A 71,021-nucleotide genomic window follows, 5' to 3' on the forward strand; every position below is an offset into this window, starting at 1 on the left:
ATGGTCAGTTATGACGTGTTTCTGTTTAGCTTAAAAATTGAAACGTCGACCCGAGGAACAAACTCCATGCCATTCCACGTTTTCCGGTGGGATCATTTGCTGTTTGGGATCATTTCCGGTCCAATTTGGGGATCATTTCCGGTCTGAGGATCATTTGCGATCGGGGATCATTTGCGGTGCTGTACAGACGTTGTCCTCAGACCCATACTGAATGGCACAACCAGTCAATATATTGGCAGCCTGCTCAGTGTCAGGACAAGTCCGGACTATATCTGTTATTTCCTTGTCCGACCTGACGTGCGACACACTATCAGTGTTTAGAACAATAAAAGAATCCGTCTTGTGGTCCAGTTTGAGATGCTGAATTTCGGGAGTAGCAATGACTCCATAAGGCTTTAAGTGAAAGTCACCAATCGAGTGTGTCATTGCCAGTCTGCATTAACTTTGGGAGAATTTAATCCCCAATCGATCCAGCCATTAAATAAGTTTATTCTTTGCTGTTCTTCCTCTCTTGTTGGGTGATGCGGATTCGCTAGCGAAACAGCTTCTCCCAATCTGCAAATCAGAGCATCACTGTCACCAACACTTGCCACTGTCAGACCAGTACCATCCTACAAGAGAGATACAGTCGTTTTAGTAAATGGTTTGAACCCAGGATTATCTGTAGTTCGTATAGTGTGATCGTCCGGGTGAGGGTAGTTCTGAAAAGAACTGTTGTTGGTGACTGACAAGTTCGACAACCTGAGCGGAAGTCATAACTGGGTCAGGGATATTTCTTCCCGTCCCTTAGACGAAACCGAGACTCACGTACTGTCCTACGGACTAAAACACTCAGTGACGCTTAGACGGATACCGACCGGGTCTATCGTATCTAGTGTTGAGGCGGTTCTGTCTCGTCAGCGAGACTTATCAGAATCTGCCAAGGATAACATCAGAAGCAGAATTGCCTCCACGGTACAATCAGCCTCTATACCTGACAATAACTTGACAAAAGACGAACAACAAGCACTGAAACGACTGAAAAACGACAACAACATTGTTAAACTACCAGCCGACAAAGGACGTGCCACTGTTGTTATGGACAAGACTGATTACTCTGACAAAATAGACGCAATTGTTAACGACAAACAAACTTACGAAGAACTTAAACGCGACCTGACGCCAGCACTTCAACGTAAACGTAACAACTAAATAATTACGCTTAAAAAGACTGACGCCATTGACACTCAACGCTACTATCAACTGAGGTGCTCAGTACCACAACCACTGAAACTTTACGGACTACCGAAACTGCACAAACCTGGTATACCGATGCGACCTATAGTGTCATTCTGTGGGTCCCCTACGTATCAACTGTCTAAGTACTTGACGACCATACTGCAACCCCTTCCTGACAAATCAAGACGCAAACTACAATCTACGGAGAACTTTACTGACGCTATTGAGACAGTACGGATACCTGACGACTGCAAACTTGTGTCTTTTGATGTGAAATCACTGTTCACCAGTATTCCACTTCAATTGGCATTACAGTGTACCGAGACCGCTATACAACAATCTACTTTTAAACTACCGTTACCGACAGAAGTCATCATGGACTTACTGAACCTTTGCCTTACATCGACTTACTTTCAGGGTTTAGGGTTAACCCTAACCCTAAACACCACAAACAGTTGCATGGAACAGCCATGGGGTCGCCTGTTTCTGTTGTTGTCGCAGAAATTGTGATGCAACACGTGGAGGAACGCGCCCTTGCACCTTGCCGACAAACGATACCGCTTTGGTTACGCTACATTGACGACACCTCTACCGGCGTTCAAAAAGACGAAATTGACGAAATTGACATCCAGTTTACTATATAGATCGAAGAAAATGAAAAACTTCCTTTTGTAGACTGTCCGGTAAACCGCGACAACAACGAGCTGCGAACGACAGTGTACAGAAAACCGACGCATACCGACAGATTACAAAGAACCAGTTACTTGCTGTACTGCTGCCGGAGTCCACGGTTTGTTGCACAGTTTGGTCGATGTTGCTAGGAGAGGGGTTGATTTCAGCTAGGTCTGAACCTCCATTAACAGTTGCACTAGCCCCCACAGTGAGATCTGGAACAAACAGCATCGCTGGGATTGCTGCTGGTACTGATGGAGGAACCTGGGCAACTTCCTGCAAGGCACGTTTCAATTATAACTAGAAGTGGTGTAATTAGTAACCAATGGGAAGACTATTGTTCGCACGCCTATATTCACTCCATTTGCTCAAATGTTTCTCCACACTTCTCTGTGTTTTGAGGAACGTTCTGGATCAAGCAAGACGAAGTATGCTGTTTAATCTTCATTGCTGGTCTAATCGTGAGCCGAGCTAATTGTCCTTCTCTTTACTGTTTGCAGGTATCATTTACTTAACAGGCAAACGGGGACAAAATCCACGTAAGTTTCAAACGATTTTTATCATACAATATTTTTCCAGTTCCTTGAAAAGGGTCGCTAACTACAATCGCATTGTCTGCAGGACTTTCCTACACTAGCTGAATTTCGTAACTTCGCTTATGCTGTTATCAGGTTTAACGATCTTAGTATTTCAAATGTTTTGTTTCACTGAATCCATAACATGATTATTCAAGTCTTGATGAGGTTTCCAGGCAATTAATTTAATTTTTGTAGAATTCCGTATTCGGGCATTTCGAGAACGTCAAGCGAAGCCTAAATTTCTGGTCACACGTTTGTGAGCGCCTTCCCCGTCACATAGTTTTGAGATTCTGACTTCGGGAATGATAAAAGTGTCTTTTTTTGTAATCTAAGCTTATTACAGTTAGAAGTTTGAATGGTGTCTTAAACTGGTCGCAGTCAAAGAGAACTAATCAACAAAAATAATCTTCGCGCTTATTTTAACCGACCTCCCTTGTTTGTTTGTTTGTTTTTTTTGCCTGTTTTTTTTTATATATATATCTCTTTTTAGTGGAAATGCATAATACAGTTATGTTTTCAGTATACAGATTTATATTGCTGTATAGGTTTGCCAATCTTCTTTGTAAGAATCATTTCTTCAGACTGATGTATTTTCACCCACAAACGCCAAAAGAAACTACTCGAGGTGTTTTTGAGCGAGACTTAGCTGGCAGTTTACAGCCTTTGTCGGATAAATCAAAATCCCCGTTAATATCTAGAGAAGCTAGACGTTTTCAAGAACAATACTTCCAGTCTGTTATAGTTCTCAGAGATTTATTATAAATTTCACAAAGTTGACCTAAGGAATTATTTTTATGTCGCCAGAACCACATCATTAGTGTTGTTTTCAGTTCGTGAATTTGTTGCTTCCACAGTACGATTACATTATTACTAAACAGAAAACTTCCTAACGGTAAAAGACAGTTTAAAGTTAATATTTGTTGGTCACATGATATTTTTGGATTTTCATATCCCACAGCAAATTACCTTCCTAAAGAAAAAATGACTCAACTAACCCTTGTCCTTCTGGTTCTTGTCATCTTTGGGTAAGTGTGCATAGCATGAGGAAAAAACATTGAGGTGTTCATTCACATTTGTTCAGTTACTTTGATCAATTGATTACAACTTTGAAACAAAAGCTACATTTTGCTCTTTTACTGAAGAAAACTAGAAAATATTGAACGCTTTCCTAATTGATTTCACTTTACATAGTAGAACTCAATGGGATTATTTAATGATAACCGTTTTCAAAGTGTTTATTTTGACTCGGTATTGCTCATGACAAAAAAAGAATTTTTTTCATCGTCATATATGGCTGTCTAAGCATATAGAAAGAGATGAAGGCAAAGACAAAATGCAAATAAAGGAAAAGCGCGAAAGCTTCACAACCAGAAACAATGATGTAAACAATGACAGAGTAAAATAACAAATACATCGTTATATGACAAGACCCTGGCTCGGTAAGAGAAAGACAGAAACGATTTATATAACCTAGAAGAACAAAACGAAACAAACAGTCATTGGAACCACAGATAACAGTCCTTTTCTTTGTGCTTCTATCTTCAGAGGCTATATCCCCGGGGGGGGGGGGACTCCCATATGGAATGGACGGGGATGCTCGTCGTCTCGCGTAGGGGTGTAAATTTCAGATTTTGGTCTCCCGTAGGGTGTTCTGGGCAAAATGTCATTATTTTTAACCGTCAAGGTCTCGTTAAGGGTTGCACGCGAAGAAATAACAAAACAGAAATAATTTTGATTCTTCATATTTACTCAATTCATATAAACAAATTCGCCATCATTAAAAGTCACTGTACTTTTTATTTGTCTGTTTTATAAACTGGTCTCTTTTAGGGGTTAAATTCAAAATTTCCGACGAGCATCCCCGTCCACTCCATATGGGAGTCCCCCCCCCCCCGGGGCTATATCGCCGATGCTCGAGAGAATCACTATAAGATCACTGTATGTACAAAATCGCACTGTCTTAATGAATAACATTTGTCAGGACTGGACATTTTTAACAATACCATTCTTGAAAGAATGAAAGATGCGAATGCAGCCATGACACTACTGGAAAATGACCTGAAAAAATTTCAGGCTCTGAACGGGATTCAAACCCACGACCCTTGCGTTACAGGTGCAATGCTCTACCAACTGAGCTATCAAAGCCACATGAGAGCGGTCGTGTGTGGGTTCGGCCCTATATGTTCAGTGGACGTAATACTCGGCTCAAGTATATGAATTCCATAGTAGCAATTAAATAATGAAAGAATGAAAGATGCGAATGCAGCCATAACACTGCTGGAAAAATGACCTTTGTTATGGCTGCTTTCGCATCTTTCATTCTTTCATTACTTAATTGCTTCTGTTGGACATCAAATCTAAAATTCACGGTGTTTTTAACAGGTTGTATTGTTGCTATAGTAACATGTTATATTAAAAGGATGACCGCAACTTGTTTCCTAATGATTGGGTGCTTGAGTGGTACCATTATTGTAGCATTACTTGATAAACAATGATAGGATTCATCCTTCAAAGTATACTTGTTGAGAATTCGAAAGTACTGGAAACTGCTGCCAGCCTCCTTAAAGGCCTGAGAGATTATACAAGTCTAATTAGGCAGTTGCGAAAATAAGAGGCTGCTTCAACGGAATTCGAACCTCTGGTCTGCTATATCGTGTTCAAACATCTGACAAGTACAGCACAAGGGACTAGCCAGTTTCAAGCTAAGGGTTAGGTTATCGATCGAGGGTCAGTGCCCTAAGGTTCCCCGGCCAAATATAAATGGGCTAAAGATCGAACAGATATTTTAAGAAACAGCCGTTGCATCCCTCTTGTAATTCTTCTTGTTCAAGGTCGTCGTGACGACAGAAAGCAACAGAAGGAATAGTGCAATGTGGTGAACTCCTTTCAATACTTAAAAAATATTTTGATTTTCTCTTGTATTTTAGGAAAGACTCTAGTGGACGTCGGAAGCAATCTCTTTTGCTGTGCTGGAGATGCACATTGCTGGGGCACTAATTGTAGGTGGCTTTATGGTAGCTAAATCTATACTCGTACGTGGTTATAATATAAAGAAAGGAAGCTACCGGCGTGTTTTTGGCTCCACCTAGAGTGGAGAAGACGAACTAACTTCTGTGCTATTTGGTTACCCAAGCACGGCAATGCTGCCTCCTCGGGATGACCCGCTGTTTCCCCAATAACACAATGTTCTTTATGCAATAAAGTAAGGCGTAAAACTAAAACTGAGAAAATCATCAAGAGAGATCACGTGGGATCCTTCGGGATGGTTCCTGGTCCCGAATACTTGAAAAATAATGGACCGGCAAGAAAGCAATTTGATCGATTGACTTAAGTTATTTGCCCACTGAAATATTAAGTCGTTTGATAAAAGTTTGCACGCGGTGAAAAAACCAACAAACCAACAAACAAACAAACGAACAAACAATGGTTTTGAAAAACACAGATGGCTTTTTCCAGCCGCACATGCTAAAATCTGTATTTTGGCTTTCTTTTGCTTGACCGGTTCTTTTCCTATATTATTCTTACCAAGGGCGAGCAAGAAGACACTCGCTTGTTGGTTGTCCTTACAAAGTTGCATGCCAGATAATCTTACGTACATTTTGTTTACAACACAATGTAGGCGCTTGCAAAAGACTGCTAAGATCTACTAACGACGTTCATTTATATTTTAGACGACCTGTGTAAATGTGATGGTGGCAAATCAGATACAGTCAGTTCCATGAAAATGGATTTGCTCAAAAGTGTATCGTAGTGTGCTGACAATTACAAGCGGTGGCTTTCTCACGCTGTGCATTCAATTAATGTAACTGTGTGATTGAGAAGGAAAACTAATAAACAAAATTTCTTGAAAGAGAATTCAGAAAGAGTACATGTGATTTGCTCAGAAAGATACCCCCATGCTATTTATGCTTATTTCAGTCTGGTAGCACCCATTCAATAGTACAGTCGAACCTACACTAACGGCTACCTCAGCGCTATGGCCACCAGGGGGCACTTTTTTATGAAGATAACGAAACTTGATCGTACCGTGCGTCGTTGGTCTCTTGTTTCTTTTTTATTGATATATCATGAGGAGGCTGGCAACAGTTTCCAGCACTTTTCTTATAGCTATACTTTGAATGATGAATGCTATCATTGTTTATCACGTGATGCCACAATAATGGTATTAGACAAGTGCTTAATCATTGGGAAACAATATGCAAGTCGCGATCACCCTTTATATATCACAGGTTAAAATAGCAACAATACAACCTGTTGAAAACTCCTTCAACTTTAGCTTTTAAGTGCTTATAACTCAAAAACGAGCTCGGTGACCCCTATTTTTTATTACCGAATTGTGATGAGCATGACCTGATGGAACATTTTACAAAGATTAAAAACATTCTGTAAAGGAATTCAGAGCCACCTTAATTTTTTTTTTTTACCAGCCTCCTTAGTTGCGTTACTTATCTACATGCTAGAATAAGCATTTTTTAAAGATAAGAATGTTGCACCCCCGAGAAAGACAAAGGGGTCATATTTCACCCCAACCTACCCATAACGACCTCCTCTGGCCACTTTCCTCCGTTCCAAGGTTGCCGTCTTGGAGACGTTCGACTTGTAGCCTTTGTCACAACTGTTTCATTTATTTGTTTCAATTTATTTATTTTTAAATACAAACGTCACAATACTTACAATATTCACTACTTACAGTCTTACAGAGATAGAAAACAAAGTACGCACTTACCGAATGATAAGAGACCTTTGTGAACTATTCTGTTTTAAAAAATTTCTTGTCAGGCCGTACTCTTTTTTTTTCTCCGTTTAGCGTCGCCCGACACACCCAAATTTTAGCCATTTTCCAAAAAAAACAAAAACAAAAACAAAAACAAAAGTAATGACGTACAGTCAAACCTCCCGTAAGCGCTTACGGGAGGTGGTCGCTTACGAGAACTTACGCCATAATAGGTCAAAATTTTGCCTCATTAGCATATGGTTACTGCAGGAACTTATATTATCCCGTGTTTTAAATTCAATATTCATGTGAAAAGTCAATTTCGAGGAAAAATCCGCTACTTTCCGTTGTGAAATGCCCGTCTCTTGTACAACCCAGGAATGCGATAATGTTAATTTTAATACAATTTTTTAAAATACAATTTTTGCTCTATTATCTTTCAAGCGGTCGTTTACTGGAGGTTAAAAACAAAAGAAAATTTCAATCTTTCAGCTCTGAAAGTGGTCGCGGTTGCTTACGAGAGGTGGTCGCTTACAGGAGGTTTCAAATATAGTGATTTGACTCAGAAACTTTTCAATTGGTAATTTGGAAAACTGGTCGCTGATGGGAGGCCGCAGGTCGCTTACGCAGCTTACGAGAGGTGGTCGCAACCGGAGGTTCGACGGCTGTAGTTAAACCTTTTTTCACTTCAATTAATTCTTTTAATCTGAAAAATGAGCATACTAACAGCATAGAGAAAAACAGCTGTCTTAATAAGTCCCACGTTGCCTTAATTTTACAGTTACAGCAACCAACTTTTCCGCCATATTGATTTTGGGTTCATGTCTTGTTGTTCTAGGCGGCTAGGCTCCACACCAATGATGCTGAGGTACCAGGCCTCCTATTCAGAGACTTCTTGTGAATTTTTTTGTAGTTTTTAGTGCAGAGTCCACTATTGGGATGGTTTTCAGTGGCAGATCTAGGGGAGGGGCCCAGGGGGCCCAGGCCTTCCCTTATTTTGGGTGAAAAAGAAGAAATGACTGAAGGAAGAAAAGCCGGCAGGGCAAGTAAAACAAAACTGCCCCCCCCTGCCCCCCTATAAATCATTTTTAAAAATATATATTTTGTATTTTCAATAGCTTGGAAATAAGCGAATAAAATATTTTAAAATTTTAGTTTATGTGCGCCCGCGCAGTGGGTTTTTGAGTGGGGTGCTTAAATGCGAAAATTGATTTGATGTCCTCTGAAATGGCTGGAAATGAATCTGAAATTAACAAACGTAATAATAATTTTAATAATAATTTTAATTGCTCCTTGTTTCTGATATCTATGTATTCGTCATATGATTAAAAAGAAACCACCACGAACATCTAAGACTAAATCGCGAATGACATAATTTGAATCTCGTGAAAAGTGAGGGCAAAAGCCCTACCAGCCCCTCCCCCTGCGCGGTGCCTGCCTTGTACCTTGTACTGGACATACGTCAGTCTGTCAATCTGCGACGGATGCCATTGATACGTTTCAGTGTGGAAAAGTTCAAATTTTAGAACTCTGTTGCCTCGTCTTTTTAAACTGTGTACAGTTGTCTATAATTTGTGGTGTCGGTCAGTCTTATTTTACGTTGATCACCTGAATCAAGAATCTCTCCTTCAGTGAAAGAAATAGCAAAGCCGGAGACAGTCTCCACAACCACGTGGAGTTGGCGCTGTCTGGAAATATATTTTTCTTCAGAATCTTGCTGTATACTACACCAGTCTACTGGGTGTGAGTTGCTGTACACAGTTGTCCATATTTCGAGGCATCGTTCAGTCTTATTTTACATTGATCACCTGAGTCAAGAATCTCTGCTTCAGTGAAAGAAAGAGCAAGACCGGAGACAGTTTCCACAAACACGTGGAGTTGGCGCTGTCTGGAAATATATTTTTTTCTTGTGGTTGTGCAGATTTCGTGAAGAAACATATGATATGGACATTACTTAACATATGTGGACTGCCGGAGAACAGTAAACTGTTGCATCAGCTGTTTTTAACTGATAACGAGGCCTTGGCTGTTGTTGGAAATTCCTACTCAGTCATTCCACAAAACCCGATGTATAAAAAGGGCACCAACAAAACTAGAAAAGAAATAATATAGGACCTTCTTTCAAATAACCCTCGAAGTAAAAATCAACAAGTCTGGACTCTAGAATTAAAGAAAAAGAAAAGAGGACCAGAGGCCCGTTTCTCAAAAGCCCCGGAAACTTTTCGGGCCTGCAAAGCCATTTTTAGTTAATCGGTATTTAAAGTTAGAGAGGTGTATACGCCTGAAAATTCTTGTATGAAGAGAACCTCTGATTATATTATGAATTTAACAAATAAAGAAGCCCCGACTGTGCTCTGTTCTGTTGTAAAGCACGCAGGAAGTGGTAGAGCACGAAAGAAGTGTAGGGGAAAACACGAGACGTAGTCGAGTGTTTTTCCCTACTTCTTGAGTGCTCTACCGCTTCCTAAGTGCTTTACAACAGAACAGAGCACAGTCGAGGCTTCTTTATTTGTTTTATGATGAAGAATCAGATAATTTCCCCACGCATTCGGCTGAATTTTCAAACCAAACTTTATTTTCCAAACGAGCAAAAGTCGCGTCAGCCGTTCACTGTTCTCTGATAAAGCACGCTAAAATAAGCCAATCACAATCCTTGTTAGAATTGTTCAAATAATTTGATTGGCTAACGAAGCGACAGCTGTCAATCACAAACTGGACTTCAGCTAAGCTTTCAGTTTCGAGAAGTTCGAGCGGCTCTCGAGAGAAGAACGATGCCTTCAAAGTTCGCTTTTAAGTTAATTTTTAAATACGGATCTCAAGGCAGGTAAAGGTTTATAGTCCAGAGGAATCCGGCCGTATTGTGGCCCATGAAAACGAGCACTTTTCCAGTGGAAATTACGAAACGCGGAGCTCAAAGCTTGTGGATGTAAATGCGAAATGCCGGGTTGAATTTGAAAGGAGCTACAGTTATTTACGGCTTGTAGCCGCATGCAGCAAGATTGCCCGAACTAGCGTAAAAGTTAGAAAGACTTAACGGCTCCCACTGGTTCTACTTCGAACACAGAAGAGAATATCAGAGCAAGTTTTGCACTGACCACTCGTCGGTTTACTTCGCTGAGATGACCGGAGAACGAGCGTTACTACACTGCATGTAAGTGTTGTTTGAGCAAATGAGCATTTTTAATTGTAAATTTACAAAAATAAAGCTTCTCATCATAAACAGAGACAGTTCAATTGTTTTCTGTCGTTGTTTTACTTCTTAGTATAATTTCTGCCTTCGTAACAAAATTAATGTCTTTATTGAAGCACTGTTTAGGTTGAGAATTTGTGTATTTCGCTACAGCTGTACATGTTTTGTCGGCGGGAATCTAGCAAAACTTGTTATTTTAGTACAGTTTTAAGACTACTGTTGCTAACAATGGTCTCTGTGAGCCATATTTACTGCAGAAAAATAGCTCGCTTCCAGTGCGTTTGTCTGAGTCACAGGGGATGTTTAATTTGGGTCAAATTTGTCAAAATTCCGAAGCAAAAATTTGGAAGCCAACTTACCGTCATCAACCCGTGCTCTGTTCTCTGATAAAGCACGCTGTTTCAGCCAATCAGAGCGCGCGTTATATGGAAACTTTATTATAAATGTGTATAGCTTGAGATTTTGCTACGGCTTTTCGGGCGCGAAACTTTTCGGGACCTTCGAGAAACGGGCCCTGCAGCACCAAGATGCCGGGCTTGTAGAAGAATACAAAATGAAGAAGAATTAACCGTCAACGTTAAAGGACTTTATCTATTCTTTATTAATAAATCCAGATAAATAATACTAATAATCCATACACAACATAAATAACTTACTGGGTGGCAGATCCTGGGGGGGGGGCAGTTTTTTTGGCATTCCCTGCCGGCTTTTCTTCCTTCTGCAATTTTTTTTACCCAAAATAAGGGGGGGGGGGGGAAAGTGGGCTTCCCAGGCCCCTCCCCAAGATCTGCCACCACTTACATGTTTGTAACATACTTCAGCAACTTTTCAAGCACAGGTGGATGCCGAGTTCATTTACAGAAATTATGTGGACATAACTGTCTACACAAGGTAGTGCAATATTAACAGCCATAGCTAGTATGGGGCGAACCGAGGCACTTGCCTTAGTCATTTGTTTCATTTCTGTTGTTGGTTTTTTTTTTGCTGTTGAAGGGGGAAGGCAAAAGACTGCTAAATACCTAGGAAGAAAATTTAATCAAGGATTTTGCCTCAGTCATATTTTTTTCTGGCTAAGACCCTGATTAATGGTGTGTTCAGAGCACTCAACATTTACATATAAAAATAAAGCAAATTACTCTAAAATGAAATAAATATAATATACAATAAGGAAATAATGCGATTCAATGTATGTCCGTTGATGAAGAGTAGTTTTTGTGATTTCCTCAGTTGCTCAACTGAATTGCTCACAAAAGTAAAGGAGTATGGATTTTTTTTTCTAATATTATCATTATTTTAAATTTTGACCACTCACATCATCGTTTTTCTTTGCCCGGCAAATTGCTTAGATCTCACAATTTTTTTTATTTAAATGTGCCTGCACTGTTGTCAGTCACCACTGAACTCAATATTTACTGCATAGAGTTACTGCATAATCAAGAGTAAAATATGGGTTATTTTGCCTTCTGAGGCAAATTTTGTGACAGTATATTCAGAGTGACCAAACGAGGATGGTTATGAAGCCCAGCAAACTTCAAAGGTGCAGAACAATATAACTTAAGGTAAATATGTTAGAAGATTGATGACCGTGCAAAAAATCTTTGGTTAGCACTGATCATGATAAGCTGTGCATGAATTACATAACCAAAATGTTTCTTTGGTTAGTTGCTAAAGACAAAAGAAACCACCATGTCTTTGTGTAAAGTTCAGGCCCCCCCCCCCCCCCCCCCACAATCAAAAAAGGAACAAAAACTAGTGTGGGTCCCAGTCTATTAATTATGGTTCATACGCAGGGGCAGATCCAGGATTTTTCTTAGGAGGGGGTGCACCACTTAGAAATGGGGTAACTGACTGGTAAGGTAAACAAATTTTAAAAGCAAATACAAAGAAGGCTTTATCTTGGGGTATGCACTCCAGCTGCACCCTCCCCTAGATCTGCCCCTGATACATTATGCTTATTCTACACTGAATATTTCCCTTATTTCTACTTTAAGTGGGCCATCAAGTGAGCTGGTAAATAACCATACAGTACACAGACCATGGTCACAAGCCAGTGCACCACACTATTGAAACCTGAGATCTTTGGAATATTGGTGATGTAATACAAAATCCCTGAAACTAATTAAAAGAAATCAGTGGAGCCAGTAGGGAGAATTAGTATTTTGAACTAAGAACTAAAATATAAACCAAAATAGAAAAACCAAAAAATATATTACATCCCAGCAACAAAAATGATCTTTACACATAATTAATTCTCACATTCTTTATCAAACTGTGTTCCTTCTTTACCCACTGTTTGTTGTTTTTAGGCCATAATCTCAGGGGAACCACGACTGCTGTGACATTGTCCTCAGACCCATACTGAATGGCACAACTAGTCAATACATTGGCAGCATGCTCAGCATCAGGACAAGTCTGGACTACATCTGTTATTTCCTTGTCTGACATGACGTGCGACACACCATCAGTGTGTAGAACAATAAAAGAATCTGTCTTATGGTCCAGTTTGAGATGCTGAATTTCAGGAGTGGCAATGACTCCATAAGGCTTTAAATGAAAGTCACCGATCGAACGTGTCATTGCCAGTCTGCCATTAACTTTGGGAGAATTTAATCCCCAATCGATCCAGCCATTGAATAAGTTTATTCTTTGATGTTCTTCCTCTCTTGCCGGGTGATGTGCATTTGCTAGCGAAACAGCTTCTCCCAGTCTGCAAATCAGAGCACCACTGTCGCCAACACTTGCCACTGTCAGATCAGTACCATCCTGTAACAGAGCTACAGTCGCTGTAGTACCACAATGAAGAACATTCTCATTATGCCCTGTAAGAAAAAATATCAAACACAACATTAAGATTTTTTGACTAACTGATCCACGAGTAATAAAATGAAAACATTTCATGATAATTCATCGCTGTGCTTTAGGAGTGCCCGGGTGCCACAGGTAACTAGCTTTAATGCCTTTGGGTGACTGGAAAAACTTACTTTTTTCATATAAGCTAAAGTGCTGGGCACCCAGGATTTGATGGTTGGCAACCTTTGGACTCCTCGAAATTTTTCTTAGACCATGTGGCAGGAGTCCGATTTGTTAAATCACATCACTGTCAATTTTGTTTCCCGAGTCTTCATTCCCCTTGACCAGCGGTCAGAAAACGAGAGGTCCGGGAGCAACCATTCCAGGCATGCGCCATAGATGCAGACTGTGCAGTGAAATCAGATGGGCAGAATCACCAGAATTTGCTTATTTCAAAATGGTTGCTCCCAGAGCTCTCGTTTTCCAACTGCTGGTCAAGGGGAACGAAGACTCTGGGAATGGGATTGCGTGACTGTACAATCACAGGCAAAATTGGATAACATGCAGTCCTGTTACTATTATTTTAGTCACATCAGCCTACAATAAAATTTGTTAACCATAACATAATGTAACCATAAACACATATGAAAACGAAACAGTTGCCTTTGTTTTTGACTGGACAAATATTATATGCAAGGAAAGAAACCCATAAAAATACAGCTTCAAAAATATACACAGTGGGTGCGTTCCTTTGGGGTGATCCAGATCTGGATCAGTGATCCAAGATCACTTGGATCAAGGTGCATCAAAGGAACAGACAAATCCACTCTGTTCATGGATTCATTGGTTCCTATGATGCACCATGATCCGAGTGATCTTGGATCACTGATCCTGATCCAGATCATCCCAAAGGAACGCACCCAGTGTGTCAAATCCACTAACACTATCCAATTACCTGCATGACACATACACTGTCCAAAATTATTACTTGGGCGTATCCCAAAGGGAGCCCAAGTTTAAAATTGCCCTTCATTTTTGTTTGCGTTCAGTCACAAATCGCCGTCTGGTCTCTAAAGCGCATGCGTCACCTGTGCAAGCATACAGCACATGGAATTTACAGAAGTTGTTGTCGTGAAAAGTTAGCACGGATTCCATTTCTGGGACGATGAAATGATATACAAACGAACACACCGTTCGAGGTAGACCAACACTAAAGGACATTAAGCGTTTTCAGAACGGGTCGGTCTCAAGCCTTACGAGAGATCAATTTACGAGCGAACATTTTGAGTGAATTTGTCAAGAATGATGTTATACCAAAGGAGCCATCAACCGGGTCTATCAACTCTTCAACTTGATAAAAAGCATCTTCATAAGCGTCATCGTATGATCATGAACCAAGTAGAATCCCAGCACAAACTCAAGAACGTCTAAGCAACAAGAGCAGAAAGGTTAGAAAATTTGTTTACGAATGTATCTGTTCGAGTACACCTAAGTAAAACGCGCCGAGAAACTTCGTTAAGTATAATAAAGATAAAATCTCGAACTAAACGATATTTTCTTGTTATTTTCTTGTAACAGTGCTATGTGTCTTTACAAGAGTGAAACCCATGTAGTGAATTATTGTACATTTAAGCTGAAACAAACTAATGTGCATGTACGTTGACCCCAGCAAAACAATTCTTGGCTTGCACTGTCACGCAATCCTGACGCAATAAAAAATTTATTCGACAACCATTTAGTGGATTAAATCAAGAAATTGTGATGTTATAGGAGATTAATAAAGATGACACTTCGCTACTTTTTAATTCTGTGCGTTTTCCCAAGCTCAGATATTCATCGAAATATTTCGCACAAATTTACAGAGACGAGTACCTCCGCGGTACGCCAACATTGCGGCCAGAAAATAGTGTAAACATCTGGAGCTTACTTTGGCTATCTAGGCGACTGATTATCTGTACTGAACAAACAAGCATTTACATAAGCATTTACATTCACAAAAAACATAGATCAGAATTTATTGGTAATTATTTGCTCAATAAACATTGTTCTTCATTCAAAAAGCTTGAAGTACTCCTTAAACATACTGACAAACAGAAATTCCCATGAAACACCAATTTCAATCAAAAAACCCTTTTTTCCAAAAAACAATACCATTTGCAAGGGGGGATGAAGCTAACAAAAGATATCCTTGCAAACTTTGGAAATTCCTGAGGGTGGCAGTGGTGTCAAAGGCCAAAAACTTTAAGGAAATGTATGACGCTTAATTGAAATTTCTAGAGTGGGGGGATTAGAAAAAATCCCTTCCATGTGAGAGATATGGATAATTTAAGAAACTACACATTTTCCAAAATCTCCACAAAAGAAAAGTTACTTCTTGTCTAAAAAAACTCTCCCAAATCATACTATAACCAAAAGAATGCAATCATTCAAAACAATATCTGAAACAAGCTGGGTTGAAAAGTGTTAACCCATAGAACAAACATGACATTTTAGTATCTGAGTTCATTTCAATAAGCAATACTTTATCTATTTTTTAAAAATCCTGTTGGCCACAGAGATGGACAAATGCAATCATATAGGTTGAAAGTTAGCATTTTACTGCCAAAACCTTCATTGCTTTACTTAAAAAAAAAACGCAGACCACAGACCAGGCCTAAAAAAATGGACAGTGGGTTATATACAACACTATGGTAGAGCTATGAAACAATCGACAAAAGACAACTAAGACTTCACCATGTCGATTTCCTGGTGTTTACAGCTCGATATGCCAGGAAAGACGCCCAAGTTTACGCAGTTATGCGTCTTGTTACATGACTTATTAGTCTTGTTTGGGCTAATATAGGACCTCCTGATAGCTGATACCTCCTGATCTCTGAATTTTGTTGTTGTTTCAATTAACCTCTTAAACATGCAGGGTTTGAAAAGAAAATTATCTGAATCGAGTGACATATAAGTTAACTCATTTTCCACAAAATAACATTATTTGTATCATCAAATCTGCAAAGGATAACAAGTACGTTTTACTGAAAAGGAATTGAAAAGCCCACTTTCGATATTCAAAATAGTCCGCATTCTAGTACGCACGTGAACAAGAGCGGAACAGATAGAATACGCTGACCTACGTCATTGGGACCTTCACTCAGCAATGAACCGATAAACATAATAATTTAAGATTATCGGGACCCCAAACAACCTACCAATTCTCAGAAACTTTCATTTGAGGAGCGTATTAAAACAAAAAATTAACGTGAATTAACATAATCAACTCGACAAAATCTTTACGCGGACAATCAACGATGCGTAAACTGCCTCAAGGGCAAGTTTCAGCGACCTTTAGCGCCAGTGATAGTTGCATCATACTGTCTCGTAAACAAAAGCACGCAGGCCAAATTTATGAGTACCGTATAGCTTACCTTCTGCTATTAACCATTTACAATACTCTTCCAAATCACTGTTACATTTTTCGAAAGCATCGATTAACACACTTTCGATGCTTTTATCCCGGCTGTAAAAGTGAGTGATACATTCGTGAAGGTGATCGCTTACAAAGTCCACAGCTACCGACCCGCCGTGTCCATCGAATACAGCGTAGTAGTGTAAATCTGGCTGTAATTCTACAAGTTTAAAACTGTCTTCGTTCGCCTGTCGATGTCCTATGGTTGTACTTTTACCAACAGTGTCCACTGAAACATTGTTAAGGAAGGATTTCGCTTCAGCGTCGTGCCAAGCGCCTAAATCGTCAAAGGGATTCGACTCAACTTCTTCCCCGCCACCATCACTCCACAGACGAAGAGTCGATATTTCATTGTCTGGGACGGCTTCGCTGGCGAAATAACGCGCACATCTATTCAAAACTGCGGCAAACTGAAGGCCGCCTCTTCTTTGAACAACCTTAGGTAAAGAACGTGCTCCGATTTGAGCAAAACCAGTAATTCCGCGCCAAAACATTAGTCAACTCTCTCTCCACATCGGGGAGCGAACTATAGTATTGTTATGCGGATGACGAAATGCAATTCGATTTATGAAGAGCATGCCATTCAAACGCGGTTTGTGATTGGCTAGCTTTTGCTCTCATTGAAAAACAAATTGGGATTGGATCAAATTAGGGACAGCGCCCCCAACGTGCCTCCGTGGCTGAGCGCACGTTGCACGTGGCACGAGAAATTCCGATCGTGCAGTTTGTCTCACGTTAACTTTTTGTTGCCTTTACACCTGTTCCCTCGCTGCAAAGAGAACATATATAACTTTATAACCATCGTTTTTCTCAGAGGAAATACGAAACCTCAGCGAGACGTGTTCTAAGTTTATATTTCGACAACATGTCTTGGTGAAATGTACTTCCAGAATTTTGTTGTACAAAGTTGTGATCTGCCTAGACAAAATTGCTTAATACTCTTCCTGCAGGTCTCAAATAAGTCTCTTCTCGGAGAGGAAACCGCAGGAAATAATATTTCGTTCCGCTCAACCGAACCTTCAGATAAAAATGTATAGGTTGAAAAGGGGTTTCATTATCACTGAAGCAGCTTTAGTAATATGATAGGTTTCTATTCTCTTGATACTCTATTAATTACTAATTAGTTTACTAGGCAGACTTACATATTGTACTTTAAATATTGCGCTAGAGGAAGTTTTACTGAACAGTAGAGGTAAGTTTATCAGTCAATCAATCTATCGATCAATCAATCATTTAAACTAAGGATGTTGGCTAATTCCAAGCCATTGTCTCTACTCAAACAAGGCTCTCTTAACCGGATCTTAATTGCTTCCCTTAATTGTTTTCCGTGGCAAAAACTTTAATTTTGAGTAGTACATCCACCGAATGTTCGTGAGCTAGCCAGATGCCCAGGATGTCTGCATTTCCTAATTTTCTCAACTTCTTCCGCTTTATTTAAATTCGTTCTTATAGCGAGACAGACAAACTTTAAAGACAAGGAAATGAATCAAACTGCTCATTCCATTTCCTCTTCTGTTCAGGTGAATTCTATTTTTAACCCTGGGTGGCAGACGCTTCCTTTTCCAGGCGAGGGGATCGAACGCGCCTGAGGCGAACAAAAAATGGGAAGAAGTAGGGAGAGGTGAGTGATAAAGGGGAGGGGTGGGAGGGATTCATTTTCTACGCCACCCCCTCCCTCCGCAAGAAACGAGTTGGAACACACAACAATACAGAATACATGAAGCAGTGTATGCTCCACCATGCGTATGCACGTCCTCGCTGCAGCGGTTTCACGCAGTAACCGTGGTTACAAGTCAGCGAGTTTGGAAAATACGGATTGAAATCCTCGGTTGAATCGGGGGTAAATTTCTTGATTTCACTTTGGAAAATGGACTCCGAGTATCTCAAAAAGCACGTGGGAAATGCGCTTGCTTCTGGTCTGGCTGAAATAGCCGAGAAAAGGCCCGTTGATCCGATCGAATATCTCGCTCACTGGCTCAGGAAATATGTCGAGAATGAAGAGTTTGCAAAGAAGGTAAGCTCGAAAGACATTTGTTCTTACATCGTTTTCACTGTCTTCCTTTACTTTTGCACTGTAAGCTTAGTCTTAAACGAAGATGACGAACATTCATAACACAGATTTCACAGTCCTTTGCCTTCTCCTTTCAGTACTTCTCGTTATGAAAGCGTCTTTAAACTGTTGCCATAATATTTTATCAGTTAAGTTGAGAATTACATTAAAGCTTACAGGAAAAGCGTTCCAAGCATGGTGAAAAATTAATGAATATTCCTACAAGGGAAAGTGGCAGCAAAACTGAGCAGACTGTTTTATAAGAAGTTTCTTTTTCGCTTGTTGTGAACATTTTCTTTTTGTTTATCCACGTGAGATTTTCACTACTGAAGGCTTTGGTCAAGAGTTTGAACTCACAATTATTCTCACTAGTTTAATTTTTGTTTTTTCTTTTTGTTAGATGTATGCTATAATTAAATCTGGGACCAAAGGAAATGCAAATCAAACTAGTTTGAAATCATTACGACGTAAAGTTATAGTAATATACCAAATTACAACGTCTACAGTTTAAGTCTTCAAGTGGCTAATACAGGGGACTCACAATTTGTGGGCCAGGCAGCAGACAAATTGATGGGTTATGGGGATGATTTTGTCTGCCTGGTTTGACCATCTGGAGAGAAATTTTTCTTATAAAATTTAAGTTCGGTTAAAAATGTTCTGCCTGCCTGCAAAAACTAATAATTGTCTTCAGACTTTTAGCTAGGATTTTAGCCAAATTGTACTACAGACTCTGCTCTGCTTAGTTATAAAGTAACATTTTAAGTCCACAGGATGCCTGGACACCCATCTGGTTAAAAAGCTGGTAATCTTCTGCCCTGCTGAAACCTGCAATGAAACCACTGCTGATACTTTGCCTTTTCTCTTAACATGATACTCAGAATATCATACTAGAAGCTGCATAATCACCCAATAATGTTCTTCATTTTTTTTAAACTTAGAACTCACATTTCTTTCTAGAAACTGGAAGAGCAAGAAGCTCTTGAGAAGGAAAGAATAGAAGCAGCCGAGGAGCTCATAAGAGAACAGAAAAGAAAAGAGGAAGCGGAGGCTATTGCTCGACAGGAAGCTTATGAAAAGGCAGCCAGTGAAGAAGTCGTTATTGACCCAACACCAAGGCCGATACCACCTGAGGTTACTGGCACTTTAGCCCCTGTTGCGGAGGGTGATGAGGTTGAAGGTTAGTACTGAAACAGAATCAAAAGGTGATAAAGTTCTGAAAGTGACAATCTTTGTTACTTTCAGACTTGAGGCCGAGGCCAAGTTTTGTTGCTATGTTAAGGGTACTAACAAATGCCATTGAGGTAAAATGAGAGAACTCACCGAGACATTAAGGTCCTTGTTGGAAAATCCGAGAATGAGACTAATTTAATGATTTTCAACTGCAAGATGGAACAAAACACATATTTAATAGTCTCCATTACTTATCATACAATGTGTAAAGGATTCTGAGATTTCGAGATTGGATTGAACATTTTCTGTTTTCTAGGTTACTCATTTGTGGCCCCTTGCTTTGGGAGGATACTGACTTTCAGAACTTTCTGGAGGGAGGGGGGAGGGGGGAGAGGGGGTGTCAGGTTAAGCTGTAGTGGTTGCCATAATACAGATTGATCCATTCAATAAAATATTAATTAAGTCTTTAAATGAAACTTTACAACAGCAATCTTTGTTTTATACTGTATGCACAATCATATATTAAGCCAATTAATTAACCAATTTGTAAATTCAATTAGAAATATGAAACATTTCAAAAAGAATTTAGTCATATAGGTACAACATCAAAACAGGGTAACAATTAATATACATGTAGTTAGCCTTTCTTTTTTCAGGGCTTCTGAAATTTCGTGCGGTCATGGAGCTGCCAATTTCAAGTAAATCCGCAAAATCCTGTAAAATTCACAAAAACACACAAAACAGCACAAAATTTACTAGTAATCTTACCAAATACATATGGGTTATTGAGCAAGTGTGAGGTTGAGATGGCTGGATATTGGCCAAGTTCTTTTTTTGCGTGTTTATGGACCAAGATGGAGTCGAGGTCCATAAACTTGGAAAAAAAGAATGAGGGCAATATCCAGCCATCTTGACCGAACAAGCTTGGTCAATAAAGGATTTATTATATGGCTTTTGCAGAATTTTCTTTTATGGGACACGGCGGATAGTCCTGAGCAGGCAAGATAGCTCCATCTTGCCCGCTCAGGTAGCCAGTCACAGCACAGGATTATATTTATCTTGCCCGCTCACGGAGCTAGCCATATAATAAATGTTGGTACAACATATTTGAAACTCATCTTGGCTGTTGGGGCTCACTTGCAGTAAACTTCCAAATTTGTCTTGGAACTTCATCATAGACTTTCTCAAAGCCTGTTTCCGCTAGATTAGACAACTAGGTGGTCCGGTGGGACCACCTAAGATCGTCGCTCCTCTCGGGACTTTGTCCCTTGATTTCGTCGTCTTGAGACTCGCTTGCTTTCGCATTTTCGCAGTCAACTTGTGGCAAGTCTAACTTCATCACTGCAATGATGAGTAAACAACATCCCAAAACCACGTGTACCAGGCGTTCTTAGATTAATGTTGCAAAAAACTGTCTCTGAAAATCCTGCCAAATTTGACTTTTTTTATGCGACCTATCAGAAGTCCTGTTTTTTTTGTATGATTACTTTAATTTGCAATAATATTATTGCCCAGGTAATCTTATCACCTCACCAGGTTTTTCTGACTCATTGAACATTTCATTATATCAAGTCAAGTTCAGACCATTTCAAGCTGCTTCTTTCAGAATGTAAACACTACTTTCAGTTGGGTCCACTACTTTTAGAAATTATTTACTTGCAACTGAAATTTCATTGCTACATTAATTTTGGAGAGTCGATACATGTACTTTTGGGGGACATTATGCTTGGAACTGTTCAGTTACTGTCAGTAGTAAAGAGTGAATGAGGCATGTAATTTTTTGTCACTTTACAGTAGTCCCAAAAGTGCCAATTAATCAAAAAGTTCTTGAAAAAGTGATTTTGTTTTCCAGTGTTCAACCTTCCATTTAGGTGATTCTCTAGTAAAAGAAACCACCATAGATTTCTGATGAAACTTGGTATGATGTTGTTATAGGAAAAGGAGATATTAAAAACGTAGTAAAAAGAGGGGGTCACCGTGCTTGTTTTCACACCACAATGCTGCCAAATACCGTTATGGTTATTTAGGTGACTTGGTAATCTCTGTGTGCAACAAATAAGCTCGATTATTTTTCAATGCAGCGTGTTATATCACACAGAGTTTGACTTTCTTTGATTGTTTTTCGTCTACGTCCCAGAAAAAAATGTCTTTAAATACCCTGCATTTTTTATCCTTTAAAGCAAACATAATTTGGACATGCGCTCCTGGGCCCATTATGTCTCCCTCTGTAGTATTTATTTCATTTGCCAAAAAAGTAGCCATAGATTTCTGCTAATTTTTTTCTCAGGTACCGAGGATATTGTTCTCATTGAAATTATGAAATAAAAAGTGGGGATCACTGTGCTAAGTTAAGAGAAAAGGAGCATTTATTTCGCTATCGAGCTTAGTTTGAGGGAAATCTCTTACATTTTGTACATACACGCGCTCATGTGCGCACGCTAATGACTCGAAAATCATACAAAGTAGGGATGTGCAATGCAATACTAAGGAATTACCTTAAATTTTATACCAACAGAACTTGTGTTAAAAAGTACACAATCAAATTCACAAGTAGGCTATTTTTAGACCTAATAAATAGTTTTACAGGGAAAAAATGGCATGCCAGTATAGACTGCACTGATACAATGGAGGATGAAGTGGACATCATCAACAACCAACTAACAATGAATAAATGCTTTTTTAAACTTTCTTTTCCACCTTAAAGTTTACGTCATTCGCTAAAGTTTTGTGGGATGGTCGGGGTCAATTAACAAACTTCCTTCAAGATCAGCTGTATCCTGAGTAATATTTTTAATTTATATAACTGACTGACTACATCCGATGCATTGCTGCAAATACCTTGCTAGTAATAGCTAGTTTACTAAGATTTTTTGTTTCATTTGTGATGCAGGAAAGCCAAAGCCTGACTAGATCAGATGCATGCTTCATGTAAAACTCATCAGGATGTCATCTTCATTGATGAAAGTCTTTGAATGCATCAATTGATTAATTTCACATTTAAGCCTTTATAACAGTTTCGTAACTTTTGTTCTTGAATCTTTTCAAAGCTTAATTTAAATATCTCTATGACAAAGAGAATGATAAAGAAAATTACAGTTTAATATTTGTTTCGATATATGAATTTACATGTTGACCTGCAGAATTCTTCAGATCTGTTAAATTGTGAATTTTACATCATTACAAAGAAATTGAAGATTTTCTTGTACAATTTATGCTCTTAAATATTATAATAAAAGAAACTTTTATATAGTTATTTGCTAAAGATAAATTGAGAAATAATATATATCACAGTTTCACATTTATAGTTTATCAAAGGTACATTAATATTGTATAATTCAATTTATTGGACAGAGTTAATTTCAAAATTATATGGACAGAAAATTGTAATGATTCCAAAGTTATAGTTAGTAAATTTCATTGTCAATTCAAGTTTCAGTTGAACTGGCATGGCACTTGTTTGAATATTGAATAAAAAACAGTTATTTCAAGTGGCTTTACAACATGAAGATCTTTTGTGAATGTGTTGAGCCAAAAAAATCTAACATTATTGCCCACTTTCTGATACCTTCTCCCCCGCTCTTTTCTTCTTTTCTACTTTACTCTTTTCTTTAAAGGTCATTTCACTTTCAAATTCTGTGAAACTTCTAGCCTCTTTCTAACTGAGTGCCAGGGCCATACTGGGGAATATTGCCCTCGAGTCGTGGCAGTGTAGTGATAGACGAAGCTCAGCGAGGTCCATAAAAAAGTAATGATGCCCAATACTTCACAGTACAGCTACAGTAAACTAGGCTAGTAAGTGGTTAGTCATATGGCAAGAAAGAATCAATCAGAACTTGAATTAACCTCGAGACTACCTTGTCATATAATAATACTATTTACTTAAATGTCTCTATTTGGCAGAGGGGTGGTACATGTATCTAACCTTGACGAAGATGGGACTAACTTCTTAAAAAAAGTCGAAAATTACACTAAAGTGGGGGCTTATACATGTAAGAGAGGGTAATTGATGCCAGAAGGTTGTAGTAATTAAGCAAAAATGATACGGCAAAGATGTTTGTTTTTGTTTAAAGATAATAATTTGAGTAGCAATGGCAAAGGGTCCCCTGCCACTGATTTGTAAATACAGCGGTTTTACCGTTTCTAGTTCAGTTATGGCCCTCTCTCTGTCACTCTACATGGAGAGAGAGGGTCCCTTTCTCCTGATGTTGCGTGACACAGAGAGGGCCAGAACTGGGCCATTCCGCTCCCTACTGAGAAGGGTGAGCACGAGTGATGGACGACTCTATTTACTCACTGGTCTCCCTTCGTCCCTTTTGCCGGTCAGGATATGAGGTAAAAGTTTTCTCTGTTGTGATTCATCAAACAGAACAAGACAACAACAAGGCAGAGGAAGCAGAGAAGAATAATGAAGAGACAGTGCCTGCAGGCGAGGCTGAGGGTGCTACTGAGGAGGCGAAAACCGAGGGTGAAGAAGAGAAGGCCGGCGAGGAGGAGAAGCCAGCCAGTGAGGTGGAGGGTGAGGAGAAGCCTGCTGAAGGAGGCACCAAGGAGGCCGCGGGGGAATCGGAGCAGGCAGCTGCGGGATCAGGACAGGCAGCCGGGGAGTCAGAACAGGCAGGAGGGAAAGAGAAAGGCGAAACAGCAGGGGACGAAAAAGCAGGGGGACAGCAGGAAACGGAACGTGCGTTCAGCAAGTCTTGATACCTACAGGTATTCCAGGGACGTTAGTTTAAAAGCGCAAGAGCGCCAATGCCTTCTGCTTTGTATCATCGCACAATCTTGAGGTAAATTGCTTGACAGGCCAAGTCAACGTCTGACGCAACGTCCGACGAAGCCTTTGAGAAAGCGTTTGCCCCCGGGTGTTAACCATAGTGTTATCTCTCAAAATACTCCGTTTTGATGGATTACATGTAAAGCAGAAGAAGGCGTTGGTGTGCTTGCATTTAAGACGAGCGTCCCTGGATTATCTGCTTTGCATGTAACGCATTCTTTGAGGGCTTATCGGATGATACGTTGCGTGACAAGTCAATGTCTGCGCTGTCACTATGAGGTGGTTAGCAGGGGCTTTTCAGAGACTCAGCTTTCGCTCTCACAATCCTCCGTTTCCTCAGGGAAACCAGGGATAAATCAGGTTAAGTATTAGTCTGCGAATGGGAACGAATCCTTAGTTGGTACTTCAGACAAAAATCCGTCTGTGTTGACTTTGCTTCGCTTGTTTTAAAACCGGGTTTAAGTCCACTTTCCAGCCACGTTAGATGTCACAGGACCAGTCAAAACAGCGTGACAGTTCTGAGTTGGTGTGACTTTAGGGCCCCTCGAGGGTAGCATGTGAACTGGAGCTCAAGGTATTTATCACTGTGCATGCTGCCTTTTCTCCAGCAGCCGAAACAGCCCCCGAACAACCAAAGGAAGACAGCGAGACTACAGAAGATGCAGAAAAACCACCCGCCATTGAACGATCTGATCCTCCACCTCAAGTACAGGAACCTGAAGCACCACAAGAATAGGAGTTGAATTATTCTTTAAAGTATTTTAGTTTGCAAGACGAACGTCATACAGTCGCTGTATATACTCATTCTGACGTCACGCTAACTTCGCAACCGTTATAGTTTGTCACGTAACGGTGAGAGGAATATTGTGTGACAAGGTTATCTTCGAGTGAAGGAAGACGAGACTCGACGTCTGCGAACGGGATTTAAGTCAATATTCGCATTTATGAAGGAAATTTAGGGGGTGACTTCTAAAATGCTTAGAAATTGCATTACCCTGTGCCTTTATTTTTCTATAAAAGGAACTTTGCAACATTTGTAAAGTTTCCAACGTTTTTTACAGGTTGACATCAAAGCGGTTTTTAATACTACACTCGATATTTATTTAGCTGTACTAAAAAAATCATTTAGTGTTAGTTTTATATTGAACGTATTTACTGGCTTCTGGTCCCGGGCTTCTGTTAAACTAGACAGATTTTATCAAGTTATAGAAGTGTTACAGTTAGGTTGTAACAGTTGTAGATCGATCTACAGTGGAACCTCGATTTAACGAACCTCTATTTAACGAAGTCCTCGATATAACGAACGATATCCTAGGTCCCGGCCAAAGTTACAGTAAAATGTATGGAATACAACCTCGATATAACGTACCTCGATATAACGAATTCTTCGATTTAACGAACATAATCCGGAAGCCCAAACGTAAAACATACCTCGATATAACGAATTACAGTGTCAACACGCGACAAAAGATAAACGCTGAACAGATCAACAGTCAACAAATGCTTGTAATCCTTATGGTAAAGAGACAGCAACCTTTCAGTCAACGGCTTATTATATGTCATAGACATTGGCACTATAGTATTTCGACATCAATTAACTTCTGCTCTATCTTCTTTGAATTCCGGAAATGTTGGGTAGTGCAACATAACAACACTAAAGCCCGTTTCGTTGTTTGCATAGACAATTTTCTGTATAACCTCTATGTTGTAACATTTTTAAATCGCTACTCTGAAAGTGTCATTCTTTTGTAAAGAAAACCTGCGCGTCTGCTCAAGAGTGAAAATAATTGATACTGAAAGCCACCATGCTTCATGAATTGCATCTCAAAACGCGGCACTTCTGGGTGACGAAAATTGCATTGAATTGCGTGACAGAAGTCACCTGTGTTACAAATCGATTATTAACTATGACCTCGATATAACGAACATTTTGGTCGTTTCCCCTCAAATTCGTTATATCGATTTCGATATAACGAACCCTCGATTTAACGAACAAATTTGGCCGGTCCCCAGCGACTTCGTTAAATCGAGGTTCCACTGTAGCTAATAATAAGTAAATATTAAATTAATATTGGATAACAAGACAATTTAGTACAATACAGTGGAAAAATACCAAAATCAGGTAGGTCGTTAGAATGGTTAAATGATGTTTTCTTGTTTAGTTAGGTTGCTTTTAGTGTGAGAACACAAGACAAATTTGTCAAGCAGTAGAGATAACGAATTTGTAGCCCTGTATTGCGTTTTTCTAGCCGATAGTGCCAAAGTTTTGTTAATATGCGCTTTAATACGTTCACAACTAGTCGATACTAGCCTTTTACTCCGACTGAAGCCATTCTACGCAATATTTAAGTGTGTCTACTTTATACCAAAATCGATGGGCACTTTTTTATGAGGTATACATTCGTTCGTTTTATTTATTATGTTTTGTATTTACAGAAACAAGTTGTTTGATATCAGATCTGAGGTGCCATTCTTTTATAAACGTTAATTATAAGCGATATCTGATGTATGGAATTATCTGCAAACTATGTGATAGATAAGAGAACAATATCTTACTCAGACAAATTCCATGTTAATACGGATCATATTTTCAACAGTTTCAATGACTTCCGAATAGAATCCATTCGACACATCTAGTTATCAACCTTTGTCGCATATCAAAGTTTTTCCAATTTAAAATCCGTTTTTCATTGAAACATATTTTTACATCAATGCATTTTATCCAGTCTTCAGGCATCCGAAATTCCTTACATGTACACATATAAATGGAATTCTTTCATTTTTTCGAATACAGTTGGTACGAGGTAGATTTAATCAGTGGCGTTCAAGTTTAATTGTTTTCAGAACTAGTTGCGTTTATACATAGGCTTCTAAAAACGGCTAAAGAAAAAAAAAATGGAAAATACGGAGTTTTGTATGTAAGCTTATACAGGTATCCGGGGGGGGACTCCCATATAAAAAGAACAGGGGTGCTCATCGTACCTTTAATGGTGAAAAAACGGTTTTGTTACCTCTTAGAGTGTTAGCCTCAAGAGGTCCACAGCGGGCGCTTTTTGCGCTGCCTTTTAGGGTAGTGAACCGAAAAAAGTCTGACAGGAAAAAATGTGTTGTTGCATAGAATTGGTACCTCTTCTTTATAGGGGTAAAAAAAAAAAATTCAAGCCATGCCCATGAAACAGGATGGGCTCTTTTCAAAATTTCCGACGAGCACCCCCGTCCTTTTCATATGGGAGTACCCCCCCCCCCCGGGACAGATATATATCGATGTGCATGTTCAGTATTGAAAGTTTCCAAAGTACTAAATAAAATGAAGAATAAACTCAGTTTTTTTAACGTCAGTTGTCAATCATTGCTGTGTTCAATCATTAGAAGCTTCTGTCAAAGGTATAATGGTTTATAATTATTGTAACCAAAGGAGAGTATCACGAGAGATCAAAAGATCAGAAAAATTACATCATGAACATATATAAACACGGGCAGCAACTGAAACTGGAAACAAGCTGAAGAGGGATATTGGTAAAAGACTTAAAACTCGTGACGGTAAAAATTGGTAAAACACGTGAGTGACGTGACGCTCTGTGTCATTGATGACAGCGTGACGGACCCGTGACCTTAACGTGACGTGAACGGATCTACATTCATTTGTGAAGTTCAAAGTATAGAAGGCTAAAAGATCGGAATATATTTTCATGCTTGGGCCAGATGTCAATTCTGTTCACAGTGTCTTTATCCTCAATTCAATGTCCCTGATCTCCCACAATGTAAACGATCATTTTCGTGAGAGTGGGTGCCTGGGGGCATCAATCGTCTTGTCCAGTCTACTCCCGGGAACAGGAAGTAATAGGCCTGGTACCGAATTCACGGCCATGCAAAACATGATCGACATGAGGTAACTCACAAATTCTGCGACGCTTTTGTGGTCTTTTTAACTGAAAGATGGAAAATCCCGAAGCAGCTGTGGTGCTTAATGGTTCTCAGGTAATAGAAGCATCTTTCTTCTTCGTGTATATTCGCTTACAAATTTACATGTCTGTGGGAAACTTTGCTACTTGGTTAAGCTTGTATCTGCAGCAACACATAAAGAACTTGTTACTGACTTGCAAATTAAAGCGTATTGTATCACGACATCATATGATTAGTAAAGAAGAATTGGCGTTGCTTGTATGTACAAGACTGAATTCAAACACTATAGTTTAATTCTGATCTCGTTTAAAGCCAGGAAAGTTTAACTTTTGTAAAATATGGAACGTGTAAAATTTATATCTGCTTAATCTATTAAGTTAATTTTTTAAGCGTAGCTCGAGGCTAACAGTTGCCGTGATTTTCAAACATGACACTTTCCACAGCAGGGCAAAACTACTGGGGCCGTATATATACAGTTTGTTTATTGAGTAAAAAGATGTTAGAAATTGCACAGTTTCTTCGTTTTGAAGTAAACATTGCTTTAATTTTGAAATTAAAATTAACAAACTTAATCTTACAACTACGGCCATGTCGATTGACAATTGGACGACGTTTAGCAAAATATTGTGATTTGTCAGTGGCAAAACGCAATTGTTAATATGCGAGATACTGATAAATCACAATATTTTGCACTAACCAAGTTCAATAATTGTTTTATCATTCAATCACCAAATTTGTTTCTATGAAGTCACTCACTGACAGCTCAGGGAATTAGTGACCAGCCCTTTTTTCACACAAGAGCATGGTTACAACTACACATGAGCAGAATGCTATTTGCAGCAAAACACAACCGAAGAAAAATTTAAGTATTTTATACAGACAGGATAACAGAAATAGTGGACCATTTAAAAGGCCAGAGACAAATTTGTTTTAAGTCAGAATGAACCGCAGTATGAGGCTGGCAGCAAAGAATTCACTGTAGGCGGGAAGATTATTTGCAGCCAACTACATTTTGACAGAGCTTTGTAGGGACAGCTCAAGAAAATTGAGTTAAAGGTGCCAAAGAAATTGTGACAGAGCACAAGCCATTCCCACCCCTCCCCAAACCTAAAGAAAAATTCTATTCTGGAGGTGGTTGATCAATTTTTTTTCTGAAAATACAAGAAGAAAAGGGGGTGGGGGGGTGGGAAGGGGCATGACCTCCTCTGTTTCTCCCTAAATACGCTTCTGCTGTGACTATATAGCTACATTTAAACTGCACCAAATACAAATAGACCCACTTTTTGTAAATTGGCTTAATTGTAGACAATTAACCAGATGATGACATTATAAACTACTGAAAGATACCTTTGGGTTCAATTTCCAGACTGTTTGTTCATGTACGCAAACATAAGCTTCCTTTCAAATTGTTGATAAAATTTTTAAACTATGCAGGTGATCAATTTTTTCTCGCAGTTGTCGTTTGTTGGCCAAGAGGCTGAGAGCATACCAGGAATTATTGGAAGCAAATATGGGAAGGTGATCACAAGATTGGATCTGAGCTCCAATCAGCTAAGGTGACCACGTGTATAATTTAACAAAATAATTCAAATTATAGATTTTTTAGCTTGGGCAGGTTGTTGCCCCATTTCAGACCATGGAATGATACTCTTGAGAATTCTATTTTCCAAACATTCATCAATTAGTTGCATGTATATGAATAAATAATTTTTAGATGGATAAAAGAAGAAAAATTCCCCAGAGAATATCAGGTGTTTTTTTATGGGAAAACAAACTGCCCCAAGCTAAAAGGTCTATTACACGGTTCATATTGCAAGTAATAATAAATTTTATTATTTTATAGTTAATTTATTTATCAGACAATAGCCAACAAAATTTTAAGGGGGAAATCCATGAAACAGCACAGTCACATTTCGAAAGCGGGTTTAGATTTAGCTTCCCTTCCACATATATGCAAATTACTCCCCAGAAGTCAGTGGCCGAAGGGGAAAATATTTGTGCTCACGAGCTCAAATTGTTGCTATTAATTAGCAGCATAATTTTAAATTCCAATTCTCATGCTATTTAAATTCAAGAATTTTCATTTTATCTTTTAATTAAATATTATTTATAGTGGGCCATGATCTTCTGCCTTATCTTACAACAAAGTAATCATATGGCCGCATGAACAATGACAAAGTCCGACAACTTACTAAGTGATTACTTGTGTGTATTGGCCAAATTTTTCACCTACCTGTCAAGTGTGACTTTTTGAAGCCAAAAGAAAAGAGATCAGTTTTTCACGATCCTTTTGTGGCCATGATGCTTGAGGCGACACCCAAAGGAGGTTGGCCTGGCCACTTTATATTTAAAACTACAAGATGGCTACAAAAACATGATAATGTGAAGGGCACAAAATACAGCAGATGCTTGAAATTTCTTTTTAACAAGCTTACTTCCTATTGCATAAATGATTATTGCTGCAAAATTTAGTGTGAAGCTACGCGTACTCTGCTGTCTTAAAGATTTGTCAATGAGACGCAATGCCAAGCTTGTTTGTCACAAGTTGATTGCTGGAACCAGAGTAACTGGCAATATAGAATTGATCAAGAAGTGGGTGGAACTCCGGCGGTCACCGGCTTGTTTTGAAAACATTGATGCAGGCCTGACAAAGTCCCACTGAGTCGTGACTGGGAAACATATCAAGTTTGATTATTAATTATCTGCATTAATAACAGGCACTCAAATGCATTCTCAAGCATGTTTTTAATTTACTTGCACAAATTTTACTTGTCCATATGACAAATAGTGTGAAAAGTAAGTCAAATTCTATCCCTGCCATTATATGCCAGCTAAACTATGTTTTTGTTATTCTCTCAACAGAACGCTTAATGGCCTCAACAGTTTTGTGAAACTTGAGGAACTCATCCTTGATAACAACCAGCTGGGAGATGACATGGAAATTCCTGAATTGACTCATTTGCACACACTCACATTAAACAAGAATAGAATATCCTTTAGATCAGCTTGATCTTGACCTTTAAATCAGATATGAGTCTGAAAAAGAAATTTACTCAAAACGGTAATTATAATTAGTAAAAGAAGTAAAACCAGTCCACGGTGATGGATCAACATCAAATCAGAAAAGTTAATAGCTAAAATATCGGAATATGTTTCCCTGCATGAGCTGTAAGGCCAATCCTGTTCACAGAGGCTTCATTGTCATCAGGAAGTCCCTGATCCCACACTTTAATCAATTTTATTTGGAAGAGAGGGGTGGATAGGGGGAAGTTTGGGGACTCGGTGTCTGAAAGAAAAAAATGCATGGAAAAGATTCAAAACTGAAATCAATATTTGATCATGCTTTGAACAACCAGGCATTGGAGTGAAAGTCTTGGCAAATGTTTGCCTTGAGGAAACATTCACGTAACTTAATCTCATAATATTATTTAATATGGAAACTAGGGTAAGATCTAAATATTAATATTAATTGTTTGCAAGCTATATGGTCTGTGCTTTACCTTGAACTTAATGTTAATTTAACGAAAATAATTCTTAGTGAGACAAATTGTCCTTAACTTTAGCACATAGCCAATCTAGATGTACTCTTGGACAAGATTTCCAAGAATCTCCCTTCGTTAAAGTACATTAGTCTGCTAAATAACCAAGCCTGTCCAAACGAGCTCTCATCTTCACTCAGGGACGAGGAAGACTATCAGCGATACAGGTAACTTCCTCACACCAATTTCATCTCAATGTGAGATAATTAATAAAATCAAATTTCATCCTAAGATGAGATAATTAAATCCCTGAGGCTTGCTTTGCTTCAGGATAGCCCACAAACACATGTAGACAAACTTCAGATTTTTGTTTCACAATGTAAAAAAAATTTCAGTAGTGTGAAACAAAAGCCAGAAATCCATCTGTGATCGCAGGCTAGCTTCAGGATCATCCAATGGTGATTCATCTCTTTGGATGTTCCGAGGCCCATAACGTGACAAATAGGCAACCAGAAGAGAAACAAGAATCGAAAAGATGCATACATATAGATTTAGCCATTTTGGAAATGCCATTTATTGCATTTATCAACAGGATTCCTAAGCCGTGCATATGATTGTTTTGGCAGATATTACATCCTTTATCGCTTGCCGAATTTAACATTTCTCGACTCAAGACCTATTAAAAAGGAGGAGAAGGATGAAGCACAGAGAGTGGGTGCATACATGAAGATTGTGGCTCCTTCCTCTGATGAGTTGGTCAGTAAAAACCTATCAACTTGATTGTTTTATGTTGAAATTAGGGTTTCTGTACAGCTGATGCAATGTTCATGTGTTACTGACAACTTGATTTTATTGAGAGAAAGAAAGATGATAAATGCTAAGGTTGTTCATAAGCAGGGCTGTGCTCTAGGAGCACGCGGATGCCACCAGGGACTAACTTTTACCTTTAGGTGACTGGAAAAACTTAATACTTTTTTCATATAAGCTTAAGTGCTGGGCACTCAGGATTTCATGGTTAGGTACCTTTGGGCTCCTCGTAACTTTTCTTACATGTACATTGCCACCTTGATAAGGTAACCTGGGTTAAGTGTGCATCAGCTCAGAGGCTCATACACGCAGAGCTTATCCTGGGTTTCTGTAAGCAACTGGCAGTATTTTTACCCCTCCCTGGATGGGATGCTAGTCCATTGCAACATCCAGCTGATACATGGCAGGTCTTGTATTCCACTTGCATCAGGGACTCAAAATTTGTCTTCATGACAAATCGCATTTATTTACTTATATCTTGATTGTTGTTGTTCCACAGGCTTCTCAATACGAAGAGAGCATTGAAAGACCACATTACACTCCATTACCCAACAACTCCATAACCCCAGGAGATCACAGAGGAACCTTTGGGCGTAGCCGGTTCATCTACCAAGGCAAGCATTCAGAAGGAAACAGATTTATAAGAAACAATGAACTTTAAGTCATGTGGGCACTTTTAAGTATTATTTTATAACAAATTATTTTAGTTTTTAAGTTAAAGGAGTGCAATGGGAGAATACAGTCGACCTCCTATAAGTGGATTGGCTTGGGACGTGAAAAAGTATCCGTGTAAGGGAGTTGGCTGTGGGATGGGAGGTCATACATGAAGTGTCTCGATAATTATATAAAGTGGCGACGAGATGATCACTAAGTGTCTATTAACAAGAGGTGTCTGCCTTTGGGTGACCAGTGCATTAGTGGGGTACAACTGTACATGTTTGTCCTGGCACTTTGCCTCCCTCACAATTCAGTGTGGTATTCAATAGGCTACATATCAGACTAAGCCAACTGCTGGTAAAGTTTGACTTCGATGTAGGATTAGGGTTTTATTTTTATGTTGCAAAATGAAACTTAATAAGGTCTAACCATTAGACTTGCTGACTGAATGAGTCAATCAGCATTCTAAGCCATAATTCCTGTTTTAGATTTTGCTCTGGATTGTATAGAGTTGTACAAGTGTTTTTTCTTTTTTTTTTTGAAGTTGCAGAACTCAGCTTACGCTGACAGTCAGCTAACAGTTAAATGAAAAACCATTTTTCATGTTAACGAATTATTATTAAAGAAGACACATGTGTTGCCTATAGTGCTGTAGTCCTACTGCACAGTTCCAACCCACAATCCTATCACTTTGCTCTGACATCAGCCTCACTAACTCACTATGGATATTAATATACTGTGCAACCCTTATTAAAAGGCCACCCTAGGGGAAATGGATAGTGGCCGCTTAAGAAGGGGGCTGGTGGCTTAATAGAGGTAAAAACAATAGAAAAGCCCTCATGAAGACTTGATTACTGACCGCCTAGTAAAGGTGGCCATTTAATAAGTGGCTGCTCAATAGGGGTTCGACTGTACTTTCATCAACTGCAAGTGGATAAAGAGCTCAATGTTACCGGACATGCAGTCATGTTAACTTCCAGTATGCATTGCAAAATGTTTACATAATTTATTTATATCCTTTGATCAGCCAGAAATTCTTTGGGTACTTTCAGAGGATCAGAAAGCAAGAGCTATTTTTATCTCCTAGATCAGTGAATCATTTACGTCATGTAATTTTGATAAAAAATTATATTCCTCATATTAAATATGCTGGAAACATGCGAGGGTTGTTCTTGATGATGTCCGAAAATGATTACTTTCAACGCAGTTTTTCCTTCACGTCAAGCTGAATTGGAATTATCTAATAGGATAATTTGAACTTTGTGTGTGTGTTTCTGTGGGTAATTTTGTTTGGTTAGTGTTTGAAGTTCTATCTTACCGATTAACAGTAAGGTTAATTTATGAGTAATAAAATAATTTACATCTTATAGCTTTGATGAAATCAGACCAGAATGTTTATCTACTTTTGAAATGGAGCAACTGTTTTACATGATCATGAAATTAGGTATCACCAGTGTGACCAAAGATATTACTGGTTATCTTAAAGGGACAAGAAACAGATATAGAGGGTTTTCAGTTGAGTAGTCAAACAGTTACTTTCAATTGGTTTTGGTTTTGATTTTGGTTTTACCATGATTTGAGATTGGCTGTGTAGTATAATTGCTAAGTAATTTATTTGGATTTGTTTTTTACGACACTCAGTTGAAAACAGCTCTATTGTTGTAATTAATGACGTTGATTGATTATAGATAACATAATGATATAGAGCGGCTTTTGCTTGAGCGCCACCTTTTCATTCAGTCAGAAGCTAGACCAAAACCAATCATGACTCGCGCGCATTCATTTTCCCGCGCTTTGCGTCAGCTACATGAAATTACTTCGAGTTTTGATTGGTTCACTGTATTGTCAGCGTCTTTCGTGATTGGCTAGAGTGATTACTTTGGTTTTGGTTTTACGACACTCAGTTGAACACTGCTCTAACTAAACGTCTTTTAGTGATTTTTGTAGCTGTACATATAAATGATTTTATTGTCTTTTTATTATTATTATTATTATTATTATTATTGTTATGATCATCATCTTTAAAATAGGTTGATTAAAAGTATTTCTTAAAACCAGAGCGGAGTTATTTTGTTACGTGAAGACACAGTTGTACTCGAAGTAGAACTGAAATTATGTTGTATCTAGATTTACTGTAACGTAGTAATAAAATTTACGGAAAGATATGCCAGAAACGAAGTTATCTCGAGAATTTATGACTTATTTCGCGATTTTAGAGAGTGGCGACTGAGAACTAACTTCCTTCGAAAGTAGACGTATTTCCGGCTGTTATCACGTCTCCATTCGCAGACTAATATGACGGGAGGGAGCCATTATGTAAACACTGTTGAAATAGGTTTTAATAGTTTATTTCTTTTACTTACTTTTACCTTGTATATACCTCTTTTTTAATAATAATAATAATAATAATAATAATAATTTCTTATTGCACATTTAGAATTCTCAATGCGCTTACAATTGCATATGATTAAAAAGAATAAAAACCTAACTAAAAGATGCAATTATTAAAATATATGACTAGGTTAAAAACTATTACAAAAAAGAAATGTTTTAAGGTTCTTTTTCAATTCATTTTGTGTTTTAATAAGCTTTCTTGGATTGTCTAGATTTAAGACAGACGAGTGTGCTTTAAAAGAACTGGTGCGTAGAATAGCTCTTTTCACAGTTTAGATTTCTCATTTTCATTTACATTGCAATATAATCTAGCATGTTTGTGAGGCAATTTTACTACTTTGTAGTTTCAGCCCGAAATTACCTCGCGTCCACGTTGGATCACACTGTAATGCAAATGCGAAAAACTAACCGTGAAAAGGGCTATTGCTTAAATGCATAACCTCCCCCCCCTCCGGGGGGTCTCCGATGTGAAAAAGTCGAGGATGCTCGTCGTCTCATCAAGGATTTTAGTCTCGAGGTGTTCACGACGAAACGCCACTATTTTTTAAGCATCAAGTATCTTTTAGGGTTTCACTCGAAGAAAACAATGACAAAACGCTTTCTGTCCGTTTCAAAGTGGTGTCATTTTGGTCTTTTATAAAGCTTGAGCCACGCCCAGATATATTTTTATGAGTCTATTTTACCTTTCCCCCCTTCCCCCCCCCCCCCCCCGGCCACACACACACATACATCCCGGGCATGACTATGTCTCTTAAAGGAGCTCAATCACGGTATTTTGAGTTATTTTGGCCACATACAAAATTACCTTTAAATGATAGGAAACCTGAAAATAACAGTTTAATAACATAGAAAAACACCAAAGACATAATGATTAACCATAAAGGAACAAGGATGGCTAAGGATGGGGAAGATTAACACCGATTACAAACGACGAATTATTTGAAAAATTGAGGTAAACTTTTCAATATGCGCAAACCGTGACTGAGCTCGTTTAACATTGCTACCCTGACGTTGGGTTTGGTGTAGAGTGCACGTGTGTATGTCAAGTCTTGCGTGGACGCCCTGTTTAGTGTGATATGGAGGGATAATTTTGTCATCTTGGGGGTGGTACATTGTCTACCATTGGTTGTGTTTTAACCTGGTGCCCAGTGCTAACCGCGCTTATGTGGGGTAAAAATGGGGTTTCACGTGTTAATGGCGGCAATTTTCAAATTGGTGTTTTGTTTTATGGAGCTCCTAATTCAGTTAAAAAACAAGGTATGTCCAGGTAAGTGCAATTGTGTTTTATAAAAGCATACGTTACAGGATATATTGATCAAAATCACTCAAGTCAGCTCAGACAACATAGCGATATGCCGGCGATAGAAAGCAACATCAGAATGTTTGATTGGGACAGTAAAATTTTATTGATAGAAAGTCTTTGTTCTAAATGAGTGCTTGATACCGTGAAAAAAGAGTTGAGTTTGTAAAAAAAGAAAAAAACGGTATTATCGCAAGGAAATTTGCGTTTCAAAAAACGTGCGTTGGGATGCTGCTCTTGAAACTTATTAAAATTCAGACTTGCTCACGTGGGAAGGAGGGGAATAAAGTAAAAATCATCAAGTCCAGGTTGAGGGATAAATAAATAATTATTTCTTTTGTTTTATTTCCCTTGACCTCGGAGCCAAGTTAGAATTTTAAGATATCGGCTTCTATCAATCTGTACTTTAGTCTACTATTTATAAGCTTAAGTTCTCGAAAAACTTTCAAAAACGTAATTACAGAGATTGAAAATTCGCAAGTACTTATCGTATAACTAATGTCCGTGTTAACCTTTACTTTAACGTATAAGCTTTCACGCAATCTGCAGAAAACTAAACGCCTTCAATGATCTACACCGAGTGCAAATATGACGAGTGAAGGGAGTGAAGGCAGGTGGATCTTCGTGTATTCATACATGAAGCCATTCCACGAAATCGATCCAGTCCTTCCCGGTTTCGTCGCCATATTGAATTGTCACGCAGTTTATACTTTTGTTCAATGTTTGTTCCGTCCAAGATCAGCTAAAAAGTTAAAAATGGTGACAATAATTAACGGAGAAATTGTACAAGATAACGACCCTCGCGCTCAAGAGTTTCGAAACCGCGGAAGAAGGCAGGAACAACAGCAGCGACAGTCACAACAGCAATGGTCTCACAGCCAAAATCCACCTCAGGAACAACAAGGAGGATCCATATTTGATCAACTGAATAACCGCCTGATCTCTGCCGGATTTCCTCGCTGGAATTTAGGTCAAAATGTCGTCGAACCAATCGTATCTGTAGCGTTAATTCTTGCTCTGGTACTGTTTGGAATTCAAGGAGTTTTATTGGTTGGCGTAGTGTGGTTTATAATGCAACAAAGTCGGCAGAGATAGGCAATGATGTTCATAAAATATCGTGGATATGTTTACTTATTTTGTTTACATTCGCTCAGACACGTCAATGAAGGTATCAGTTCACTGGTGACCGCAAAACACCAATAACTGGACAAATTATTCAGGGCGAAACTATCATAAATTAATTTAGCTATTATAGAAATTGACGGTTACTTGTAACCGATATCGTAGGAAATCAGGACAGTGGCAAAGGCGTTTAATTTTGGATGCAGTAAAATGGAACAATGACAGACAGCCTAGGGTGTGTACAGTGTAACAAAAGCCTAGGTCGGCCAGGTACAGCATCTCTGTCAACCCTGGCTTTTACTAAATCAACTTTTTGTACTTTCTGATAACCATGGGCATTGTGAATGGTAAATGCGAGGGCTTGCCAAGAAGGCAAGACTACTGTTTTTCTTTGCAAGACCAAGACCTCGAGAATGTTGCAAATGCAAGCAAGAGAAATTCTGACTCTAAGCTATTCAGATGTCATTCATGGAAACAAACATCCAAACAGATCGGGACTTCGAGGGTTTTTTGGTCTAGCAGGAAAATCAAGACTCCAAGACCACTTGTGAAAGAATCAAGACTGCAAGATGCACATAACCACTAAACAAAAACGAGACAGCAAGACCCATGGCCTTTTTTAGCCTAGTGCATATTAGCATAATTATTTCCACATTTTAGGATAATTATAAGCTTTATGCTGATACTGATATTGGCACGAATTGCCAGCTTTATGAGCTACCTATGATCATTACCTGAAGAGTCTAGGGTATGTTGCCCAGGAAAATAAACAAACCAAAACACTCCAACCACTTGTATCTGATCAAATCTTCCAAAAGAATTTATTGTGAGCTACATAACAAACTAACTAAAAGGTAAAATAACCATCGCTGACTTGCAGCCTCAATACCCTATTATGGTCAATTAGTGACATATTAAATTATATATACCAATAATATTAATATCACTGACACTAATATTATTAGTGACAAGAATTCATTAATTGAAAGCAGTCTTACATCTGGACATGTGAGATTTTGTCTGGCCCTTTCTATGTTATGTTGAATGACAGAGAGAGGGCCAGAACTGGACTATTTACTTTTATTTTTGTTAGTGTGAATCTGAAATTAAGACCCTTGAGACATAGATATGTTTAAGCATCAAAGATGTTGGTGATTAATTTGAAATTATGTTGAGAGGTAACAATATCCACACTGTGGCTTGTGTCATAGAAAATCCAGACCGTGAGCAGGCTCTCGTGTCATAAACTCCCAAAGCGAAAAGCCTGTTAGTAGCACTTGAGCACAAAACTCAAACACTAGAGCCCGCTCGAGGCTATAGAAAGTTTCATTTCTTTTTAAATGTTAACTTGCACTCAATAACGATAATTCAAATAAATATACAGAAGAACTCCATCAACGTGACCAATTTGGACCATAAGATTGCAGTCGTATTAAAGGGATGGTTGGTTTGTTGCAAAAAGGCACATTTCAGTCTGACTAAATCAAGGAAATATATTTTTGCTGTTGCCCTTTGGGAAAGTCGGAATGATTGTGTGTGGTAGCCCGGTCTTACCTGTAATATGTCCAAAAAGCATATCTTATTGCCTATTACTGGCAGGTAACTTGGGGATAAAATCCACCAGCTGAAGAACGTTTACTTCCTTCCCAAATTAAATGGGGAAGGAGGCTAATGTACACAGGCTTAACTCTACTATCACAATAGAACAATCCATCAATGCATGTTTATTAGAACAGGTTTTTTTTTTCTACATTGTACCAGGCTACTTCATAAGATTGGTACCACTTCTGTAGACAGACCTACACTAGGCCTACACTCTGCTATCACAACAGAACAATCCACCAATGCAGGTCTATTAGAACAGGTTTTTTTTTTTTTTCTACATTGCACAAGGTTACTTCATGAGGTTGGTATCACTGCCATACACTGGTCATGACAGTGGACTACTATGAGAGTGACACGAAAAAAATAGATAATATGCTTCTGCAAGGTCTGAAAACAGTTTGTGATTACATGGGAAGTGTCTTCCAGTTATGAGACTTGCATGTTTTCACATGAGTTTTTAATATTATAACAGTTATGTAGAGTCAGCCGGCCCCATAGAGTGTGTACCATTAAGCCAAAAAATCCAGAAATTTTGGTTGAAAGTCAAATGCATGTTGAGTAATTTTACGAAAAATCTGTTCAGAAATTGACGACTACATCCCGAGGTAGTCCTCTTTTTCTGTTTGGAATGGAAGGGACTGGTGGAAATTTCCTTACTCTTTGCTGAATTTTCTAGTTTACAATCTTTCCTCAGCGGAAAAAAATTATGGGAAATCAAATTGTATGCGCCACGTGGTTTGGTTGCTTTGTTGATTAATTTAATCAATTATTTCAATTAATTGATTTTTGGTAAAACCTTACCATTATTCAACAGTCATTCCACGTGGTGTATTGGGACAAAAGGTAAGCACCCCTTGTGTACAAAGTGATGGAGAAACAAAGAATTATCTTGATTCATCAATATAGTACCCTTCATTATCAAGAATGCATAGTTTTGCCAATGAAATTACTGCATCAAGCAAAAGAAAAGAAAATTAAAATAAAAATATGATGATGAATATGTACAACACTACTGAATTGATTGTGATTGAGTTGTGCTTTGCATGAAATAAAGTACATTATACACTAAACTAGACTTAAATTCCTAAGTTGTAATAGATATTATCTTCTTTTCCAAAATAGCTTGGCTTTCTCATTTTGTCTGGCAACTTTCCAACACTTTAACTATCTTTTCAATGGCATGTCCACTTGTACCACTCTACAAAAAAAGTGTATCAACCATAAATATCAAGGTATTCTTAATGAAGAGGTGTATTTAGGATTAAATTCATGATGCACTGATGCATCCCTGGGTTCAAGTGATGCCCATGATGGGGCAGCTTCCTCAAACCAACAATAAATATTAGTTTGAGGAGGTAGTCTAAAACCAAGTCAAACTGGGATGGTGGTTTGAACATTATTACTATACGGTTGCCACAGAAATCAGGTTTCAAATTCCCTGATTTTCCCCTGATAAAAATAAAATTTCCCTGACCAAAATTAACATACCGGTAGTACACAAAATGTCAGATACAGTAATGGCAGCATACCAGCCTGCAAACAGGCTCTCGGTGAGCCCAAATGAAGCAAGGGAGCCTGTAGACATTCTATTGATGCTGCCGTTCTGTGATACCAGCTCCTGGTATCATAAAATGATTGGTTGAATTGCTAACTGTTGACATCTTTGAGATAAATATTTGACAGATCTTTGTGAAATTACACGACTCCTACAGTTTGTGACAATTGTGCATTTGGCATTCTCTCTCTGGAGGGACAAGGTTTGAAATATTCTGTGAACATGTTGCTTACTTGCACCCTGTATTATGACTGATTTTGTTACAGGCTAATCACCAAGGGTAGATAGGCACATCAAAAACAAAGTCTACAGGCTCCCCTGTCCCACCTTGATTGCTTTGCTCTCTGAATTCTTCTGTTTCGCACTTGCTGAATTTTTTTTCCCATCCTTGCCGGGAGCCTGTTCGCAGGCTACAAGCATACTCCTCACAGCCATTCTTTTTCATTAAGAAAAAAATGGAGATCACAATGACCTGAAATGTTTCTAAGCCTTCAGTGGTATTTAATCAGCAGAGTAATCATGTAAATTTTCCCACATTTCTTTAAAATGTCTACTTTCCCTCACTCAAAATAAAATTCCTGACTTTTCCCTGGTCTTGAAAAATGGTTTAACCCCTGACCATTTCCTGACTTGTGGCTGCCCTGAAATGACTGATTTTTTAAACTTGCATAGATTTTTATAATTTTACTTCAATCCCTGTTTATTTCTCAGTTTCAGTTTTGTCTGAGATGATTTATTTTATTCAAAAATGGCTTCCAGTACAAACTGAATCAAGAGAGTAGCAATGGTTAACTAAAATTTCATTTCAAAAAGGAAATTTGGAGGAACGTCCAGTCAATGAAAACAGCACAGAATGGAATTATTGACTACTTACTGTGAGTTTCATGAAACGTAGAAATTTTCTCAAAACATTGACAAGAAGAGAAAAATCTCCTTCAGGTAAAAGGCCACGAACAAAGCACTGGTTTGCCTTTAGAAGTACAGAAAAACAATAATATTATTGAATGAAAAGATTCAACTAAATCATTTGCTGCATTGGAAGGTATTGCTTCCTTGGGAGTCACTGACATATTGGAGACAACGTCTAGGGTAGAATGCAAATTAATGTAGCTGAGAGTTTCAATAGATGGAAATTTCATAACAATCAATGTACAGTCATTTTAAGATGTATCACAAAGTTTTCACATCCACACATGGTTTTCAAGCAGGAGATATATATTTACAATCTGAACCTTCCCATTTCTGGACCAAGAGAGACCTTAAGAGCTAATTAATGTTAAACAATTAAGTTGAAACCCAACTGGATTTATTAAACCTATCCAATGACTCCCTTTCAATTCCTATGTTTTTACTATTTCGTGCTACTGTAAAATACTATAAAATTTACAACCGATTACAAGACCCTTTTCATACTAACTTCATTCTCCTGTAATATGCAGCCAAGAAGCAAAGCCACATAAGCAGCCACAACACTATCTTCCATGTGTTTTCCAGCCTTTTGTAAAGCTGTACAAAAAAAAAATTGTTTTATAGTAACAAAAACACAAATGGATAGGGTTCTGCTAGGGGTTACTAGTATCTTCCTGCACATCTTATTATTTAGACATATCTTATGCGACCTTACTCAGGCTGCAAAAGATAAGTCTTGAGAGAGAATGGCATGATACCGGGCTAGCTGACAGAAGTTAGGGTGCAAAGTATGATTCAGAAATTATCCAGACCACCCAAAGGAGGGTATTGCAAATTCCAAGGTTGAGGGAAGGTCTCCAAAGTCACAATTTTTAAAGAAAACCTTGTACCAAAATTGTTAATTTTCAGAAAGATTGGTGGGAGAGGGTTAAACCAAAACACCCTCTGTACTAGGGTTACAGAAATTTTCTGGAACAACAAAATGGACTAGTATCACCTTCCAAAAGAGTAGCAAGACAGTGGTTACTTCACATTATAAAAACCAAAGATAAGACAGACAGACAGACAGACAGACAGTCAGACAGACAGACAGACAGACAGACAGACAGACATACATACATACATACATACATATACTTTATTTAACCTCAAATTTACAGAGACCTGGTAATTCCTTTGGATTGAGTATAAGGCTCCAAAACAGCTTTACCACTCTCAGCCTACTACACCATCAATATGCCATGAGAGACAAATTTGCCATTTCACAGTTGCACGGGGAACTGGGGCAAGTTTCAAATTTCAACCAACTGATATTAAACTGACACCACCCCATGAAAGATCAAATCATAATTTAGTCATTTGAGTAGTTTTGATGCTTTTAGGGTGAACAGAGACCAACTTATGGACCTTGAAACTTGGTTCAAAATCCATGTCTCTAATTTTGAGACAGCACCTCCCTCCCCCAAACCATTATAAACTCTTAAATGTTTTTAAAATGATTTCTGTGATACTCTTAAAAATGGGCAAACATAGTGATTTTCCTCTCATCTTAAAAGTATAGCTGCATGAAGGGATCGTACAGTTGTCACACAAACGTCACTGTCATTAAGTTTTGATTCACCAGTAACCTTGATCTTTACACCTGTAACAAACTTGTTTGTACGTTATAGGTGAATTAATTGTGTCAACTACTGGCACCTTCACCCATAACATGAAGGGTCCATCAAGCATACTCAGCCATAACAGGTTGTATGGGTTACAGCCCTTATTGAAAGCCCTACAAAAGTGATAAACTAAAATGATCAATGGCCTCACCTTTCCCAAGTTGTACCTCCAGTGGAACTTCATCTTCTTCCTCTTGCACATCTGCAGCTTTCTTGTTTCCTTCATCAACAGAAACATCGATATCTTCGCCACAAATCCATCCCATGCCATCTTTTGTTGGTTTAAAAGACTCTTGACTACTTTCCTCTGATTTAGTCATAAAATAATGATTGTTAGCACCACAGTGAAATCTCCCTTTTACTTAAAGCAATTTTTTGCTCCCTTGCATGATTCCAGCTAATTTTTCAATGTAACCTGGTGTCAATAAGGAATTCCAATGGGTCAACTCCAACTGCTCCCAGCAAATCACTATAAATTTTCTATTTTAAATTTGTCGGGCCATGTGGCTGACCTTGTCGGGTTTTTGACCCGAGACCCCTCACTTATCTGGAACACTGCCCAGGCAGACACGTTTAAAGAAATCCTTACTGCCTGAGCAAGAAATATGCTCAATTTTTTGAGCCAATTTCCATTCCCCTGAGTTAGAAAACTAAGGATTCCATTCTGTTGAGAAACTAAAGTTGTTATACTGTTGTGTTGACATGAGCAATACATACCTGTCCAATGAATGTAACAAATTGACTGTGTTGTGTATAAAAAGTAATTTTAACATACTGTTCACTGCACAGTCCCACTTTCCCAGTTCAGTAGAAAACAACTTCTTAGTTCACATGAAGTAGGACTGGAAAGGTTGACGTGAAGGGCCTCAGTCTATATCGCATTTGATGATGATTTGGTTAATTCTTATCACCTGAGTGATGGAGTTTGTATTAATTATTACTATGAGAAATTTGATTTTAATCGCTCTGACTTATGCAGTCCATCGTCATTTACCTTCTGTTGATAAGCCTGATGTCATCTCATCTGTGTTCCTAGCAGCTTGTTCTCTAATAAGGAACAGCTGAACAAGGGCCTCAATTGAACTGAGTTGGCCCCCCTGATCTTCTTGTTCTTGACTACTATCTTGACTCTCGTGGCAGGGGAAGGTACGCAGCTGAACCAGGGAGGCAATGTTTGGTTTACTCTCCTCCACCAAGTTAATTAAGAGTTCCAAGCTCTAGTGACAGTAAAATCAACCAATTCCACTTTTACTACATTGAAATGACACAATTCAGCAGAGCAATGTGTTAGACCAGGGTGCACCAAAACCTCTGCCTAATGGCTGTTATAATGTTACAGTTCAATTTGACATACAAACGAGACAAAAGGTCTATTCTGCTTTACATTAATGTTTTTGCCTCGTTTGTATGCATTTTTCAACAAATGAATATTAATTTTGACCGCAGACTCAACTGTAATAACAGATACTTTGACGGGGGCAAGTAGTAATTGGTCTGGACAAGTAAATCCTTGACATGACTTGCCCAAGGGACAAGGAAAATGCTTCAAGTACATACATGTATTGATGTAGCATGTACAATGGTGACACAAACTGAGATCAACAGAATAAGATAATTGATAACCGTTATAATTCAGAATCTATTATTTTCAATTTTTTAACACTTACCAGGACAAGTAAGTCAAATCTCTTGCTCTCTGTAACAAACTGCGGTAACTACGAGAAAAACAACTATGACTGTACGATGATTAAGTTTAGATAGTTAGATCGCTCTAACAGAGGTTTCAGTCATAGAACCAGACCCAAAGTAATCACACCTGCCAATCACAATGGAAACAGACAATCCAATGGGCTAATCAAAACTTAGAGTAAGTGCATGATGCTGATGTGAAGTGCAGGAAAACTTGCAGAAACTATAGTCAGGATTTGTTTTGGTTTTACAGTACATCTGACTGCATGAGAAAATGGCATGAGTTCTGTAAATTACCATAATGATTAGATTTAGCACCTGGGCCACTTATTTTCTTTTGGTACCTCAAGGGAGGCCACTTATTCAAGACAGGGCACTTATTTCTTTTTTGAGAAACAACCAAATGTTCAAAACAAAAACTTTAATACAGTTAAAAGGAACAATAATAGAAACTGTAACAGTAACAAATACATGTATATGGTGAATGCTCATTTAACATGAGGGAAGTTTAATCTATTTTGATGCTGATAGAGATCATTCATTTGAAGGAATATTATGCACTCACATGGACATAATAGTTGAGAAACTCAGACAAAGACCAATGTTTTTGTAATTACGTGTGTGAGTAATTAAAGAAGATGAACCTTCTTTGATACTGAAGGCGCTGTAATGATATAATATTAGGTAATAAAGGGGTGCTTATTGACACAATCAGGGAGGGTGGCGCTTCTTCAAAACGGGGTGCTTATTGGAAGGAGGGTGCTAAATCAAATCATTACGGTACTGATAACAGACACTTAAATTGTTAAAAAAAAATTCAATACTTAATTAAATCTACGTTTATGAAAATTGTTGACTAACCTGTAGAACAGTCAACAGAAGTGATGAAAGAAAGTCGTCCTGTTGACCAATACAAGAGCTGCCTGCCTCTATAGAGTGAAAGGTAAACACATGTCTGGCAACTAAACAAAAAAATCCTGACTAATTTCTAAGGGGAAGTGTGATTTGGTGCTTTCCATTAAGCTAAAAATTCCAGAAATTTCCGTTGCAAGGCAAATGGAAAGGTCTGTTTCAATTCAATCTGACCAGAATATTCAGGGAAGGAAGTCTACTTTCATCGGTCTGACCAGTTGGACCAAAATTTGACACTATATTTTGACAAACCAGTTCACTGCCCAACTTCTCTTCAGTAGATTTCACTCATGTGGGGAACAGAATAAAAAAAAAAAGTAAGAGCCATTCCTCTCACTTGGCCCAGTTTGGTAAGAAAAATGTTGTTCTATTTTTTCCTCCAGTAGTCCCACTGGTCTCGGACTCAACTGAATCAACAATAATAACATTCACATAAAATGTAATAACTTTTGACTCTAGGAACTTACCAAAGTTGTGAGTCAGATTCAAGAAAACTTTAAGAATGCTAAAGAAACAATGTTCAAATGCCTTGTCTGGTTTTTTCTTGGCTTGCTTTGGAGAAACACCATGGTTGAGCGTGTTCAGACACAGTTGCAACAACCTGAAACGACATTTTAAACTCAGTCTATTAAATAAGAACTTTTGCACCATAAGAACTTGGTTACTGATGGTTGAAATGTTTTATATAAGCAATTCATTCAAAACTAATTTGAAAACTTGTCTCAACCTTAGCAAGGGCATTTCTTATTGGAAATAATTATTTCTGTCCTTAAAAAGTCAGCAACTACTTTCATTTACAGTGTTATAGTGACATTGTGTTTTTCCAGAAAACATTTATACCCACCCTAAAGAAGGACACTGGAAATTCCAAAGGGGCGAGGGAACATTAAAGCCTAGTAAATTTTTCCAGGAATACATGTATGTATAAGCTGAACTGGAGTTTATGGGGTGTGGGGGCAGGGGGGGGGGGAGGGGGGGTGAGGATCATACCAAAACATGAACCCTGGTTATAGGAGGGTGTTCATATTTGCTGGAACAACACAATTTACTATTAGATGTAATATATCATTTTTATCAAACACGAAAGACCGTGTTTGACCACATTTCCAAACACTGAGAGGAGAGTTGAAAATATGATGCACAGCAAAGTATTTTTCACGCACTTCGAGGTGTTTGGAAATGTAGTCAAACACTGTCTTGAGTGTTTGATATATCTTCTCAATCGAAACTAAAACTAAGGAGAAAACGGAGAAATAAGATATCCAAACACCATCACGGTCATGATTTCCTTTGTTTCAACTTGATGAATTATTAATGAGTCTGAGAAGAATTAATCACACTCTAAGCCTTTACCTGACCAAAGAAGTCACAAAAGATCCCTTTTCATAAAGAATCATATACTCCTGGTTAGCGGAATGCTGGACTGTGACCTGCAGAGTATAAATGACTAGCTCTTGTTATACATCTAGGCTTAAATGAGGGTCAACTGGATTGATTGGTGAATTATCAGGATGAAAAATTTGTGCTAAAAGGGAAGGGAGCTTGTTATTCTTAAGAAGAGTGGTCAGACAATCATGGATATGTACATATCCAATGTAGGAAGTCGAAGTTCCAATTTTAAAACAATTAGATTAAGAGCTCGAAATTTCTATTGCGTGATATCACATATAAAAATCAAGAGCAAACAATTTAATTGTTTTAATATAAACCTATCTACTATTCATTCAAAACTTTATCTAAATCCTCTTCAAAGACAGTGGAAATGCAAATAAGCAGCCAACATTTTGTTGACAACTGCATGCTGCTAGACTACTCACTGTCTACAACAGAATACATAATAAGTAACATAGCCAATAAGAGAACAGCATTCATGATAGATCACAGGTAGATTTATAAATTAAAAACGAATATGATTACCTAGTACTGTCTATACTCACATTCTCCAATAGTCTCATGCATCTTGTCATCTTTTTCACCTTAGCTATTGCTACACCCTCGTGTAATCTGCCATCGGCATACCTTGTTAGAAGGTTGTCGATAGTCTGAATTGCTAGACAAAACATAACAGTCAGTTAATAACCAGCCATAACAGTGACAACAGTCAGCAGATGATAACTGAGCTTAAAGTTACCTAGCCCGGCAGTCAGTCCCACCATTACTTTGACAGGTTAACCTGTAGCCAGGGCAGGAAAAAAAAACTTTTCTTCACTTATGGCTTTTGCAGCGAAAGTGAAATTGTTTGGTATTTCATTGGTGTTTATAGATAATAAATAGGACATAACATGGCTGCTTAGATATACCAACTTTCTCTTCTTGTGTTGAATTTTTTTCTTTTTTTCAGCACTCGCAATTTCGTATCCCTGTGTGGCTATGTGATATCCTTTATATATCAGGGTTTTCAACAAAATTCAACTTTTTTGGTATCAACCTATGTCCATGATGTGATCCAGGCCTCGCAATACTCGAATCTCCTCTTTAAACCACTCCCCAGTCCTCTGGGACGTCAAAGACAGCATCGACTCACATATGAGAGAGGCAGGCTGTGATCAAGATAATTAATACTAACAGTTAAATTCCTTTCTCATCCATTATCCTTAGTTAGATAGGTTAAGTCAGCATATGAGCCCATCAGGCCGGCACTTATCTCCAGTTTCTGAAGGAAGCATGAAGCGACTAGGAGTATTTCTACCCCCTTCCTCACCCCACCCCACCTTACCGGATGGGATGCTAGTCCATTGCGGGGTTATCCCACGGCATTAAATTCACCTGGGTGGAGAGAGGCACTCAAGAGAGTAAAGCGTCTTGCCCAAGAACACAACACAATGTTCCAAGCCAGGGCTAGCTGATGCAACTTACATTTATGTCCTCATCTCCTGCAGCGAGTAGTTCATCATCTGATCCAACTTGTTTTTCTAGTAATGTTCTAAAATATTAATTTATACATTAATTTGTCAATAACAGTTCACATAAATTATCTGGCATTGAAATAATTATTAAACTGATAAATGAAAATGAGGGACACTAACCTCACTTTTGTGATGTATTGATTGTAATCCTTTGAAGACTTTGATTGCTGCTTGTTGCTGTCTGCAGCTAACAGCTTCATCATCAGCTCTGAAAATTATTGGTAGACAAACAACAAGGTCTAAGAATCAAAGGCTAGGAAATTCTTATGTTGGTCCATGACTTTCACATCCAAATATGGGCAAGTATGTTGACATTATACAGGTCTTGTTCAGGGTAGTCACAAAATCTTGAAGTAATTGCTGCAAGTTACATTTCACAACTGCAAAACAGAAAGCCTTTCTAGTCTGCCTTTGTTTTGTGTAATATTAGAAATCTATGACTCCAAATGTTTTTTTTTTTCCTTTTTTGAAACATCTGATCAACAACTAAAATTCTCACCAAGAACAGATCTGTCTAAATCAGCATTCTGTCGGTCTTGAGATAACATCAAGGTAATTGCTGATGTACAAAGAGCAAGACACTGAAAACAATCGATGATGAATGACATTAAATTAAGATACATTGTATAGAGCAGGCACATGTACACATCAAGTACCTATTTGGTGGAGTGTACCCTACTTTCTTTACGTTTTTATACAGAGATTAGTTTTGTGCACTACACCTCTTAAAGATCATGGATAGATTAGTACCCAGGTCCTACTGATTGGTCAGAATCAGTTTTACACGTACAGTTGGGTTGCCAACAGTCAATCTAACATTGAATCTGAAATATTTATCGTTTATGTCAGTACCTCAATTAGATACCAGGGGAAACTCAAACTAATAACTTAGAATTGGCATTTTCAGTCAACTCTTGTTATTGTGGACGCCCTCAAGACTGTCATTTGTTGTCATCAAGAGTGAGAGTCCGCAATAGTGGGTAGGTAAAGTCTGCATTGAGCCAAGTAGCTCTGACATCAGGCTAGAGCTTAGCCCAGTTTCAGTAGCATGAAGCCACTAGGAAAATTTCTACTTCCCCCTGGATGGGAAACTAGTCCATCGCAGGGTTACGCCCCAGCATTAAATTTGCCAGTACCCATTTATACACCTGGGCAGAGAGAGGCACTGTGAGAGTAAAGTGTCTTACCCAAGAACACAACACAATGTCCTTGGCCAGGGCTCCAACCCAGACTGCTCGCTTTGGAGTCGAGTGCACTAACCATGAGGCCACCGCACCTCCCACCCGCAATAGTGGGATGGAATGAACAAGACCCATTTTTTGGTTTGGAATTGTCACATATAATGTACACTGTTACAGGTATTATATACTCTTTTCAATTAAGATGTCCTGTTCCTTTAATTTTGTAGTACACATAGTCTTTTACTTTTATAGAGAATTAACTGTAATTAAACGTGGTGTGTATATTCAGGGACCCAATATATAATTGAGAATTATATTATTATATTTTATAATATTTTATGCCATTTTATTATAACAAAATTGTAGCTAGTCACATTAAGGAAATCAACTAAACACCAAAACTCAAAACCCCAACTACCTCAAATAGCATTTATTTAATACTTGATGTTACCGACTTGGCATCTTTTTGGACGAGATGTTTGTTTATTATGGATCTTGAATATAATAAACAAGATACATGTATCATTTTACTATACCACAAGATTCTCAGTAATAAAATAAAAATAACTATATGACAAGGAGTTGGGAGAATTTAACACCTCTTCGTCAAGACAACTCTCACCTTATCAGAAGGTGCATCTTGAAGGGCTGAGAAGATTTTCGGTGCAATGCCATGGGCTCTTAGGCTCACTCTGAATGAGGGCTTAGAGCAATGGGATGCAAAGTCCAGTGCACTTAAGCACCGGGTCGCTATTGAACGGGATTGTTTGAGACCATCCAGCAGGTACTCCACATCATCAAAAAACTGAAGTCAAAAGACAGTCTTTGATAAAAGAACATCTAATTTCTTGTCTGAATAAAACTAATAATAATATTATTATGCACAAAAGGTTACTTAACAGCCTTTCAGGTGTTAAGTAATAGACTATTGAATAGTGAAAACTGTCCCATTTGGATCTCACATTAATTTATGCAAATACAGCATGCGCCAAATTTGCTGGGACATCCCCCAACAAACACCCCCCACTCTTCCAGGGTGGGGCTAATACAACATATCAGGTACCAGGGTACCTTTCATGTTTGAGAAGGGGCTTAATATAGAGGGGTGGAGGTCGGGGGGCAACTATCAGGTTATCATACTACCACTCTTTTTTGTATGGTACTTTGAACGATAAAGTTTCTCGGCTAGTACAAGTAACAATCCCCCAAAGCTTGTGCATACTGTATGGAAATCTGTACCTGCATAAAAGTGCACAGTTAAAATGAACAGACATAACAATTAAAAATACAGCTGAACCTGCTTTTTTCAAATTCTCAGGGGAATCATAAAATAGTTTGAAATAGTGAGAGTTTGAAAAAGCCAATAGTAAATATGTGAAGAACAAATTTAAGGGAAATGGTTTTGAGTTCGAAATAACCAGGAATTCAAAATAACCGAGGGCGAATTACCGGGGTCTGACTGCAGTTATACACTATTGTCAATACACTCATTTTGCATTATTTAGGACACTTGTTGGTAGAAGGAATGTGTGAACCACTGAATATAAATACAAATATGAAACTTACTTGCTGGTCTTCTCCAGACTCCAAGCATTCATGAACTTGTTTGACATTCTGTACGACAGTAAACAGCTAGAAAAAAAATACATGTTACAGTTGTTATATAATCAAATGGCACTCTTAGAACACTAAACTCCTGTTGACACACTTAACTAGCCAATCTTTAACATCCAACAGATTAATGCTATAAAATTCTGGTTATAAGCCATGCCAGCAGCAGGCATATACAACTTCACAAGGGGTTTTGGGTGGGCTCATAAACAGGGGCTTACATGACCGCAGGGTCTTATAACCCTAAGGTATAAAAAATGGTCCCCTTTTTGATAAGCTAACAAAACCAACATCAGTCTGGCAGTATAAGATGTTTTGTGTTCTTGAGAACAGGTAACACAGGGCACAAGTACACTGTAAGGAAACAAGTGTGCAAAGCGCTGAAGTACATGTAAGGTTCTTCATAAAAGGTTGGCACTAAAGCAGTGAGGTACACAAAGTAAAAGAGGGTTGAGTTGGGTTTGGGTTGGGTGGGGGCCAACTAGAACAGTTTTTTTTTGTACACATATATTTGGGCCTATAACATATATTTGGGCCTATAACCAGTTGGAGAGGGGTGGGGGGTGGGGGGGCTTAAAATCGGAACTTTACAGTATTGCTAAATAAAATAATCTTTCTAAAGTGTAGATACCAGGCTGTCATAAGGGCCGCAACCCATGACACCTGTTACAGGTCAGTATGATCAAGAGATGCACTTGATGTTACAGGTGAAAATGCCTTTTGTTGTTATAATTCACCCACCATGTAACAAGTTTGTTACAGATGTGAAGATCAAGGCTACAGATGACTGAAAACTTAAGTACAGGCCTGAATGCTACTCACAGGTTTCTCTGTTCTCTTTACTCTCACAACACTGGAAGAATCTTCCTCTTTCCTCCGTGGCCACGATGCAGAGCGGCCAAGATTTGGAACATCAGGAGATACCTCGTCCTGCGAGTCCTCACTGAAGTCAGCACTCGTTGGCTTTTCAAAAACAACAGTAAATATTGATTAAAACTATATGTACCAGAATGCTTGACAAGGCAGTACCCTACCCTTAAAAATATACATACCCTTCTGCTGGTGCCTACAAGTTTTACAACTCCCCCCTGGATCTAGTCTTCAAAAAAATATGACCCAGTATTTCATCAGGTTAAACCACTTTACTGCTCCTTTCAAGAACATGCGGACTCTAAATTCAAAGGTCAACCAACAAATGCATTTTTGGCTACCATCAGTCAAATATTCGGTGGCTCCTCTCAGCTTCCGACTATGTTGTCTGAACTGTGCTCAATGATTTGATTTTATTACCGCGCACTCGGCAGTAGTCGGAAGCTGGGAGGAGCTCCCGAACATTTGATTGACATAAGCGAAAAACACATTTGTCGGTTGAGCTTTGAATTTTAGAGTCCTCATGTCATTGAAAGTCACAGTAAACAATTAACTTGTTGATCCCTATTGTAGTAACAGCATATTGTAAAAACCAGAATGCTGCCACGCCAGGTGACAGTTCAATAGTGGTTTATAGTCTTGTTTACGCTAGCTTCTTAGGGTGTTCTGAGGGGTTTGCATATTGCTCGCCTCAATACAGCGCGTTTACCAGGGTTCAAAGGGGCACTGTCAGAGGAAAATTCTCGAAACCACAAGAAGAATTGACTCCAGGAAGGAGTCAAAACAAACTCCTGGCCACCTCCTTCACATCAAAATTACCAACAAGATTTTAAAAATGCTCTTACCAAAGCAGAAAGTCTTCTTGAAGATTTTTCTTTCTTTGGCGACAGTGACTTGTCATTGTTCTTCAGAAAACTCTTGAACGGTGACTGTAGAGTAGAAATGAAAGACAAATAACACACGGGTCACATATAGTATTATTATTAACTGATTCTGTACTACAAAAGGACTAAAATGAGTTTATTGTATAATGTAACAAACCATTTCTACAGGCTAGTTTTCATTAATGATAGAGTCACAGTTGCAGTCAGAGCCAGAGGAACAAGAACAACCAAGTGAAAGTCAAAAATCGGAATTATACATGTACACTGTAAGCTTGATGGAATTGGAATTGGAAGAATCAGAACATTTCCATTTTCTTTCAATTCCACTTACAACTCCGTTGCTTATGATCTACTGAAAACTAGATTGTCAGAGTTGGAAGCAGAAGTGGAAGAACCAACCAATCACAATGCCTGGAATCGAGCAATGCAATTGGTTCATTCTCTGGCTTCTGCGTGTGACTCAGACAATCAAGTTTTCATTAGATAATAAGCAACAGAGTCATTAGTAGAATCATTATTCCACTTCTGACTCCGTCAGTTTGATTTCCAGTAGATTACATCACTCAGCCCTTCTGATAAATACTCTGACTCCAATACCATCACTAGCGAAAACCAGCCTTACAGTGTAAATACGACACATCTGGACTGCTATTATATTAGGAGCACACTTTGTTTAAGATTCAACCTTACCATCACCCCTTACACCATGGATGAAGCTCTTGAGAACAAGATCAGTGGGAAGCCAATAAGATAAAGGTCAGCAAACATGAGGGGATTAGTTCCTTCGACTAGTCCCTGCAGCTAGTCCCCTGAAGAGTTTACACGATGGGACCGGTCGCAAGGACTTTTCCCACGAACAGTTCACACGAAGCGTTTTGAGGAACAAGTCACAGGGACTTGACCCAAAAATTCAAACTGGTTTCAATTTGTGGGACTAGTCGCAGGGACCAAAGTTTCAAGCAAAAATGGCCAGTTCACACGATGGAACTTGTCCCCGCGACTTGTTGCAGGCTCTAGTCGCAGGGACTGGTTCCCCGTGTGTACCGACCTTAAAGATGGTAGGAAAACATTTTGAAAGGGTTCCAACAGGAAGAAAAAAACAACAACTGGGTTGGTGGGAATTGATTTCATCCATTAAGGAAGGGTATTAAATAGCAGCTGGATCATAAATGGAACATGGCAGGGAGTCTTATTTTATTCGATTTAGTCGTTTATTATGTTTAAATAGTTAAACTAAGTGGAGGGATTTTTTTTCTTTCAGTGCTATTGAGAAAGTAGTTTAAACCATCATCGTAATAATCAAGATTATCCTTAGTTTACACATCAACAACATGGCTTGTTTTGTTTACAACTGTTTGTTTTTAAGCTACATGTAAATCTAAATTGTATTTATTATCACTGCGTTACTAAATTGTTAAATATTTTAAGCTTAAATATTTATGTTTACAGTTAGACAATTCAAAGAACGCATCTAAATGAGACAAGTTCCGTTACGTACCGCTGTGAGCTTCTTCCAACCAATCCTTCTTTCACCTCCTTGTGAAGAACTTTCACTTAATTCTTGGGAGCTGCTATAAGCTTCATCGTCAGTACTTTTATCAGTTAATTCTGTCGATGAAGTTCGGATTGATTGCCCGGTGGCGTTACCTCGAAATGTACTTTCTTGTGAGCTTGAGGCAGTCACGTCGTCTTCGTCGAAGGCAAACGGATCTCTCTCTTCAATCACTCCTAATTTTCTTCTTTTACTTGTCTTCGATGAATCAACAGCTGCCTCCTTTATGACACTAAGATTACTTTCCACAATTCTACTCGTCCTTGACCATGGAGACCTTCTTGCAAGCCTTCTTGTGAATGTGTTTTCCGAAGTAACGTTTGCTTTCGCATTCTCACTTTTTTTAATCTCGTCAAACTCCTTGGAAATTTTCGTTTCTCTGGCGCGATTTCGACCATAAGTCTTCGTGTCGTACTTCGGCATGAGTTCTATCTTGTGAAGAAAGATGTTTAGCGAGAATCAAGAGAAAATTTCGCTTGTTTTCGAGCGTGTGATCATGGTTAAAAGTTCTTCTCTGATAAATTCGTAATTTACCGGGAAGCCAGTCGCGCATATTGTTGATTTGGTGGCCGCTGTCATTTCCAGCGGGCGCGAATTTATGGCGCGAAAACAAAGTGAAACATAGGCACGTAGTGCGTGCAAATACTTATTACGGGTTTTTGACTGGAGAGCCATTAGCCTAGCCTGGGCATTCCACTTTTAGAAAGAAAGGGGGAGAGAGGCTGGAGAGAGGAGAAAAAAAAGCAGTATCCTGAGGGGAGGAGAGAGGGGAAGAAGGCAGAAGCTTTTCTCCTTTTCCCCTCTGCCTTCCCCTTAGCAACGCCTGACACCCAGGCTAGAGGGTCGCCCAGGCATTGGTAGTACTAGAGACTTATAACTAGAGAAGTTTAGAAATGAAAATTATATGAAATTGAAAATTACAGGGTTCCCGGAAGTACAGTGAAACCTGTATTAAGCGGACACCCTTGGGATATTCAGTAGTGTCCGCTTAATACATGTCCGCTCTAAGCAGGTTCTAAGATATTGGATATATGGTTAATTATTAACCCTTTTGTAACACAGTGCAAAGACTGCTCATAGCACAATGTCCAGTTAGTCAATGCATCAATCTGGAATAATTTACTTATTGCGGCCTCAACTGATGACATCTCTGAACAATGTTAAAGGAGTATGAGCTGAGCTTTTTGAAGTAAAGAGCCCTTGAAGTGTCCGCCTATTGCAGGTTTTGCGCTAAAAAATGGCTTAATATTGGTGTCGGCGTCCGCTTAACAGAGGTGTCCGCTGAATGCAGGTATATTTTACAGTAAATGTGGGAAGAAAATTTTTGGACTCAAGCTGGTGTCCACTTAATAGAGGGTGTCCGCTTAACACGGGATCCGCTTAATACAGGTCTCACTATATTAAATAATAATACTGTATATTTTGGTCTTGCAACTACCAGCCTGCTTGTAGTTCGGTTCTTTCCTGTTTGTGAAGTTCGAAGAGTCAATTCACAAGCCAAAATAAAACTAATAAAAACGTAGAACGTTAAAACGTAAAACGTCATTAATGATCAAGAGTTCGGGAAACGTAGAAAGTGTAGAAACAATGATCTAGTTTTTGCAAAAAAAAATACGACACTTTCAGTTCAAGGTGTTGTGAGGCTTGTAAGTTACGTTAGGAGCCCAGGTTATGTGCGCACGCGGATGTTGAGCTCAATTTGAAAACGTTGGGCCGACGTATTCAATTGGCTTGACTTGTAATCCTGGAAAAAATCGCCCAAGACAAATTACAATTCCCCTCCCCCCTCCCCCACAATTATCCACTAACTCAATCTTCATCGTCAGCACATTTTATATGAGTGAAGATACTTTGTGATAAATTGTGTATCGTTTTTACCATGGAAAGAGTCGAGAAATCCACGATGAAGGTTTCCTTGTTTCCTCAGTCTACCGTCAAACAAGTGAACGGTGGAACTGAAAAAAAAAAACATACGTCGAAGCTAACTTTATGGCCCAAATTTTTGTGCACTTGCCAAGTAAAATCATTCGGAAACAGTGTTTCGTTGTAAAATTAACTTCGGTTTTACCGAAGCCAGATCTGGTTATATTAGCCCGACAGCATTACAACGTGGGGACTGACTAACTTTTGGTCACAGATGCACATCTTCTCATTTTCAACTTCGTGTAGCTCACGCGCGGTTATAACGAAACGTCGCGCGCACATGGAGATTTCAGCGATCACGCGCATACAGAAATCAGATAGATCACAGAGCATTTCTTCTAATCAGCTAGCATGTTGCTTTCCTCTTATGGCTTGACAACTGACAAGTGATCGGCTTACAATCTCTCATGTCTCAGCGCTTGGTGCCAGTTGGTCTTGATAGAAGATGTAATTTTCCATTTCTTGACATCACATCGTGCGAGCGTCACGTATTCAATTGACAAGGTCATATCAGCATGAGCAGAAACCTACTTCTGCTAGCCGCTATCGAACAGATCCACTTGATAGCGATTTCCTAGTTAACTTGTGTCTGTCAAGCTGTCGCCAGACGGTCTGGAGAATTCCTTATCGTGGTTCTTTCACTGGCAGCTTGTCGCCAAAGAACTTTATAGCAAGATGAAACACGAATCGCTCGAGCGCCGGCCATCCATGCTTGCTCGTTCCAACATTGCACGTGAAATTTTTAGTCAACTTCACTAAAAAAAAAAACTCTGCTTTTTAAGAGATTTTTGATGTCGGTTAGATTTAGCGAAAACGTTCATGTAATGAAAAAATTTTTTCTCCAACTCAAAGGCCACTGTGATCATTGTTTTGTCAATGACAGTAGTTTTGCAGGAGTTTCTAAGTGCCCGCAGGTCTTACGTTAGGAAGATGTTAGGAAGAGAGTCCATTTTCCAATTGGAACTGACCGACGTGCCACTCATCTCTGAGGTAAACATTACGTTGTTTGCCTAAATTTTATAACTTCAGGCGCAATCAGCAGTGGCATCGGTGCCCGATTCGGAATCGACCAGTTGGTCAGTTTGTTTCGTTTCGTCGTTTCGGATTTTCCCTTACCAAGAGCACACAAGACAAAAACTTACTTCTCAAAAATCTTATTTTCGTAAATGCGTCAATTTCTTCACGATATTTTTTTTTACTCTGTTTACGGCGCTTTATATATACAGCCCAATTTTTTAAACTGGCTTTTGAGAAAGCACTTATGAATTAATATTTTTATTGCAGACTTGTTTTTTGTCCGAGATGTTAGTTTATTGTTTAAGCTTTAATTCCACATTCACTTCAAGGATACAACAGCACTAGAACTAAAGGGGGAGAGATGAATGGCCGTATTTTGACATATTGAATCTTCCCTCGTTTTCTCGATATTTAAATACACGTAAACTAGCAGACACTCTGGCCCCTCGGCAGATTGACTAGCTAACTGAAATCCAGTTCAAACTATGGAGAAGCGAATCGACAGGGTTTTAATGGGATGTAGTTTTATTTTATCTTTGAATGAGGGATTTCCGATTTGTCATTACGACAAACCTCTCCATGAGCCGAGGATTTTGAGAGAGAAATATTGAAACGTCGAGGTAAAATAGAATGCATTTAATTTTTTCCGTGTTTTCGAATGGTTTCCTTGACAAATACTGAAATGAAATACAGGGGTATTTTTATATTTATGAAAACGTGTTTGGAGCCTATCATTCCTAGGATGAAGGCGCAAATGAGAAGAAAAACGTCTAAAGAAAAGGCGTGAAAACTTGATAGAACGGAACGGCAAGGGGGTGTAAAAAATAACAAGAGAAGAAGTGCTGCGAGAAAGAATTGTGCGCAATTGTATTTGAACAATTTAAAACGACTCAAAACAGATTACCCTCAATAAAAGGCCGGAATAACAGCCTATCGACCTCCAACGTGAGCGAAGAATTGACTTCAATGAAGCTTCGTTGTAAGATTCTAGATTTCAAGCTTGATTCCATCTGGAAGCCCTTAAAATTAATAACACACGCTGTCACTGTTTGCACATCCACAGTGGATCTAGGCTTGGCGCCCACTGCTTCAACAAGTCAAGGCCGAAATTAGCATCAAGAACAAACAGACAAGCAGCTGAATTCCTTTTTAAGATAAATTTGCTTTTGTGCAATGTATCGGGCGAAGGAGTTGTGCCATTCGGCTACAAGACAATGACGCTGGCGGCAACTTTATCATTGAGCCCTTGGCAACCATTTTCTTAGCTACGCAAACCCAATGTATTACACAAGGCAAAGAGAAAGGCCATTTATTAGACTGAATTAAAGAAATCAGCTAGCGGATCAAAGCCTCGGCCACAATTACTTCTTGTCCTATTTTCATTACTCTCCATTTGAAAACTGTCAAGATCAAATCAACTTTTTCGGAGCTCAATAATCTTTGGAGAATCTTGTCTGTGGTGAAAGCTTTCGCTCATGATCAAACACAACCGACAACGCAAAACCTCACCGACGTCTATCACGCCTGTCGCCTAAAGCTTGATAACAGCAATAACTATCACTCTGGTAGAATCTCGCTATTAAGACAAGTGACAGCTCAACAGCTCAGCTGTCGAGGGGACGATCTAAATTACCTGCATAAAATATGTACAAAATTCGAGCAATTTTGCTGATATTATCACTCTACTTTTCTGCGCTACCACAATTTTATACGAACTAGTACTGCTTCAGTGATGCGATCAAGATAAATCAACCAGAACTCGATCCATATCGAAAGACCACTCTCAGATAAAGATCGATGCGTTCTATCGTGTTCATAAGATTGATAACACTTTAGTGAGGCATTTGGAGACGCCGGCGTATTTTTATTCCCCTAAAAGCAATTTTCATTTCTCATTTTCAGCGCGGTATCACATTGACCTGCCAAATTCAACACGACCTCTTTCTGCTTGTTTGACAACTTCGACAGGCGGCCTTGTTTTAAGTAAAGGTGATTTACAGTTGCTAATGTTATCTCATTAAGATAGATCAACTTGAAAATATTCATTTAATTTTTAGTTAGGAATCCACAATTTGACAGTTCATTTCCTTCGAAGCGACAGCGCGAGATTGGTTTTCGCAGCGGGCGAGCCACGAATCCACAGATTGATTGACAGTTGGTAATCGATATTGTGTGAAACGTGTGCTAAGATACGACAGAATAAACAAATAGCTGGTAATTGTCGTTTTCGCCCTCAAACCGAAAATTGAACTCCCTTGTGAAAACTATTTGGACATGTGGCAAAAGTCATGAAAATGTCTTTTAAGTTGCCGCTTCCTTTAGACATGTCAGAACTGTCAATACAAACGTGATCAGTTGTTAATGACAGAGACTTATTTCTGTCAATCAAACATTCAAAAGGCTTGTTCGCGAATAAAAGGAAAATAGCTTCAAACTTTCTGTCTCCAAGTAATGCCCCGCAGCGAAAGAAAAAACCGCTATCTCAAAATTACCACGTTTATCAAAATGATTCCATCTAGGATGTTCTTTAAGAGATCTCTGCGGTCATTTTCATTTTAAAGATAACGTCTAGAACATTTTCTCTCTCTCATAACACGGACTAGAAACTGTACAAGCGGCAAAGAAAAAAAGATTCCGAAAAAGATAAACTCAATTCTTGTTTCTCAAGCAAAACAAACGAGACAGCTTTTAAGCTAAAATAACATGTTTTATTCATTGGATACAAGTATGTTCTTTTTATCTAACAAAGTCTACACTTTTCAGGCGAACAAATGTCGCTCCGAAATGGTTTATTCTAAGTGCAAAAAATTACTCCCCATTATAAACCAACAATAAAATGCGCTAGAGAATTACTCCAAATTCATTCGTATTTACACCCAAACCATTTATCTTCCTTCAATATACAACGGTTAGCATCTCGAGTGCTCTGTTTCGTCTTTGTTTAAAAATCACTAGAGTCACAGAGCAGTTTCCGTTAAGTCCATTTTCATGCAAGCACTCATCACTCGCTTTGACTTACTTCAGGCCAATATTAAAGGCTGTAAATTTAGCAAGGTTCGTTGCCATTCAATCTCTAACGCACTGTCTATTGCACATGTCGATTATTTGAAAAGTCTGTGCGTGTCGTAACCGTGAAGGGGATATGGCGAGTAGCAGCCTGTCGGAGCTGGTGAAAAAACCGGTGGTTTGTAATAGTAGGGCCTGTATCGCGCGGAATGCAAAGTGGATTGAATAGGACTTGTCCTAAGCTTGCACGGACACCCATGTACGTTACATGTCGTTTGCGCGTATGGCGAATTCACTTGGCTTCCCGCTTGCGTGTGGGTTCGTAGATGCTGAAAGAGATCTTCCGAGGTTGAGAACGATTTTCCACAGTGTTTGCTCCCTGCCACCCAGTTACACACGTATGGGGACGCCTCATCGGCCGCCCCTGGCTTGTAGAGTGCCATACCATGGGGGTAACCGAAGCACGAAAAAGGCGATTGTGGGCTTTGTTCCGTTTTCACACCGTCGCATTGAGCGCAATGAGGACCGCACTGAATAGGCGTCGGATAGGCGTACGGTGAAAACTGGGGCTTACAGTTTGTGCAGTTTACATCGCGACACACGGTTCTCTGGAGGTAGTCCATGTAGGGCGTGTTGGCAGCGGGGCTATGTAGCGGGAATTGATGACGTCCAGCGCTGAGTGCCGGTGCTGCATCCCCAGTGTGTGGCGAGCAGAACCCGCATCCACACTGCGGAAAGCTTGTTGGAAAATTCAGCGGCATCGACGAGGCTAGACCGTGCGTTTTCAGACTAGAAGAGACAGTGTCCTGTCCTGTTGGCATCGGATACGGTTGTATCGTTGTCTTGAACGGCAGAATAGACGCTGGATGAACGCAACCAGCCCCGCACTCTTTATGCAGTGAATGAACACCAAAACTTTGCTGACTCGGATCTAAGAACATACCGCACACTCTACTTTGCGAACTCCCACGGTGGCTTTCGTCGCTTGTCGGGTATTGCAACGAAGAGGTCTTCGCTCGTTCCTCCTTGCTGCTCGTAATAGGCGATACAGAGGTGTTATTTTCTTTGCTCGGAGCGCGGAAACCGGCCTTTTCAGCGCTCATTTCGTCGAGTTTTTCGCCGGCGGTGTGTTTGTAGGGTTTAAAGGAAGATCTTGTTTCGTCGTCGCTTATCTTTCGGGCTCGAGACGTGTTATCTCCCTCAGATTCGCCTGTTTCTTTTGAAGGCTCGGTTTTCCCAATGCTGCTACAAGTCGCCGCTAGAAGAGCCAGAGGAGACTTTTTCTGCTCATCATCCTAGCGAAATAAAATAAATAAAACTGCGGTTTGAGTTGACCGGTAAGAAGTGAAAATTAAGGTTAATTTTACCAAAAGGCTACTTTCGCATTACTCGATAACTTAAGAAACCTTCGTGAGATATTTCAAAACATTTAGCCGACATTCGCCGTAGTACCTTGAAAGGAAGTGGCTGAATATACTCCGGGTTACATTTTGAGACACTTTGCGTCAACATTTGTAAAGCTTCCAACGGTACCCGATTGCTAGGACGAGAGATATCAGGCGAAGATTCTGTAGCTTTATGAGCGATTGTTCTCGTCGGCATATCTGGTCTGTGTGTGTGTGCGGTAGGCCTTGTGAAATATTAAATACTGGACAATGAAAGGTGTAGATACACAAGAAACGAGGCCGACTACAGACAAAGCCTGAGCGCTCTTCTGTCGTAAATGAATTGGCTAGATTAGAGAACATTCGCCGCCGACCAATCAGATCGCATCTTTAGCGATATTTCACTCCTTCATTGGATAATCAAACTGACAAACTTGTCATTCTTGGACATCAAAGTAATTGGCTATATAAGATATTGATTGATGATTTGCCGTTTGGCCAATCACGACACAGGAGTTAATTAAGTAGTGGATCGCCAACGGTGTCAGCGCGCTGCTCAGAAGCAATCAAGCTGTCAATCTTCGTCAATTATTTTTGTCACCTATTGTTTGAAGATATGTGTTGAAGAGAGTTGTGTAAAACTTGTCAATTTCCAGCTTGGTGTCCGTTGTGTGTTTAAAATCGCGCTTTTGTCCGCATTGTTTCTGCTGAAGAGCTTCGCATAAAGCGCGTTTCAGCGGGGTTTTCAAGGTCCACTGGTACGTTGGCGTCGCGTTGACGTGTGACCGCGGTTGGAAACAAGGTTCTCCTAACATATGTATACGGTTCGGCGCTGTTTGATCCGATGACACTTCTTAGCGTTATCTTATCAGTCCATCAATCAAACCTACGGGCGTTCGAGGCTTATGAATAAGATAAGATAATGTGTTGACATGTCTAATAGCCTTGACAGCTCTGTCAACTAACTCCAAATGCTTGACTGAACATTTAGAACACCATTAGTACTGACCAAAGGACCGCCAGGACGTGTAATAACATATCCTTCAAAAATCTTTATTAACCAAACAAAGGCCTTCAGGCCAACGGGAAACTCATTTCAAACTCGAACATCGCCAATATGGCTTTCGAAAACAACGCAAAACATTCACCCTTCAGACGCCTGTATTTGCATAATTAATTCTGCAACTAATAAAGCAATTATAAGAAGCGATAACAGATCTTAAGAAGCTTAAAATAACGAAGAAGAGAGAATTCTCTGTGTTGTTTTTTCTGAACGGTCGAGAGTTCAGTGGATAACTACATTAATTTTCATTCTTAGTGAGAGGAGGTTGGCATCTTGTGTTATTTATCTAGATTTCGTTCAATTTCGAATGAAAGACAGTTCGCTGGCAACAAGAACAGGCCCCGGACAGCTGGGAGCGCTTTCACAATAACCTTTATAAACAGCATGTAGGAGTGTTTGCTTGGACCCCAAATAAAAGCAGATGATCTTATAAGATAAGAATTGAAAATTCGCTCGGGAAGTTATTAAATGATAGCCGTCACACGAACGCCATCGCGACTGGAGACAGAAGACTACGAAGACTATCACTTCGCCAAAAATAAGCCCTTAACTAAACAAAACTTTTCTTTCAAAGAAAAAAAACAGGAATCTTTTTTTTGATCCGCTCTGTGGGTTTTTTCATCAAATATTCCATTAGAAAGCTACCAAATCCCCCGGACAAAGACTTCTTGCGGGTAGCTTTGACAATACGATGAAGTGGTGAAAAGCTTTTACAATACAAACAAAGGCCCTGGATAATTTTTATTTTACAGTCACAACTCATTCCGTTTTTGACAGGTAATCTATAGTTATCAAAAACAAACAATTGCCGCCGCCACAACTGTCAAAACAAGCCATCCGCCCGTCAGGCTGTCACTGCTTTCATTAGAACTAAAAACACAACCCCTTTTGCCGGAAAAGCACACGCGTACCCTTATTGAGTTTAATACACCGTCAAACAATCTTATTAAAAGTGCTCTTAATAACTCGTCTGGGTCCGAGAAGAGGGCATTGCCGTAAATTGAGCGTGGAATTATTCGGGGCCTTACTTGACTAACAAAGTAATTAAATCTTGTACGACGTGTTTTGCAAGGCTCTGCTACTTAAATAGCTCATTAGCGCCTGAAGCTGTCATGTGAAAAGATGTTTGGCGCTCTTGCAATATGACTGATCGCCGCCGAACAAGATGAAAGAGTGCCGCGCTCTAGAAGCTGTCATTTTAAGGCGGAAATGTCAGCCGTTTCTCAAGTGTCCTGTCGAACTTGTCTGCATATCAAACAAACCCAACTAAATGCTCTTGGGCATTTGGCGCCAGCCTGACCAAAACATGCGAGCAAAACGCCACGCCTTCACTACCTTGCACAGACCTGTACCTGAGTGCCCGGGGGAGTAATCGCTGAAATTTTATGTGGGGGTGTGCGGCCCGCTTCCCAAAACCCTTACCCTTTTTAAGACCAAAATCTGCGATTTTCCCTACCGTATTTACGACCTGAGCAAAAATTCGAGACCCTATTTAAGACCTGACCTTTGACTGAATACCCAGTTTCAGGCCTCCCTTATATAATTAGTTCCCTGGTTCAGGAGACCAATGTTTCGGTAATGATTATATGCTTTTATTAGGTAGGATAGCTTTTTCTAAAAAAAACTTACCCAACTCAAGACTAGAGTGCAAAAACAATACCCTATTTGAGACCAAAATGGCCAAAACTGATACGCTATTTCTGATCAAAACGGCTAAAAACAACCATACATTTTGAGGCCATACATACCTATATGGACGATATAAGAGTGAGTAACCCCCTTCCCCCCCCCCCCCCGGGCCTAAGGGGCTCTAACTATTAAAACTATTAGTCAATATATCTAATACATTAAAACGAAAACTGAGCAATTTTTCGCTATTTCTCTTTCAATTTTGCAACATCACTCATTTTTCACTTGCCCCAACAGCACACCGTCTTTCTGTCGCCGACTGCCATATGTACTAGATATTTGCATGTGTCTCTGATGCATGGCTCGACATGTTGAGCAGATGATGCTATGATAGCATAAATATATTTTTACAGCGATCTACAAATGATGTATTTTCAAAGGTGCTTGTATTGTCTTCAATTTAAATACTTTCTGGTATCAAGTCGTATCAGGCTTTTAAAGTATTTCATTCTCTGAAAAAAAAAAAGTCTTCTTAAGTTCTCTGGCGACGCACGTTTATATGTATATATATGCCAGAGACCGTATTGTAATTTACAGCGCAGGTGAAGAGGAAGTTAAAATGAAAAAAAAAAAAAGCCCACAAAACTTGGGAATTTGGCATGAAAATTTCCATGGCCCTCTTTAAGTTTTACTCAGAGTGTCGCTTAGTTATTTAAAACATGAAATTAATCCAATTCCTGCGAGCGAATGAACTCGGCTCTAATTAAAAATTTGCCGCGTTCTATTCAAACAAAACTCTTTGTCGAAATACTCAACAATTTATTTAGTATTTTACATTTCTTTCATATTTTCTTAGGTAGTTATTATAGCGGAATATCTCGCTTGTCTGCAAAATATCGGAGCTCAACAGTCGAGCGCCGGGTGTCTAGAATAACTGCCAGGCAAAGCTTTGAATTGGTTGGAAGTTGTATTTTTTGGTCCCATTTGGCAAGTTCCGGAGTAGATAGCAAATTGTTGGACGAATGTCAAATGCTAAAAAACTCAAAACCCTCGAAGCCACTTGTGATGTAAGTGCTAAGAAAGGAAGAGGTTGTGTTGCACATTCAGTGTATTTCCTACGCGCGTCCACAAAATCTAAAGAAACATTCAGGAGTAATTCGGCACGCGCGCTCCGAGTGGCCACGTTTCGTGTGCACTCGTGCGCTGCGTGGCCTCGATTGAAACCATGGTGGGCGGCTGTTGTTTGAAAATTGATCGAAGCCCGACGGAGTATTAATGATTTACCTGACAAGATGTTTGTATTAGTTATTGTTTTCAGTTGATGGGTGGGTGGGATTGGAAAAAATTTCACCGCCTTGCTGAGCACTCGAAAGAAAAGCCATGAATCATTTTGCGGTTCAGTAATCCTTAAACGCGCTTACGCTGCGTTGCTGCGATTTCGTGTCGATTTCAATCTTTCCTGACTAAGACATTTGTCATTTTCTTGCCGAAATCAATCATCTCGAGACAGATTATGTCAGTTTCAAACCGCCAGCAAATAATTCAACACTTTAATCAGCATATAAATAGCGCAGTTCAATATAGCCATGATTAAAATTCGCCAGTTTGGCCTATTAGAAAATCAATTTTAAGTGTAATAAACGCGCCCAACCTCTGAGTCATTTTGTAGAATGATTCCACTCTTTGTGTTTCCTTGTCTTTATCTCGAACGACAGTCACGTTTTGTTTTCAACCATTCATGTACAGATGCAAATTAATCATAAAGTGATACATTTTGATTCCGCTCGATGAGTGGATGCGAAAAAACGTGGCAAAATTCACTCTACTATAATTAAAAGTTTTTTGTATGTTCGTTTTATCCTTGAACGCAGTGTAGTCTTCTCAAAGCGACACAGTATCTTTGGCTGATGGGAGAATCTTAGCAACGTTAATGTGGTCTTTTTATTGTCTTCCTGCACAACCTTAAAAGTATAAAGTTTCGTAATTAAAACTTCCAAGATCCGCTCTTCACAATATCAAACATGATGTATGGTGTTTTTGAACGACACGCTAAAAGGGTCTGGCAATGAACGGAAAACCCATCAAGTGCAAAACTGCGCTACCTGACAGCTGTCACTTGAAATTGATAAGTCGCTGTTGACAGCCAACATCAGCGCGTTTGTGAATATTCTGCAGATGAGTCAACTGCTGCAAGAGATTTGGCATTAGTGGTCGGCGACCAGACTGAAAGGCTCCGAATTGCAGATAATGATGTTCGCTATTATCTCATCTTTTACCTTGATTTTGACTGCTAGCGAGTTAATGACTTAGGCTGCGCTCGACAGCTGAAGTCTGTAGTGGACAGAACGCCACGACTCAAATCTTTTCTTTTTCTCAGTTTTGCGACCAAACGAAGTAACCCTATTCAGTAAGAGTCAAAAATTGTATGCGTTGACTATGTGAGTCAAAAATTAGAAAAGATTTCCAAACGTAGCGAGCATATTCCAGAAGTCTCTAGATTTCTGAAGGGCACGCATAAAACCCCCTTAACACAACGAATTTAAAATCGTCTCGTCCTTTAGTTTTCTTGATTTCACTTCCGTGACTCTTGGACTTTTTTTATTTCGTATAAACAAACACCTGTATTTTTTTTTTATTCTTTACTAAGTTCGCTCTTTCACTGACTGCGTAACAGTTTCATTTGAACGAAAATAAGATTTATGTTTTCTGAGAAAAATTTAAATTGGAGCTTACCTTCTAGAAAACGATTACAGTTTCAGTATTGTGGAAACATCGTTTCCGATATATTCTCAAACTTCAAGAGCACTTGCAAAAACATGTCTAGTTTCAGTTCCTCAATGGCACTTTTGTACTTCGCCAGTGCGAATTCGCTTGATATACATAAATACATGTTTCTCGTGAATTTTTTTCTTTTAAAATTGTCTTTTACCCTAGAAGTTTCATTAGCACCAACCGACAGAATATATTACTCCATATTTGTGTTGTTTATATAGCTCTGTATGATTTCGAGTTTTAATTCATATCTCCTTCATTTCAGCTGTGTGTTATTCTTTGAAACGCAACGAGCGTCGTTTAGCATTGAAGTTTTAAACAGGAGAAATTTAAGATTCCTTCACTCCGCAGCGGAGCGAGGTCAGTTGTCAGGCCAAACACGCTATACATCCACTGCGACACGTACAAAAAAGCCGCAGTTTTTCAAAATTCTGAAAATTCTCGATACCTGAGTACATACCCAAGACATTACCTCACAGATCCTTAACAACTTTCAAGGCCATCTTCAGCATTGCCTTGCCTTTAAAATGAAATTCGAGATTTTCTACTCTCCGCGGCCAAGGGCGCACACCACAACATACAGAGTCGTTCGTTTGTTCGTTCAATCACTTGCCGGCAGAGAGCCGTGTGTGGCTTGCAAAATTTCCAGCGTTAATTTGGATACCCACCTAAGATTTTTATTAGAAATAACCTAGTAATTGAAAGGTAGTTAAACTTCTTTGATTAACTTAAACTACACACTGCATGTGTCGTATTACGCAAAGCAGGTGAAAATTGAAAGAAAACTTTTTGTATTGTGACTTCTTTCTCCGACGTGTTACGGTTTGGCCAGATTTTATTGTGGCACGTAAAATAAACTTTTCCTCATCATGATTTAGTTGAAACATTTAGTGTGTAAATTGAAAATTTTCCAGCAAAAACAAAAACAAAAACAATCTGTTAGCGTGTCGGTCGAGTTTCATTCAAACCACGTTAAGAATTAAAGCTGCTTTGAATTTCGTGGCACCATTTGAATAATAATTTGATTGCCCCCTTAGTGAAGCTAACTCGTCAAGCACAGCAACAGCGTGTTAAATAAATTGCTACGCAGCAAGCCAAACATGCCATTGTGTCTTGTCTTATGAACTCAATAGGGAATTCGCGTCCCAAGTTCCCGGTAGCTTCACAGTGACTTCTAATGCGTCTAACATTCAAGTTTTTCAGCTATAGCAGACGTGTTTGCTTGTTTATGCGACAAATCAGTCTACCAAGGTCAGCATTATGTTCTCCTCGCTCAGTCACGCGCAAAACTGATGTTGATGGTACGTACAGACCAACTAAGCCTGTTCTGCATTCGAGCAAAAACGCGTTTTAGGACAAAAAAAACTTGAAAAAAGAGTAAAAGAAATGTTTCTTTCGAGATAATAAAGTCAGCAAGATTCATACGATTTTACAATTTCTACTTTGACCGCTAACCGTTTTTTGACGTAGTTGTTGTTGTCGCCCGGGTGATTTCCGCCGTAATCCGTAATCTACACAAAATCATTTTGCTGAGACAAAATAAGCGTTGGAAGTTTTGTTCTCAGAAATATGAAAATTGTTGCTCACCACCCGTTGCATAAAAGGCGAAAAGATAAAAAAGCAGTAAAATTAAAGGTCTTGAACTTCTCGAGAAGGAAGTTGTACTTAACTTAGGTTCGTTACTTGAATGTAGTAATGTTTTTCACGCCATTACAGCTAATTAAACTACAAATATTTTACATAAAATCGATTTTACGATCCAATTAATTCTCTCAGCTTGATCGTCACCCTCGTAAGACGGCCAAACTTTAGTACACATGCAGTTTACTCAAAGTTTTACTGTCGACTTTCACAAAAGTTTTATCAAAATACTCCATTACTCCGAGAACCAATTAGTGGGTTAACCTGTACAAAGCTATACTTTTATGAAATTTGTTTTGCACTGAGGTGACCAGCTTCCAGTTGACTTGATAGCTCAGTAGTAGAACACTCCACCGGTATCGCAGAGGTCATGGGTTTGAATCCCGTTCACGCCTGAATGTCTTTTCAGGCTACATTTGAGAACTGCTTAATAAGTTGTGTGTATAACTGCGATGATCAATCATGTCTTCGCATCATCTCTTTCTCTGAAGTTCAAATATACGATTTTTCATATATTCACTTGCATTGAAGTGATTTCGTTGGCTCAGAAACCCTTTCTTTATAGAGATTTTTTTAATCTTACTGAACTTTTTTTTTTAATTAATGCTTAATTTGAGATTTAAGCTTATGAATTTCTTGCCTTTTAAGAGTCTCGTAAATGATAAAGTTCTCCTTAAAGATGATTGGCTGATTTTTACGAAGATATTTTTTCATTTATATCAGTGATATTCTCCCTTATTGACACGAACTTGAAAGTTTGCGTTTATGCTGTGGCTCAATTTTACTCTTGCAACAATTTGGCAATTTCCTTTGTTCGATCTGGTGCAAGGTAATGTATTAAAATGTACTGATGAAACAAAAGAAAATGCGAAATTGTATCCAGGATAAAATTGAACCACAACGTATCAAAGCATTATGCGAAGCAACACTTCTGTAGGTTCCTTTGTCAAACAAATCATGTTCATGAAGTAACAGGAA

General features: G+C 38.9%; 5 protein-coding genes and 1 non-coding gene across 8 annotated transcripts; 2 read left to right on the forward strand and 4 right to left on the reverse strand.

Annotated features, from left to right (window-relative positions):
• Nucleotides 1–4,540: 4,540 nt before the first annotated feature.
• Nucleotides 4,541–4,613, reverse strand: Trnat-ugu (transfer RNA threonine (anticodon UGU)). Its single transcript has one exon. It is a non-coding gene; the product is annotated as a tRNA-Thr (tRNA).
• Nucleotides 4,614–10,945: 6,332 nt separating this feature from the next.
• Nucleotides 10,946–17,375, reverse strand: LOC145494059 (protein phosphatase 1K, mitochondrial-like). 2 transcript variants are annotated; one of them, XR_014050229.1, is made up of 3 exons: nt 16,576–17,375; nt 11,107–13,191; nt 10,946–11,023 (listed from the first exon to the last, which is right to left on the reverse strand). XR_014050229.1 is itself a non-coding variant. In XM_081473527.1 (2 exons), exons 1-2 carry the CDS (start codon nt 17,108–17,110, stop codon nt 12,608–12,610), a joined length of 1,119 nt encoding a protein of 372 aa, XP_081329653.1. In that variant the 5' UTR covers nt 17,111–17,375; the 3' UTR covers nt 10,946–12,607. The 2 variants fall into 2 exon arrangements, 1 of the variants encoding a protein (XP_081329653.1); XM_081473527.1 differs by having other exon boundaries at nt 10,946–13,191.
• A 761-nt stretch (nt 17,376–18,136) lies between these two features.
• On the forward strand, nt 18,137–25,850 carry LOC145494061 (uncharacterized). 2 transcript variants are annotated; one of them, XM_081473531.1, is made up of 4 exons: nt 18,137–18,630; nt 19,624–19,843; nt 24,203–24,517; nt 25,219–25,850. In XM_081473531.1, the coding sequence occupies exons 1-4, from the start codon at nt 18,484–18,486 to the stop codon at nt 25,341–25,343; spliced, it is 807 nt and encodes a 268-aa protein (XP_081329657.1). In that variant the 5' UTR covers nt 18,137–18,483; the 3' UTR covers nt 25,344–25,850. The 2 variants fall into 2 exon arrangements, with proteins under 2 accessions (XP_081329657.1, XP_081329655.1); XM_081473529.1 differs by having other exon boundaries at nt 18,139–18,630; nt 25,216–25,850.
• Nucleotides 25,851–26,653: 803 nt separating this feature from the next.
• On the forward strand, nt 26,654–35,618 carry LOC145494077 (leucine-rich melanocyte differentiation-associated protein-like). The gene is made up of 6 exons (XM_081473541.1): nt 26,654–28,585; nt 29,966–30,066; nt 31,373–31,499; nt 32,077–32,216; nt 32,616–32,745; nt 33,296–35,618. Exons 1-6 carry the CDS (start codon nt 28,544–28,546, stop codon nt 33,455–33,457), a joined length of 702 nt encoding a protein of 233 aa, XP_081329667.1. The 5' UTR covers nt 26,654–28,543; the 3' UTR covers nt 33,458–35,618.
• Nucleotides 35,619–39,061: 3,443 nt separating this feature from the next.
• On the reverse strand, nt 39,062–56,757 carry LOC145494055 (wings apart-like protein homolog). The gene is made up of 19 exons (XM_081473522.1): nt 55,554–56,757; nt 54,017–54,100; nt 53,124–53,264; nt 52,257–52,322; nt 51,313–51,495; nt 50,009–50,090; nt 49,630–49,717; nt 49,460–49,526; nt 49,032–49,143; nt 48,541–48,653; nt 47,957–48,033; nt 47,071–47,204; nt 46,553–46,620; nt 45,670–45,717; nt 44,997–45,219; nt 44,154–44,309; nt 42,847–42,935; nt 42,304–42,399; nt 39,062–41,072 (listed from the first exon to the last, which is right to left on the reverse strand). The coding sequence occupies exons 1-19, from the start codon at nt 56,028–56,030 to the stop codon at nt 41,007–41,009; spliced, it is 2,370 nt and encodes a 789-aa protein (XP_081329648.1). The 5' UTR covers nt 56,031–56,757; the 3' UTR covers nt 39,062–41,006.
• A 4,476-nt stretch (nt 56,758–61,233) lies between these two features.
• On the reverse strand, nt 61,234–63,320 carry LOC145494057 (zinc finger protein 503-like). The gene is made up of 2 exons (XM_081473525.1): nt 63,006–63,320; nt 61,234–62,848 (listed from the first exon to the last, which is right to left on the reverse strand). Exons 1-2 carry the CDS (start codon nt 63,153–63,155, stop codon nt 61,649–61,651), a joined length of 1,350 nt encoding a protein of 449 aa, XP_081329651.1. The 5' UTR covers nt 63,156–63,320; the 3' UTR covers nt 61,234–61,648.
• Nucleotides 63,321–71,021: the final 7,701 nt, after the last annotated feature.

The sequence above is a fragment of the Orbicella franksi genome, chromosome 8 (genome assembly GCF_964199315.1).
Source record: "Orbicella franksi chromosome 8, jaOrbFran1.1, whole genome shotgun sequence".
Taxonomy (NCBI): domain Eukaryota; kingdom Metazoa; phylum Cnidaria; class Anthozoa; order Scleractinia; family Merulinidae; genus Orbicella; species Orbicella franksi.

What these genes read in the sequence shown, in the direction of transcription:
- LOC145494059 (XM_081473527.1), bottom strand. Translation starts at nt 17,110, where the DNA reads ATGTTTTGGCGCGGAATTACTGGTTTTGCTCAAATCGGAGCACGTTCT. An exon ending in TAAATGGTTAATAGCAGAAG is followed by an intron (nt 13,192 to 16,575) that starts GTAAGCTATACG and finishes TTTTTCTTACAG; the next exon opens with GGCATAATGAGAATGTTCTT.
- LOC145494061 (XM_081473529.1), top strand. Translation starts at nt 18,484, where the DNA reads ATGGACTCCGAGTATCTCAAAAAGCACGTGGGAAATGCGCTTGCTTCT. An exon ending in GGAGGGTGATGAGGTTGAAG is followed by an intron (nt 19,844 to 24,202) that starts GTTAGTACTGAA and finishes TTCATCAAACAG; the next exon opens with AACAAGACAACAACAAGGCA. An exon ending in GGGACAGCAGGAAACGGAAC is followed by an intron (nt 24,518 to 25,215) that starts GTGCGTTCAGCA and finishes CCTTTTCTCCAG; the next exon opens with CAGCCGAAACAGCCCCCGAA.
- LOC145494077 (XM_081473541.1), top strand. Translation starts at nt 28,544, where the DNA reads ATGGAAAATCCCGAAGCAGCTGTGGTGCTTAATGGTTCTCAG. An exon ending in TGGTGCTTAATGGTTCTCAG is followed by an intron (nt 28,586 to 29,965) that starts GTAATAGAAGCA and finishes TTTTTCTCGCAG; the next exon opens with TTGTCGTTTGTTGGCCAAGA. An exon ending in CTCCTTCCTCTGATGAGTTG is followed by an intron (nt 32,746 to 33,295) that starts GTCAGTAAAAAC and finishes GTTGTTCCACAG; the next exon opens with GCTTCTCAATACGAAGAGAG.
- LOC145494055 (XM_081473522.1), bottom strand. Translation starts at nt 56,030, where the DNA reads ATGCCGAAGTACGACACGAAGACTTATGGTCGAAATCGCGCCAGAGAA. An exon ending in GATTTGACTTACTTGTCCTG is followed by an intron (nt 45,220 to 45,669) that starts GTAAGTGTTAAA and finishes TACTGTCACTAG; the next exon opens with AGCTTGGAACTCTTAATTAA. An exon ending in GCATATTACAGGAGAATGAA is followed by an intron (nt 42,400 to 42,846) that starts GTTAGTATGAAA and finishes GTACTTCTAAAG; the next exon opens with GCAAACCAGTGCTTTGTTCG.
- LOC145494057 (XM_081473525.1), bottom strand. Translation starts at nt 63,155, where the DNA reads ATGCCGACGAGAACAATCGCTCATAAAGCTACAGAATCTTCGCCTGAT. An exon ending in TTCAGCCACTTCCTTTCAAG is followed by an intron (nt 62,849 to 63,005) that starts GTACTACGGCGA and finishes TTATTTCGCTAG; the next exon opens with GATGATGAGCAGAAAAAGTC.